Source organism: Salvelinus namaycush, chromosome 11 (assembly GCF_016432855.1).
Source record: "Salvelinus namaycush isolate Seneca chromosome 11, SaNama_1.0, whole genome shotgun sequence".
Classification (NCBI taxonomy): domain Eukaryota; kingdom Metazoa; phylum Chordata; class Actinopteri; order Salmoniformes; family Salmonidae; genus Salvelinus; species Salvelinus namaycush.
This window is the reverse complement of record NC_052317.1, coordinates 35,117,830-35,189,918: the sequence shown is the minus strand read 5'-3', so window position 1 is coordinate 35,189,918 and position 72,089 is coordinate 35,117,830. Positions and strand designations below refer to the sequence as shown.

At 46.0% G+C, this 72,089-nt stretch overlaps 2 protein-coding genes and 1 non-coding gene across 4 annotated transcripts; all 3 read right to left on the bottom strand.

Annotated features, from left to right (window-relative positions):
- Positions 1 to 17,363: 17,363 nt before the first annotated feature.
- LOC120055384 lies at positions 17,364 to 31,991 on the bottom strand. Its single transcript, XM_039003249.1, has 6 exons — positions 31,987 to 31,991; positions 23,737 to 23,917; positions 23,498 to 23,636; positions 23,060 to 23,171; positions 18,363 to 18,438; positions 17,364 to 18,251 (listed from the first exon to the last, which is right to left on the bottom strand). Exons 1-6 carry the CDS (start codon positions 31,989 to 31,991, stop codon positions 18,162 to 18,164), a joined length of 603 nt encoding a protein of 200 aa, XP_038859177.1. The 3' UTR covers positions 17,364 to 18,161.
- Positions 31,992 to 32,902: 911 nt separating this feature from the next.
- LOC120056107 lies at positions 32,903 to 51,129 on the bottom strand. Of its 2 annotated transcripts, XM_039004279.1 has the most exons (11): positions 50,981 to 51,129; positions 48,711 to 48,793; positions 48,460 to 48,626; positions 48,135 to 48,216; positions 47,950 to 48,049; positions 47,520 to 47,729; positions 39,213 to 39,369; positions 38,974 to 39,112; positions 38,552 to 38,663; positions 33,902 to 33,977; positions 32,903 to 33,790 (listed from the first exon to the last, which is right to left on the bottom strand). In XM_039004279.1, exons 2-11 carry the CDS (start codon positions 48,784 to 48,786, stop codon positions 33,701 to 33,703), a joined length of 1,209 nt encoding a protein of 402 aa, XP_038860207.1. In that variant the 5' UTR covers positions 48,787 to 48,793; positions 50,981 to 51,129; the 3' UTR covers positions 32,903 to 33,700. The 2 variants fall into 2 exon arrangements, with proteins under 2 accessions (XP_038860207.1, XP_038860206.1); XM_039004278.1 differs by lacking the exons at positions 32,903 to 33,790; positions 33,902 to 33,977; positions 38,552 to 38,663; positions 38,974 to 39,112; positions 39,213 to 39,369 and adding exons at positions 42,998 to 43,885; positions 43,997 to 44,072; positions 46,694 to 46,805; positions 47,122 to 47,260 and having other exon boundaries at positions 47,363 to 47,729.
- Positions 51,130 to 55,736: 4,607 nt separating this feature from the next.
- trnae-cuc lies at positions 55,737 to 55,808 on the bottom strand. The gene has a single exon. It is a non-coding gene; the product is annotated as a tRNA-Glu (tRNA).
- Between the last annotated feature and the right edge of the window lie 16,281 nt (positions 55,809 to 72,089).

The following is a 72,089-nucleotide window of genomic DNA, read 5'->3' as shown; positions in this document are numbered from 1 at the left end:
CTCCCGCCCTCAGTGATGCACGTCAACAACAACAAGATCAACAACTAATGCTAGCCTGAGCAAGATGAGCTAAAATGTAACGAAGGAACATTAAATAAACCCTCTGAAACTTTTTTCAGCTAGTTGGCCATCAAAATTGCACTAATAAATTATGTGAAATTGTAGCCTCCTCGTCCTTTTGCAACTTGCCTGAAAATGCATGCTTGTCCCAATGAAGCACCTAAGCTAACTGGCTAAAGTTGTCTAGCTTGCTAGCTAGCTACTTCCAGACACAAATGAGAGAACACCTCACTCTGACCATTTTACTCGCCGTAGCAGAACTGATTAGGCTGTTTACATGTTATCTAGAGCGTTCTTGACTAACTATTACTTTTTTTGCATAACTTTACTGACACCGGTCATATTCAGCGGGTGTTGCGCGTTGGTAAATTCATCAGTTGTTCTGCCCTCTGGCACACGCTCTGAAATCGGAGTAGATAGCCAGAGTGAATTTGCGAACGCAAGAGATATGCTAACTGGATAACAGTCGTTCAAGTTCTTTCTAGCTAACCAAATGATACCTGCATCTCTAGCTGTGTATAGCCACTGAAAAACGATATGAGGGGAAAACATCAGTCACTCACCCACTCCTCCAATGGCATGACATGACATCCTCCTAGCAGCTAGCTAGCTATCTAGCTAATGTTAGGCTCCATGTTTTTAGCTTACTACATAAATATATACGCTAGCCTATTAGCCACGTTATGACTGACTTGTGATCATTGACCTTCTAGTTTGATTGTATTGACATTCCCAGCATTAGTTACATTCAGACGTTTTTGTCCAGAATATTGAGTCATTGAAACTGACACAGTGCATCCCGAATGGAGGCAGCAAACAATATACCAGGCCAGCTGGGATTCACTACCTGATAGCAATATTTTTGGGACTACCAAGAAATGTATTGGTGAGTTATATTAATCATGCATTGAACTGCATCCATCTATTCTGCCAACAATGCCTTTGTGTATATCATGGAATGTTGAGTCAAATATAACCTTCTTTTTTTTAAACCTCTTATGAAGCTGGTTTTGTAGCATAAACTGGGAATTTTATATTTTTGGCTGATATTATGATTGTCTGTTTGTTTCATATCTGCAAACGCTGTCAATTCCAACTTTAGGTCACAGGTTACTTTGTGTGCTAAACATGAAATGTGATTTGCAATAGGAAGTAATAGTTGTACATTTCGATTGGGAAAGTCTTAATGGTTGTGTTTTTTTATTCTTATGATTGGGACCTACTGGCTTATTATGTCAGAGTGAATTGACTGCTTATCCTTTAACACAGTGGTTCCCAACCTTCTTTGGGTACTGTACCACTAAAACACATTGACCTGCCTGAAGTACCCCCTCATGCGCGTGCGACCGGCGTGATTCCTAGATTAAATATGCAAAAATGTTGTTTACGCACCCAGTCAAGATTGGCAGACTTGTTTTCAATGTCAGGGAAGTAGGAGTTCAACTCACTGTTGAGTTTGGATAAATGTGGTAAATGTAAATATCATGGCGCCGGAAGAAATGACAGCTGTTTTACGGGCGCCTAACCAATTGTGCAATTATGTGTTTTTTCTTGTGTTATTTGTAACTTAATTTGTACATAATGTTTCTGCCACCGTATCTTACGGCAAAAAAAGAGCTTCTGGATATCAGGACAGTGATCACTCACCTCGGATTAGACAAAGATTTGTTCTTCAACAAGCTGGACGCACAGGATGTACTTCAGACACCCGACAAGGCCGAAATCCCCGTCATTGACAAGAGAAAGAGACGCAGGTATAGAGGACACAGGGCGGGGTGCCTCATAAGGATCCTCCGACGGCGAGTGGGAAATCTGCCCTTAGCATCAATATTACTTGCCAACGTACAATCATTGCACAATAAATTAGACGAGGTACGATCACGACATCAAAAACTAACATCTTATGTTTCACCGAATCGTGGCTGAATGACGACATGGAAAACATTCAGCTGGCGGGATATACGCTGCACCGGCTAGACAAAACAGCACACTCCGGTAAGACAAGGGGGGGGGGGGGGGGGGGGGGGGCGGTCTGTGTATATTTGTGAACAACAGCTGGTGCACAAAATCTAAGGATGTCTCTAGATTTTGCTCGTCTGAAGTAGAGTATCTCATGATAAGCTGTAGACCACACTATTTGCCAAGAGAGTTTTCATCTATTTTTTTCATGACTGTTTATTTACCACCACAGACTAATGCTGGCACTAAGATCGCACTGAGTCAGCTGTATAAGGAAATAAGCAAACAGGAAACCGCTCACCTAGTGGCCGGGGACTTTAATGGAGGGAAACTTAAATCAGTTTTACCTCATTTCTATCAGCATGTTAAATGTGCAACCAGAGGGAAAACAATTCTAGATCACCTTTACTCCACACACAGAGACGCGTACAAAGCTCTCCCTCGCCCTCCATTTGGCAAATCTGACCATAATTCTATCCTCCTGATTCCTGATTACAAGCAAAAATTAAAGCAGGAAGCACTAGTGACTCGGTCTATAAAAAAGTGGTCAGATGAAGCAGATGCTAAACTACAGGACTGTTTTGCTAGCACAGACTGGAATATGTTCCGGGATTCGTCCGATGGTATTGAGGAGTACCCCACATTAGTCACTGGCTTTATCAATAAGTGCATCGAGGACGTCGTCCCCACAGTGACTGTACATACATACCCCAACCAGAAGCCGTGGATTACAGGCAACATTCGCACTGAGCTAAAGGTGCCGCTTTCAAGGTTCAGGACTCTAACCTGGAAGCGTATAAGAAATCCTGCTATGCCCTTCGACAAACATTCAAACAGGCAAAACGCCAATACAGGACGAAGATTGAATCGTACTACACCGGCTCCGACGCTCGTCGGATGTGGCAGGGCTTGCAAACTATTACAGACTACAAAGGACAGCCGCAGGCTGCCGAGTGACACGAGCCTACCAGATGAGCTAAATCATTTCTCTGCTCGCTTCGAGGCAAGCAACACTGAGGCATGCATGAGAGCATCAGCTGTTCCGGATGACAGTGTGATCACGCTCTCCGTAGCCGACGTGAGTAAGACCTTTAAACAGGTCAACATTCACAAGGCCGCTGGGCCAGATGGATTACCAGGAAGTGTGCTCCGGGCATGTGCTGACCAACTGGCAGGTGTCTTCACTGATATTTTCAACATGTCCCTGATTGAGTCTGTAATACCAACATGCTTCAAGCAGACCACCATAGTCCCTGTGCCCAAGAGCACTAAGGTAACCTGCCTAAATGACTACAGACCCATAGCACTCATGTCCGTAGCCAAAAAAAAGGCTGGTCATGGCTCACATTAACACCATTATCCCAGAAACCCTAGACCCACTCCAATTTGCATACCGCTCAAACAGATCCACAGATGATGCAATCTCTATTGCACTCCACACTGCCCTTTCCCACCTGGACAAAAGGAACATCTACAGGAGAATGCTATTCAGTGACTACAGCTCAGCGTTCAACACCATAGTGCCCTCAAAGCTCATCCCTAAGCTAAGGATCCTGGGAATAAACACCTCCCTCTGCAACTTGATCCTGGACTGCCTGACTTGAGCCCCTCAACCCTGGAGCCCCTCAGGGGTGCGTGCTCAGTCCCCTCCTGTACTCCCTGTTCACCCACGACTGCATGGCCAGGCACGACTCCAACACCATCATTAAGTTTGCAGACGACACAACAGTGGTAGGCCTGATCACCGACAACGATGAGACAGCCTTTAGGAAGGTCAGACCTGGCCGGGTGATGCCAGAATAACAACCTATCCCTCAACCTAATCAGGACAAAGGAGATGATTGTGGACTACAGGAAAAGGAGGACCGAGCACGCCCCCATTCTCATCAATGTGGATGTAGTGGAGCAGGTTGCGAGCCTCAAGTTCCTTGGTGTCCACATCACCAACAAACTAGAATGGTCCAAACACACCAAGACAGTCGTGAAGAGGACACGAAAAAACCTATTCCCTCTCAGGAGACTGAAAAGATTTGGCATGGGTCCTCAGATCCTCAAAAGGTTCTACAGCTGCAACATTGAGAGCATCCTGACTGGTTGCATCACTGCCTGGTACGGTAACTGCTTGGCCTCCGACCGCAAGGCACTACAGAGGGTAGTACATCACTGGGGCTAAGCTGCCTGCCATCCAGGACCTCTACACCAGGCGGTGTCAGAGGAAGGCCCTACAAATGGTCTAAGACTCCAGCCACCCCAGTCATAGATAGTTCTCTCTGCTCTGCTACCCCCCCACCCCATCCGCCAACCCCTATGTTACGCTGCTGTTACTTTCTGCTTATCATCTATGCATAGTCACTTTAACTATACTTACATGTACATATTACCTCATATTACCTCAATTAGCCCGACTAACCGGTGCCCCCCCGACTCTGTACCGGTACCACCTGTATGTAGCCTCGCTACTGTTATTTTCATTTTTTTATTTTTTTTATTTTCTCGTCTATTGTTTATCTAATACCTATTTTTTACTTAAGAAATGCTCTGTTGGTTAGGGCTTGTAGGTAAGCATTTCACTATAAGGTACCTGTTGTATTCGGCGCACGTGACAAATAAACTTTGATTTGATTTTGATTTGAATTGATTACTATTTGCACCATCAGAGCACTGTAAAATGTTAGGTGTCAAGCTGCTGGAAACAACTTCCTTCCCCATCTTCACATTTCCTCTCCCAGAGTTTGATCTTCTTCATGATTCCACACACTTTGTCGTACATGTTTAGAATGTGTGTGTCTTTACCTTGCAGAGTTAGATTCAGGTTGTTCAGTTTGCTGCACACATCAGCAAGATAGGCAAGGCGGGCTCCTCAATCTGTCCTCGAACACAACCACAAGGGGGTGTGAGTGCTCAGACAGAAAATCCCTTTCTTCACTTACTTTCCCTCTGGATAACAAACGGATGTCGGTGTGAAGCAGCAGCTGCTGGTGCTCAGTCCCACTGTCTACCCACAGCCTTTCAAACAGTCGGTGATTCAAAGGCCTGGACATGATAAAGTTAATCATTTTCACTGCGTCATTCAAAACATCATGTAACTCAGGACTCATTATCTTGCTGGCCAATGCTTCTCTGTGAATGATAAAGTGGGATTTATCTTCTTTATGTGGGTAAGTAATAATTTCACTCTCCCAGGCATTGATGCAGCACGATCCATGCACACATGAACACAGGATTAGTTCCCCACGTTAGCTTCTTGCAGAACAAAATATGCTCATTCACTTCCGAAATGTCTCTATCGAACAAACACAATCAACTGGGATTCCCCACTGACATCAGTTGACTCGTCCAATTATTATAATTCTTTCACCAATTGACTAACAATATCCATGCCCATGTCATAGATCCTATGGCCCACCATGGTATTTGACAATGGTACAGTCTTCAGTGCATCAGCTACTGTCTTATCATTCATAGTTTCTGTGAGGAAAACAGCAGCAGGCACTGTAGTGCGCGAAGCAATGGAGCACTTGCACTTGGCTCAAGCAGAGGATCAAACATTGAGCTGACAAGCGGGCAGGCAGAGGCCAGTAAAGTCAAAAAGTAGGCCTATAAATATAAAATAACTACAGAATTCACACCAGTGACCTCAGTAAATGTTTTCCTGCCTATTAAAATGTTATTAAATATAATTAAATATATATATATTTTTCCCAATATTTTTGTTATGCATTTTTGTACCCCTAGGGGTACGCTTACCCCCGGTTGGGAAACTGCTTTAACATCATGCTGTGTATGATTTCTGTCTTTCCATCTGCCCTATGCAGTGGTGTAGTGGTGCTTGGAGAAGTGGGTATACTTTTTTAATTTTGCTAAAAAAATTCAAAACGGCCAGCCTAGCGAAGGAAAGGCAACTTGTGTGAAAAATCCTGTTTTCGTATGTTTTTTAATGAGTTTTCCTATAGATTTTTCAGACGTTTGCTCTCAAAATCACTTTTTTTATAAATAGAAAAAATACAAAAATGTGATGGTATAAGTCCACAACAATGCTTAAACCACATCAATCTGATTGGGTGGGCCTGTCAGGACCTGGCTCCCCAATGGGTGGGCCTCTGTACACCCAGGCCTGTCCATGTCAACGCCCTTGATGCTAACTGCCCATTATGACAATTGCGCATCACAAATAGCCTACTAACCAACACTCGGAATAAACTTTTTAAATACCTGGTTTGCATACCTATTGTTGCCTTAGTTAGCATTTACTGGTAGATATCATAAGTTGAAACGTCTTTCCTACCCTACCGGCTACCGATGTCATTCTTTTGTGAGCTGCTCCATGCTAAAACCATTTGAGAGCTGCACACTCTTGCTGCCTGCAGATTATATTCTGCTGAAACTAGGCTGTGTGTGGAGCGCACATTAATATATTTCACGTGCTTTGCGATTGTGTAGGCTACTTTGTGCATGATTTCTCTATTGTACTGCATAATTGATAAGTCGTATAAACTAAAAAATATATATTGTTGCATGTCAGCAAAGCCACTACACAACACTAAACAATACATTAATTGCACTATAACGGTGATAAACGGTGCCCACAAACTGTCAGGGCCTACATAAAGCTGTCCCAACAGAAGAGTCTCAACAGCAGTCCCAACACCTTACCATTATGTTAAAACGGCCAGCTTCAAGTCAGCTGATTCTAGCCACCCCTTCTGGTTAGATCTAGTCTGGCAGTTTAATCTCCCATTCAGAGGACCCCAACTTTTGTTAGTGTCTTATTAGTCAAGGTCACACCAAATACTTATTACCACATCAACTTCAGCCTATCAGTGGCCTTGATTCCTGGGACTTCAGTTTCAGTTAGTCTATGACCCCAGCACGCTGTGTGGTCAAAAACGTGCTTTCCCCATCCTGATGAGCACTTCTACAGTTTACCCTCCTGCTGAACTTTTCCTCCAGTGGACTGAATCCCTGTATGTCTGATGTTTAATTGTGCGGGCATCTAAACCTAAGTGCCTTGAGATCTGTGTCATATTATTTGGATCTAAGTTTTGTTGGGTATTATGTATAATTACCATGTGTTGAGCTTGTTAGCTAGCTTGCCCTCCCGCCAGCGTTAGCACTACTGATTGTATTTGCATTGGAATGCATAAGCCATTTAGCATGACTGTTAGCTATTAGCCATTTATTAGCATTGCTCATTTATGGTGCTAGGCTATTTTCTATTCTATATATATCACGCATGCTCATTATAATTATATTATGTATACATTTCCACATGACTTTAATGTTAATTTGAGCACATTTGCCTGAGTTTGATGTGTACAAGTCCAACAGGCTGTTTAGTCTATTTCCCAGTGGTGGAAAAAGTCCCCAATGGTCATATTTGAGTAAAAGTAAAGACCCCTTAAAGAACATGCCTCAAGTAAAAGTGAAAGTCACCCAGTAAAAACATACTTGAGTAAAAGTCTAAAAGTATTTGGTTTTAAATATACTTAAGTATCAAAGGTACATGTAATTGCTAAAATATACTTATCAAACGTAAAAGTATAAATAATTTCAAATTTCATATATTAAGAAAACCAGACGGCACCATTTTCTTGTTTTTAAGATGTACGGATAGCCAGGGGCACACTCCAGCAAACAAAGCATTTGCTTTAGTGAGTCCGCCAGATCAGAGCCAGTAGGGATGACCAGGGATGTTCTCTTGATAAGTGCAGGAATTGGACCATGTTCCTGTCCTGCTAAGCATAAAAAATTGAACGAGTACTTTTGGGTGTCAGGGAAAATGTATGGAGTAAAAAGTACATTATTTTATTTAGGAAATCAGTGGAGCAAAGTAAAAGTTGTGAAAAATATAAATTGTAAAGTATAGATACCCCCCAAAATGACTTAAACAGTATTTTAAAGTATTTTTACATAAGTGTTGTACACCACTGCTATTGCCATGTCACTAGGCCTTATGCCTGCTGTAGTGTATAGCCCTTGCTGTTATATACTTACCTGTGCTAGCTTATACAGCAATGTCATTCATATTATAGCAGTGCTATAGCCTAAGTTTTCTTTCTCCTCTTTCCTTTCAGAACCATCGTTAATGTCAGCTCTAACTGGTGTCGTGACTTGACTTTAATCTGAAGACGGTTATTTATTTAATTACCTGAATATGTTTAATTGTTACCTGATTAAATTAATCATGTAACAATTACCTAATTATGATCTGGGGCACCACGGGAACGGTCCTTTAAAGAGTTACCATTTCCCGAATTAAACTCTGAAGGTCTTTACCTTCTTTACCTATCTTTACCTATCACATCTATAAACAGTCAACTTATTAATCATAACCTTGTATCATATCATCATTCTAAACAGCTGTAACCTCCTTGCATCTGCAAAAACCTGAGCCTTACTTATGATTCAGTACTACACAAATTGGTTTAATTATTTATTTTCTAGCTAATTAAATGGTAACATCGGATAAACATACTGTCACGTCTACTCCCGCTCCCCCTCTCCGGCGCTCGACGTCGGATTACTGATCACCTGCTCTGACAACCATCATTACGCACACCTGGCTCCATCGTTACGCACACCTGTGCCTCATTATGAGACTCACCTGGACTCCATCACTTTACTGATTACCTCCCCTATATCTGTCACTCCCTTTGGTTCATTCCCCAGGCAGTATTAGTTAGGTGTTTCATGTCCAGACACTACTCTCTTTTTGTATCATTCCATGTTTATTGTATTATTAAACTTACCCCCTGCACTTGCTTCTTGACTCCCAGCATTTCCGTTACGCATACACACTTAATACGTTAAAAACAGGTCCCTAGCGGACTGACAACAATATTGCCGCTTGTTACAAAAAAACATGGAGAGGGACAGAGAGGGACAGAGACATTAACATTGGAACATTTAGAAAATACTCTCAATTACAGTAATCCTATACTTTGCAAACAAACTGCCGCCCGCTTGCCGTGTATCTCTCTTGGAACCGGGCCGCCTTGGAGAGGGGGTTGGGCCTTTTCATGGCATGCTTGTAAGGCTCTGATTGTCCAAAAATGGTTCCAACAAGTCTTCTACTGTTGTTCTCTGCAGTTGTCCGGTATCCAGTGACTTGTCATGTAGTCCTGAACAGAACTACAGAGCTTATTCTCCTTCCATTCGCTCTGGAAGATGCTTCTTTGAAGATAGGCTAGCCAGCCGTGTCGATGGTTCCCAGTGGGGTGTTGAGAGTAGCGTAATACAATGGTTTGAACAGAATAGTAGAATGGTCCCACTTAAATTCACTTTCAAAGATACTTTACTTAGGACAGCTAATCAGCCGCACCAGTGATTTTCCGGGAGGTGAGTTTATCGTCTCTACCTCGTGTTGAGATTTTAAACGTAAAGCTGCAGCTCTACAGCTCTCTGGTCTAATATGTTAGTTCTTAACCCATTCTTTTATACAGTTTGTTCTAAAGGATGGTTCCGTGAGGCTGACACGCACTCTGACCTCACTTAGGGGCGTAGCTTGTCACTGTGCAACGTTTATGTAAAACAATTATCTCGTCTTTTACTAAAATCATGTCCCTCTCAAAAGCACTTTAATAATTTTTCATTTTTCATTTCAACATTTTTAATGACATCACAAAATAACAAAGTAAATGACATTAGTGTTCTATAGATCGCCTCTGAGCATTCCCCAAGTTGAATGTTAGAAATATTGTTCCAGAATTCACTTTAGAGCGTGTTAGAGTTTCAGCTGGAAGAGGTCTGTTGAAACAAAATACATTCCTCTGGTGAACATTGGAGAGGGAGAGCTGAATGTTCTGTCCTTGTTTTACAACAGGGCATGAGTTGTTAACCCCCACCAGTTCCTTTCCTCCTCACCCTCTGTGGGTGAGAGGGGATCTGGTTGAAGTCATTAATTGCAAACCTGATCTATTTGGAGCCTCACAGGACAGTCATGACACTGGACATGATTCTCAGTTATCTGAACCATGAGTGGTCAGATGTGTGTGCGATGTGTGTGTGAATGTGGATATCTTCTTCCATTAAACTCCTCTTAACCTGGACATCCACCTTATTCTTGTTCTGACCTGACATCGCTACAGGCCTTAAGCCAGCACCTAATGTTTCTTATTATATTCATGGTCCTTTGAATCTCTACAACCCTTCCCCTACATTTCACACTGCTACACCTGGCTATCAGCGGAGCTTTGTCTGGAAGCGAAACAGTTCTTTCAGCCTCATTTACTGCCTTTTAAAAAAACATACCTGATATGGCTGACTTGCTTAAACAAATTTGGTTTCTACTGACAATTGAGATGTACAAACTATGGCATAAGGGGACAACGAGCAAATAAGAGGCAATTCGTAATTTCGATTAAGACAATAATGAGCGAGCTAGGACGGACATAGTCAATATAATTATTTGTTCAGCACTTTTGAAATGTACAGCGACAGAATTCAGAGCATGGGCTGTTCTTACAGTATTCTCCCTGTACACCAAGTCAGAACTGTAGGATAAATAAAGGGGGCATATAAGCAGACAATGAAAGCTCTTACAATATTCGATGATGGCATTTCTCTAAAACAGGCTATAGGCTAAATGTGCACCACCAGGTCAGAACAGTATGCTAAGTTATGAGGGAAAAGTGTGAGGCACATGGGCTACAAACAGCTTACTACACAACATACACTTACTATTTCTTTCTTAACTACAATATACATATCTCCCTGGCATAATACATCATTTATGCAGCAGCGTACAATACATTTTTGGACTCACCTTGTTGTGCTATGCTCACATGAACCAAGGCGGTCCTTCGTGGGCAAATTTTGTCATCAGACTTTGTCATCAGTCTGTCATTCTCTGGATTTATGGTGCTTTCAAGACAGCTAGAAACTCGGAGAAAAACAAGGTTGAATCATGATGTCAGTGATCTTCAGGTCGGAGCTCTAGAAAGAGGCCAGATTGCCCGACTTGGAATTACAAGTTGGATGACCATTCAAAATGCACTTTTTCAGTTCCGAGTTCCCAGTTGTCTTGAAGTCACTGAAGCCTGAGATTTCCCAATTCCGAGTTTCTAGTTGATTTGAAAGCGGCAGAAGTAATGCTGGATTGACAGGATGGCCAATGTTGAATGTTTATCCTTTTAACCCTTAAGCCCGCACCTAATTGCAAAGATGGGGAGAGGTCTAGCCATAATAAAGAGATGCTCTGCTTTTTTGACAGCACACTCCAAAAGCAAGTTCTGCAGGCTCTAGTTTTGTCTAATCTTGATTATTGTCCAGTCGTGTGGTCCAGTGCTGCAAGGAAAGACTCAGCTGGCCCAGAACAGAGCGGCAAAATGTATTTATTTATTTATTTAACCTTTATTTAACCAGGTAGGCTAGTTGAGAACAAGTTCTCATTTGCAACTGCGACCTGGCCAAGATAAAGCATAGCAATTCGACACATACAACAACACAGAGTTACACATGGAATAAACAAAACATACAGTCAATAATACAGTAGAAAAATAAGTCTATATACAACGTGAGCAAATGAGGTGAGATAAGGGAGGTAAAGGCAAAAAAAGGCCATGGTGGCGAGGCAAATACAATATAGCAAGTACAACACTGGAATGGTAGATTTGCAGTGGAAGAATGTGTAAAGTAGAAATAGAAATAATGGGGTGCAAAGGAGAAAAATAAATAAATAAATACAGTAGGGGAGGTAGTTGTTTGGGCTAAATTATAGATGGGCTATGTACAGGTGCAGTAATCTGTGACCTGCTCTGACAGCTGGTGCTTAAAGCTAGTGAGGGAGATAAGTGTTTCCAGCTTCTGAGATTTTTGCAGTTCGTTCCAGTCATTGGCAGCATAGAACTGGAAGGAAAGACGAACAAAGGAGGAATTGGCTTTGGGGGTGACCAGTGAGATATACCTGCTGGAGCGCATGCTACGAGTGGGTGCTGCTATGGTGACCAGTGAGCTGAGATAAGGCGGGGCTTTACCTAGCATAGACTTGTAGATAACCTGTAGCCAGTGGGTTTGGCGATGAGTATGAAGCGAGGGCCAACCAACGAGAGCGTACAGGTCGCAATGGTGGGTAGTGTATGGGGCTTTGGTGACAAAACGGATGGCGCTGTGATAGACTGCATCCAGTTTGTTGAGTAGAGTGTTGGAGGCTATTTTATAGATGACATCACCGAAGTCGAGAATCGGTAGGGTGGTCAGTTTTACGAGGGTATGTTTGGCTGCATGAGTGAAGGATGCTTTGTTGCTATATTGGAAGCCGATTCTAGATTTCATTTTGGATTGGAGATGCTTAATGTGAGTCTGGAAGGAGAGTTTACAGTCTAACCAGACAGACACCTAGGTATTTGTAGTTGTCCACGTATTCTAAGTCAGAGCCGTCCAGAGTGGTGATGCTGGACGGGCGAGCAAGTGTGGGCAGTGATCGGTTGAATAGCATGCATTTAGTTTTACTTGCGTTTAAGAGCAGTTGGAGGCCACGGAAGGAGAGTTGTATGGCATTGAAGCTCGTCTGGAGGTTAGTTAACACAGTGTCCAAAGAGGGGCCAGAAGTATACAGAATGGTGTCGTCTGTGTAGAGGTGTATCAGAGAATCACCAACAGCAAGAGCAACATCATTGATGTATACAGAGAAAAGAGTCGGCCCGAGGATTGAACCCTGTGGCACCCCCATAGAGACTGCCAGAGGTCCGGACAGCAGGCCCTCCGATTTGACACACTGAACTCTATCAGAGAAGTAGTTGGTGTTCCAGGCGAGGCAATCATTTGAGAAACCAAGGCTGTCGAGTCTGCCAATAAGAATGTGGTGATTGACAGAGTCGAAAGCCTTGGCCAGGTCGATGAATACGGCTGCGCAGTAATGTCTCTTATCGACGGCGGTTATGATGTCGTTTAGGTCCTTGAGCATGGCTGAGGTGCACCCATGACCAGCTCTGAAACCAGATTGCATAGCGGAGAAGGTACGGTGGAATTCGAAATGGTCAGTAATCTGTTGATCTGTAATCTTTCGAAGACCTTAGAAAGACAGGGTAGGATAGATATAGGTCTGTAGCAGTTTGGGTCTAGAGTGTCACACCCTTTGAAGAGGGGGATGACCGCGGCAGCTTTCCAATCTTTGGGAATCTCAGACGATACGAAAGAGAGGTTGAACAGGCTAGTAATAGGGGTTGCAACAATTTATGCAGATAATTTTAGAAAAAGAGGGTCCAGATTGTCTAGCCCGGCTGATTTGTAGGGGTCCAGATTTTGCAGCTCTTTCAGAACATCAGCTATCTGGATTTGGGTGAAGAAGAAATGGTGGGGGCTTTGGCGGGTTGCTGTGGAGGGTGCCGGGCAGTTGACCGGGGTAGGGGTAGCCAGGTGGAATGCATGGCCAGCCATAGAGAAATGCTTGTTTAAATTCTCAATTATAGTGGATTTATCGGTGGTGACAGTGTTTCCTAGCCTCAGAGCAGTGGGCAGCTGGGAGGAGGCGCTCTTATTCTCCATGGACTGTACAGTGTCCCAGAACTTTTTTGAGGTAGTACTACAGGATGCAAATTTCTGTTTGAAAAAGCTAGCCTTAGCTTTCCTAACTGCCTGTGTATATTTGTTCCTAACTTCCCTGAAAGTTGCATATCACGGGGGCTATTCGATGCTAATGCAGAACGCCACATGATGGTTTTGTGCTGGTCAAGGGCAGACAGGTCTGGAGTGAACCAAGGACTATATCTATTCCTAGTTCTACATTTTTTGAATGGGGCATGCTTATTTAAGATGGTGAGGAAGGCACTTTTAAAGAATAGCCAGGCATCATCTACTGACGGGATGAGGTCAATGTCATTCCAGGATACCCCGGCCAGGTCGATTAGAAAGGCTAGAAAGTGTTTTAGTGAGCGTTTGACAGTGATGAGGGGTGGTCGTTTGGTCGCAGACCCATTACCGATGCAGGCATAAGGCAGTGATCTCTGAGATCTTGATTGAAAACTGCAGAGGTGTATTTGGAGGGCGAGTTAGTTAGGATGACATCTATGAAGGTGCCCGTGTTTACGGATTTGGAGTTGTACCTGGTAGGTTCATTGATAATTTGTTTTGCTCTTAATTGTAATTAGAGGGCTAGTATTAATACTATGCATGCCAGTCTCTCTTGGCTAAGAGTTGAGGAGAGACTGACTGCATCACTTCTTCTTTTTATAAGAAACATTAATGTGTTGAAATCCCAAATTGTTTGCATAGTCAACTTATACCTCTGACACACACACTTATCCCACCAGACATGCCAACAGGGGTCTTTTCATAGTCCCCAAATCCAGAACAAATTCAAGAAAACTTACAGCATTATATAGAGCCCTTATTGCATGGAACTTCCTTCCATCTAATATTGCTCAAACAGCAAACTTGGTTTCCAAAAACAGATAAAGCGACAGCTCGCAGCACAACGCCTCTCCCCTATTTGACCTAGATAGTTTGTGTGTATGCATTGATATGTAGGCTACGTGTGCCTTTTTAAAATGTATGTAGTTCTGTTCTTGAGCTGTTCTTGTCTAATGATGTTCTGTCTTACTGTATGTCATTCTGTTTTATGTTTCATGTTTAGTGTGGACCCCAGGAAGAGTAGCTGCTGCTTTTGCAACAGCTAATGGGGATCCTAATAAAATACCAAATACCAAATAAGCTTGGAAAAGCGACCCTTAAACCCATTCCACTGAATAGCAGGGCAGTGATTGCTTTGCAATGCTTGCAGTTAGCCACTGATACCTTTCAAACCACTCATTGTTGAATTTGCAATTTCCAACTTCTTGTGTAATGTTTATGTCCAATGACTGATGAGCACTTTGACCGATGAGCACTAGATACGTTTTATCTATAATTTCTCTTCATAATTTCTCTTCCCATGACAAGGATTGAAAAGGATTTGCCTGTAGATTGCCGACTAGATTCATGATCATGACTGCTAGTGTAACGAATCTCGTCCTCGTCTGATGAGGAATATGAAAGATCGGACCAAAATGCAGCGTGGTACGTGTCCATGTTAAATTTATTAAACTGAACACTGAAATACAAAATAACAAAGGTGACACAACGAAAAACGAAACAGTCCTATCAGGTGACACAACACAAAACAGGAAACAACTACCCACAAACACAGGTGGGAACAGGCTACCTAAGTATGGTTCTCAATCAGAGACAACGAATTGACAGCTGCCTCTGATTGGGAACCATACCAGGCCAAACACAGAAATACAAAACATAGAACGAAACATAGAATGCCCACCCCAACTCACGCCCTGACCAAACCAAAATAGAGACATAAAAAAGGAATTAAGGTCAGAACGTGACAGTACCCCCCCCCCCCCCCCCCAAGGCGCGGACTCCGGCCGCAAAACCTGAATCTATAGGGGAGGGTCTGAGTGGGCATTTCACCGCGGTGGCGGCTCTGGTGCGGGACGTAGACCCCACTCCACCTTAGTCTTGGCCAACTTATGTGGCGCCTCTGGAGTGGCGACCCTCGCCGCCGACCCCGGACTGGGGACCCTTACAGTGGGCCCCGAATAGGAGGGAGACTCTGGCAGCGCCGGACAGGCGGGAGACTCTGGCAGCGCCGGACAGGCGGGAGACTCTGGCAGCGCCGGACAGGCGGGAGGCTCTGGCAGCGCCGGACAGGTGGGCGGCTCTGGCAGCGCCGGACAAGAGGGCGGCTCTGGCAGCTCCGGACTGACGGGCGGCTCTGGCAGCTCCGGACTGACGGGCGGCTCTGACAGCTCCGGACTGGAGAGAGAACCTGGAGGGAGGAGACGGAGAGACAGCCTGGTGCGTGGGGCTGCCACAGGACCCACCAGGCTGGGGAGACCTACAGGCGGCCTGGTGCGTGGAGGAGGCACCGGATGGACCGGGCTGTGGGGGAGCACTGGAGCTCTGGTGCGCAGCCTTGGCACCACTCCTCCAGGCTGGATGACCACTTTAGCCCGGACCCTCCAGAGTGCAGGCACAGGTTGAACCGGGCTGTGGGGGAGCACTGGAGATCTGGTGCATACCACTCGCACCTCTCCCTTAGGCTCAATGCCCACATTCGCCCGGCACGGACAGAGCGCAGGCATAGGGCGCACTGCACCCTCCCAGCGCCCCGGAGACACAGCACGCAGAGCCGGCGCAGGATACCCTGGGCCGAAACGGCGTACCGGAGACCAAACACGCTGAGCCGGCACAATACGCCATGGCTGGATGCCCACTCTCGCATGGCACTTGCGGGGGGCTGGCCTATAGCGCTCCGGGCTATGAGCGCGTACTGGCGACACCGTGTGCTTGACCGCATAATACGGTGCCTGACCAGTACTACGCTTCTTCCGGTAAGCACGGGGAGTTGGCTCAGGTCTATCGCCTGACTCCGCCAATCCGTGTGCCCCCCCCCAAAAACATTGGGGGGCTGCCTCTCGTGCCTGTTGCGCTGCCTTACCTCATATAGCCGCCACTCAGCTTTAGCTGCCTCCAGTTCTTCTTTGGGGCGGCGATATTCCCCAGCCTGTGCCCAGGGTCCCTTGCCGTCCAATATCTCCTCCCATTTCCATTTCTCCAGATCGCGCTGCTCCTCCTTACCACGCTGCTTGGTCCTTTTTTGGTGGGTAGTTCTGTAACGAATCTCGTCCTCGTCTGATGAGGAATATGAAAGATCGGACCAAAATGCAGCGTGGTACGTGTCCATGTTAAATTTATTAAACTGAACACTGAAATACAAAATAACAAAGGTTACACAACGAAAAACGAAACAGTCCTATCAGGTGACACAACACAAAACAGGAAACAACAACCCACAAACACAGGTGGGAACAGGCTGCCTAAGTATGGTTCTCAATCAGAGACAACGAATTGACAGCTGCCTCTGATTGGGAACCATACCAGGCCAAACACAGAAATACAAAACGTAGAACAAAACATAGAATGCCCACCCCAACTCACGCCCTGACCAAACCAAAATAGAGACATAAAAAAGGAACTAAGGTCAGAACGTGACAGCTAGCTTGCTAGCTAAGATTTAGAAAGTATGATGTTGACATGGTCCATCCAATCAAAGCTCTGGTAGATATAACATGATTTGACATCATTTTATCTGTGGCCAATGACCTTGAGCCTTATTGGATGGGCACTTCTAATGTAACTCTATGGCAGCACCCAAGGGGCTTGAATTTTGCCGTGACGTGGTGTCCCCATGAGTGACAGAACACTGAGTCATACTTTCAAGGCGCAACAAGAGAACATTACCAACCCCTACGCTCAGTATTTTCCGCTGGCTGCCCCACCACCACAGAAAGCACTGAGCTAAGTTGAAACATCTGCATTTTGGAGCTGCCTTATTCAAGAAAGCAAAAAAAGACCATGTTTGTATGAAGCTTTATTAACTCAATCATTTTTTTCAAACTGATATGTGACACATATTAATGACAAAATAACATGCAAAACAGGCACACCCCTGCTAAACAGGTGGGACTCAAAAACTGCCCTTAATGACGGGTCGCCACTGCCTCCACTACACTACTTTTATACGCATCAATAGGGATTAAGTGAGTATAGGCAATGCCCACTGAAAAAAATGAGTATACGGTTTATACCTGCGTATACTCCACTACACCACTGTCCCTTTGTGTTTTACTAAAAGTGCACCCTCCTACATGAGTCTCTGGTATTACGGTTGCTGTCCTTTCAGAATCACGAACCTGTCACACACTGAAGTCCTATAGGTTCACCACTACGTAAACATGTCTATAAAAGATAAAGGTTGTAAGATAATGTTTCAAGAAAGGAGTGTATATGTTTGAGTTTTTTTACTCCGCTGGTCTAGGGAAGAAATTACGAGTCCTCACTGTCCGAGACCGAGTCAAGACCGAGTACGAATGTAGCTGACACCAAGACAAGACCAATATGTGGTCTCGAGACTGGACTGGTCTTGGTCTCGAGTACTACAACACTGGTGGAAGCTGAGCACATTAGAACAATTCATTGAGTAGACACTATTAAGCATGTAAGAACAATGCATGTCAATAAGTAGCATCCACTCTTGAAAGGATTGGATAGGTATTAACAAATGGTAATGACTGCATCTGCTAAGGGGATCCTCCTTACAGATCGGCTCTTACACAGTTTATGATGATTGGGCTTTAAACAGGCCATCTTGTTTAACTGGCCAAATTCACAGGTGTTTCCTTAGCTTCCTCCACCACTGTGATCTCCTCAACAAATTTGGACTGCAGGGCCTGAGGGACAAACTGTACAAACCGAAGGGAGAAAAGTTTTGTTTTAGTTCCACGAGAGGGGTTATGATATGATAGTAAACATAACAAATGTTTTGTCGCTGTGTGTGGGTTTGTTTTTTTCACCTGAAACTGGTCGTCTCTCTCCAAGAGGTGTTTAATCTTCAGTGGGGGACCAGGGATGTGGGGAAACAGACGTTCCCTGAAAACACAGACACACAGTCGCACACACACACCACAGTCAGTCAGCAGCCAGGGAATAACACCACTAATACCATAGCCACAGCCGGCCCGCTCATTAGGCAGGATTAGGTTGCCACCTATGGCGGCAGGTTGACGAGTGCAGCATTTTCGGAGCTAAACTGACCAAGACACACCTCCAACAACAACACTTAAAACCTCACATAATTCTGCCCGAAAACGACAATTTCTCTCAACCAGTGGCATATGGGCTTTTTAAGTGAGCGCTGATGCCGCCCTGTGATAAGCGGTGCCCACTTTGTCAAAGGCAGGGGCACAAAATGTTTAGCTTGTCCATTCCCAGCGTGCCTCTCCAGGGTGCTGTTGGAGAGACAAATCGGTGCGTTGCTCTACAAACATTGCATCAAAAAAATGATCTAACATAAATAATTTAGCAGATATGGGATATGGTAGAAAGAGTATGTGGCCTTTTCTGTAGCCTACAGGCTGGAGATAAAATGTATGACAATGTAATGAGACGGACACTTTTTACATCATGCAGGTTTCTCCGATAAAATAACCTAACCTAAATGGCACTCAATCAAAGAAAAAAATGTGCTGTCATGTTAACAAACAACATATCCTTAAAATAGGACAGGTCAAAGTACAATGGACTGCATGGAATGGACAATCACAACTGTTGTCCAGGAGTTTCACCCCATTGTCATGATCGGTGGTTTCAAGTGTGTATCCGTCAATTTTTGACAAGCTGATCATAGCGAAAAATAAAATACTTCTGCATTTCCCGCTATGTAAATTCATTGCAAATAGGCTCACGATAACTCTGATTGTAACGATTCTCTAGCTCTTCCTCCTCCTCGGACGAGGAGAGGCGAGACGGATCAGACGACCAATATGCAGCGTGGTAGTTTGACATTATATTTATTAAACAAGACAAAAAACGAACTATACTTGATACTAAACAAAATAACAAAACGAATGTAGACTGACCTGAACGTAAGAACTTACATGTAACGAAGAACGTACGAACAGGGAAAACAGACTACACAAAGCGAACGACCGAACAAACAAACAAACCGAAACAGTCCCGTGTGGCGCGACAAACACAGACACAGGAGACAACCACCCACAACAATCAATGTGAAAACACCTACCTTAATATGGCTCTCAATCAGAGGAAATGAAAACCACCTGCCTCTAATTGAGAACCATATCAGGTCACCCTTTAACAAACATAGAAACACATAACATAGACTACCCACCCAAACTCACGCCCTGACCGTCAAACACATACAAAATAACAGAAAACCGGTCAGTAACGTGACATAACCCCCCCCCTCAAGGTGCGTACTCCGAACGCACCACCAAAAGTCTAGGGGAGGGTCTGGGTGGGCGTCTGACCACGGTGGTGGCTCAGGCTCTGGGCGAGGTCCCCACCCCACCATAGTCAATCCCAGCTTACGTCTCCCCCTTAGAATGACCACCCTCATATTACACCCACTTAATTTAAATGGTACCCTTAAGATAAGGGGCAGCACCGGGACAAGGGGCAGCACCGGGATAAGGTAGCTCAGGACAGATAGATAGCTCAGGACAGAGAGGTAGGTCAGGATAGAGAGGTAGCTCAGGATAGAGGGGCAACTCCGGACTGAAGGGCAGCTCCGGACAGAGAGACAGCTCTGGACTGAGGGGCAGTTCTGGATAAATGGCAGCTCTGGGCTGAGGGGCAGCTCATGACTGGCTGACGGCTCTGGACGCTCATGGCTAGCTGACGGCTCTGGACGCTCATGGCTGGCTGACGGCTCTGGACGCTCATGGCTGGCTGACGGCTCTGGACGCTCATGGCTGGCTGACGGCTCTGGACGCTCATGGCTGGCTGACGGCTCTGGACGCTCATGGCTGGCTGACGGCTCTGGACGCTCATGGCTCGCTGACGGCTCTGGACGCTCATGGCTCGCTGACGGCTCTGGACGCTCATGGCTAGCTGACGGCTCTGGACGTTTATGGCTGGCTGACGGCTCTGGACGCTCATGTCTGGTTGGCGGCTCTGGCAGATCCTGTCTGGTTGGCGGCTCTGGCAGATCCTGTCTGGTTGGCGGCTCTGGCAGATCCTATCTGGTTGGCGGCTCTGGCAGATCCTGTCTGGTTGGCGGCTCTGGCAGATCCTGTCTGGTTGGCGGCTCTGGCAGATCCTGTCTGGTTGGCGGCTCTGGCAGATCCTGTCTGGTTGGCGGCTCTGGCAGATCCTGTCTGGTTGGCGGCTCTGGCAGATCCTGACTGACGAATGGCTCTAGCGGCTCCTGACTGACTAACGGCTCTGACGGCTCGGGACAGACGGGCGGCTCTAATGGCTCGGGACAGACGGATGGCTCAGACGGCGCTGGGCAGACGGATGGCTCAGATGGCGCTGGGGAGACGGATGGCTCAGATGGCGCTGGGGAGACGGATGGCTCAGATGGCGCTGGGGAGACGGATGGCTCAGATGGCGCTGGGGAGACGGATGGCTCAGATGGCGCTGGGGAGACAGATGGGTCAGATGGCGCTGGGGAGACGGATGGCTCAGATGGCACTGGGCAGACGGATGGCTCTGGCCGGATGAGGCGCACTGTAGGCCTGGTGCGTGGTGCCGGAACTAGAGGCACCGGGCTAAGGACACGCACCTTCAGGCTAGTGCGGGGAGCAGGGACAGGGCACACTGGACTCTCAAAACGCACTATGGACCTGGTGCGTGGTACCGGCACTGGTGGCACCGGGCTGAGGGCACGCACATCAGGACGAGTACGGGGAGAAGGAACAGTGTGTACAGGGCTCTGGAGACGCACAGGTGGCTCTCTCTCCAGGTGGCTCGCCTCTCCTCGGACGAGGAGAGGCGAGACGGATCAGACGACCAATATGCAGCGTGGTAGTTTGACATTATATTTATTAAACAAGACAAAAAACGAACTATACTTGAGACTAAACAAAATAACAAAACGAATGTAGACTGACCTGAACGTAAGAACTTACATGTAACGAAGAACATACGAACAGGGAAAACAGACTACACAAAGCGAACGACCGAACAAACAAACAAACCGAAACAGTCCCGTGTGGCGCGACAAACACAGACACAGGAGACAACCACCCACAACAATCAATGTGAAAACACCTACCTTAATATGGCTCTCAATCAGAGGAAATGAAAACCACCTGCCTCTAATTGAGAACCATATCAGGTCACCCTTTAACAAACATAGAAACACATAACATAGACTACCCACCCAAACTCACGCCCTGACCGTCAAACACATACAAAATAACAGAAAACCGGTCAGTAACGTGACACTGATAAAGTTGGGTAGCTGATATTCAGAGTTTAAATAGCCAAATTGATTAGTCACAGGAATCAGGACTAATAAAGCCAATACAACGGCCTGTTTTACAAACAGTGTGCCTACCACATGGATGGGCATTCATAAAATTCCATTGGGGCTGACATGGTAGGCTACACCTCAGTAAGAACGAGTCAAATTCTTTTGGACATCTTATTTTGGTCCTGTCCAGACGTCTTTCTTTGGTGTTTTACAAACGGTAGGCTTACCACATAGATGGGCATTCATAAAATAATATTTCAGGCAACACTGTAGGCTACACCTCAATAAGCACGGACCGACGCCGACGGTTCAGATTGGTTCAGATTTGGTGCGCTCCAGACAGGCCTTGGTTTCAACGTCCAAGGACATTGAAATCAATCAGATTTTGTCTGTTCTGGACCAGCCTTCATTTTGCCTAAACATAGACGTCTAGAAATTACATATTTTCAACTTTCATTCAGAACCAAAAATGCACCTGATTTCAACATCCGGAAGATACATATTTTCAGTCTATATATAGAATATATATATTTTCAATATCTGGAAAGTAAATATTTTCAATGTTCATTCAGAACCGAAAATTAACCTGATTTCAATGTCTGGAAAATATGTATTTTTCAACGTCCGGAAAATATGTATTTTAAACATACGGAAAATACATTTTCACCTTTCATTTTTTGGGGTGAGGGTATTGTGCCAGTTACTGTGCAATCACTGAATCATTTATGTTTTCCCCTTTCTCTCGTTTTCTAAGAATAAAAGGTGTTTTCCGCCTTTCGTTTGAAGGAAGTTCAGTTTCAGAGTGAAAATGTGTGTGGTCTGTGGTCAGAGACTAAAACCAAACACATCAGCACTTATTCCATGAATACTTATTCTATTAATCTATTAATCTTTCCTCTTTGTTTATCTTTCTCTGTTTGTCTGTTTCTCTGTCTGTATGTCTGTTTCTCTCTCTATCTGTTTCTCTGTCTGTCTGTTTCTCTCTCTGTCTGTCTGTCTGTTTCTCTCTATTTTCTCTCTCTCTCTCTCTCTCTTTTGTAAATGTATCTGTGCTTCTCTCTGTTCTATCCCCTCTCAATTTCCTTCTCTCTCCATCTCTCACTTTCTCTTTCAATTTCTGTATCCTTCTCACTCCTTCTGTCAATTTCTCAGTGTTTCACCTTCGGTCTCTCCCTTTCTCTCTCTCTCTCCATTTCCTGCTCTCTTCATCTCTCCATTTCTCTCTCTCTCCCGCCGTCTGAATAAAATTTAATGAACCCAACAGAATACCTCTGGAGTCGAATCAGCAGCAGCAGAGACAGGAGGACCATGGGTATTCCCAGAGCGATGCCAATGACCACCAGAGAGTTCAGCTGATTGGGAGATTCAAACGGGGCCACCTCTGACACACACACACACACACACACACACACACACACACACACACACACACACACACACACACACACACACACACACACACACACACACACACACACACACACACACACACACACACACACACACACACACACGCAATGGTGTAAACATAACAAGCAGATGGAAAAAGACAGTGAAATGTGTTTTTTAGCACTGTTAAGCATTCAGTGGTTCTCACATATTTTATTATTTTGATATTTTCTATGTTACTGTCATTGTTTTTGCTTCAGTTAGCACTTTGAGTTTGACAAGCAGATATGATTACAATATTGATGACTGCAGACTCACTGGTGGTGTTGCTCCAGCTGCTCCAGTGTTGAGATCCTCTGCAGCTATTACTCTTCTTCACCCTCATCTTCACATCGTGTGAATGTGTGGGGTCTGCGTTGGTCTCATTGTATGTCAGTCCACCCTTAAATTCCCTCACCTTACAATACACATATACACACAGCCTCTTAACAAATAGGGCCACTGCTAAACACACACACACACAACTGTCTCTCTCTCTCTTTCTCTGGTAGAATTACCTGGTCATTGATCTGTAGCTGGTAGTGGAAACAGCTGGTTTTGCTGCGTAACCGGCTGGACGGGAGACCCCACTTCACCAGCAGAACCCCCTCTCTGACCCAGGATGGGTTGATGTTGGGGGGCGGGCATAGCACATCAATATCATTGGTCTGGTATTTATGGGTGTAGATGCCCCACACGCTTATTTAAGATGGTGAGGAAGGCACTTTTAAAGAATAGCCAGGCATCATCTACTGACGGGATGAGGTCAATGTCATTCCAGGATACCCCGGCCAGGTCGATTAGAAAGGCTAGAAAGTGTTTTAGTGAGCGTTTGACAGTGATGAGGGGTGGTCGTTTGGTCGCAGACCCATTACCGATGCAGGCATAAGGCAGTGATCTCTGAGATCTTGATTGAAAACTGCAGAGGTGTATTTGGAGGGCGAGTTAGTTAGGATGACATCTATGAAGGTGCCCGTGTTTACGGATTTGGAGTTGTACCTGGTAGGTTCATTGATAATTTGTTTTGCTCTTAATTGTAATTAGAGGGCTAGTATTAATACTATGCATGCCAGTCTCTCTTGGCTAAGAGTTGAGGAGAGACTGACTGCATCACTTCTTCTTTTTATAAGAAACATGAATGTGTTGAAATCCCAAATTGTTTGCATAGTCAACTTATACCTCTGACACACACACTTATCCCACCAGACATGCCAACAGGGGTCTTTTCATAGTCCCCAAATCCAGAACAAATTCAAGAAAACTTACAGCATTATATAGAGCCCTTATTGCATGGAACTTCCTTCCATCTAATATTGCTCAAACAGCAAACTTGGTTTCCAAAAACAGATAAAGCGACAGCTCGCAGCACAACGCCTCTCCCCTATTTGACCTAGATAGTTTGTGTGTATGCATTGATATGTAGGCTACGTGTGCCTTTTTAAAATGTATGTAGTTCTGTTCTTGAGCTGTTCTTGTCTAATGATGTTCTGTCTTACTGTATGTCATGTTTTGTCTTTGATCATGTCTTGTCCCTGTGCTTCCCTCTGCTGGTCTTATTAGGTTCTTTCCCTCTTTCTCTCTCTCTCTCTCCTCCTCCCTCTCTCCCTCTCCCGCTCTCTCTCTCTATCGTTCCGTTCCTGCTCCCAGCTGTTTCTCATTCTCCTAACGACCTCATTTACTCTTTCACACCTGTCCCCTATTTTGCCCTCTGATTAGAGTCCCTATTTCTCCCTCTGTTTTCCGCTTCTGTCCTTGTCGGATTCTTGTTTGATGTTTGCTGTTCCTGTGTCCTTGTTCCGCCCTGTCGTGTTCTTTGCCTTCTTCAGATGCTGCGTGTGAGCAGGTGTCTATGTCAGCTACGGCCAGTGCCTTCCTGAAGCGACCTGCAGTCTGTGGTCGCGTCTCCAGTCGTTCCTCTCTATTGACGAGAGGATTTCAGTTTCCTGTTTTGGATTGACCATTGATAATATCCAGGAGAATCATTATTTGTTTAATACTGGAATAAAGACTCTGTTACTATTACGTCGCTTTTGGGTCCTCATTCACCAGCATAACAGAAGAATCCGACCAAGATGGACCCAGCGACTATGGATTCTCTCAACACTGCCGTCGAGTTCCAGGGAGCAATGCTCGGCAGACACGAGCAGGAATTGTTTGCTGCTCGTCATGCCGTTGAGACCCTGGCCGCTCAGGTCTCCGATCTCTCTGGACAGTTTCAGAGTCTTCGTCTCGTGCCACCAGCTACTTCCTGGTCTTCCGAGTCTCCGGAACCTAGGGTTAATAACCCACCATGTTACTCTGGGCAGCCCACTGAGTGTCGCTCTTTTCTCACCCAGTGTGATATTGTGTTCTCTCTCCAGCCCAACACGTACTCTAGTGAGAGAGCTCGGATCGCTTACGTCATATCACTCCTTACTGGTCGGGCTCGGGAGTGGGGCACAGCTATCTGGGAGGCAAGGGCTGAGTGTTCTAACGATTATCAGAACTTTAAAGAGGAGATGATACGGGTTTTTGATCGTTCAGTTTTTGGGAAGGAGGCTTCCAGGGCCCTGGCTTCCCTATGTCAAGGTGATCGATCCATAACGGATTACTCTATAGAGTTTCGCACTCTTGCTGCATCCAGTGACTGGAACGAGCCGGCGTTGCTCGCTCGTTTTCTGGAGGGACTCCACGCTGAGGTTAAGGATGAGATTCTCTCCCGGGAGGTTCCTTCCAGCGTGGACTCTTTGATTGCACTCGCCATCCGCATAGAACGACGGGTAGATCTTCGTCACCGAGCTCGTGGAAGAGAGCTCACGTTAACGGTGTTTCCCCTCTCCGCATCTCAACCATCTCCTCCCACCGGCTCAGAGACTGAGCCCATGCAGCTGGGAGGTATTCGCATCTCGACAAAGGAGAGGGAACGGAGAATCACCAACCGCCTTTGCCTCTATTGCGGTTCTGCTGGACATTTTGTCATGTCATGTCCAGTAAAAGCCAGAGCTCATCAGTAAGCGGAGGGCTACTGGTGAGCGCTACTACTCAGGTCTCTCCATCAAGATCCTGTACTACCTTGTCGGTCCATCTACGCTGGACCGGTTCGGCTGCTTCCTGCAGTGCCTTGATAGACTCTGGGGCTGAGGGTTGTTTTATGGACGAAGCATGGGCTCGGAAACATGACATTCCTCTCAGACAGTTAGGGAAGCCCACGCCCATGTTCGCCTTAGATGGTAGTCTTCTCCCCAGTATCAGATGTGAGACACTACCTTTAACCCTCACAGTATCTGGTAACCACAGTGAGACCATTTCCTTTTTGATTTTTCGTTCACCTTTTACACCTGTTGTTTTGGGTCATCCCTGGCTAGTATGTCATAATCCTTCTATTAATTGGTCTAGTAATTCTATCCTATCCTGGAACGTTTCTTGTCATGTGAAGTGTTTAATGTCTGCTATCCCTCCTGTGTCTTCTGTCCCCTCTACTCAGGAGGAACCTGGTGATTTGACAGGAGTGCCGGAGGAATATCATGATCTGCGCACGGTCTTCAGTCGGTCCAGAGCCAGCTCCCTTCCTCCTCACCGGTCGTATGATTGTTGTATTGATCTTCTTCCGGGGACCACTCCCCCTCGGGGTAGACTATACTCTCTGTCGGCTCCCGAACGTAAGGCTCTCGAGGATTATCTGTCTGTTTCTCTCGACGCCGGTACCGTGGTGCCTTCTTCCTCTCCCGCCGGAGCGGGATTTTTCTTTGTTAAGAAGAAGGACGGTACTCTGCGCCCCTGCGTGGATTATCGAGGGCTGAATGACATAACGGTTAAGAATCGTTATCCGCTTCCCCTTATGTCGTCAGTCTTCGAGATTTTGCAGGGAGCCAGGTGCTTTACTAAGTTGGACCTTCGTAACGCTTACCATCTCGTACGCATCAGAGAGGGGGACGAGTGGAAAACGGCGTTTAACACTCCGTTAGGGCATTTTGAATACCGGGTTCTGCCGTTCGGTCTCGCTAATGCTCCAGCTGTCTTTCAGGCATTAGTTAATGATGTACTGAGAGACATGCTGAACATTTTTGTTTTCGTTTACCTTGACGATATCCTGATTTTTTCACCGTCACTCGAGATTCATGTTCAGCACGTTCGACGTGTACTCCAGCGCCTTTTAGAGAATTGTCTCTACGTGAAGGCTGAGAAGTGCGCCTTTCATGTCTCCTCTGTCACATTTCTCGGTTCTGTTATTTCCGCTGAAGGCATTCAGATGGATCCCGCTAAGGTCCAGGCTGTCAGCGATTGGCCCGTCCCTAAGTCACGTGTCGAGTTGCAGCGCTTTCTCGGTTTCGCTAATTTCTATCGGCGTTTCATTCGTAATTTCGGTCAAGTGGCTGCCCCTCTCACAGCTCTGACTTCTGTCAAGACTTGCTTTAAGTGGTCCGGTTCCGCCCAGGGAGCTTTTGATCTCCTCAAGAAGCGTTTTACATCCGCCCCTATCCTTGTTACTCCTGACGTCACTAAACAATTCATTGTCGAGGTTGACGCTTCAGAGGTGGGCGTGGGAGCCATTCTGTCTCAGCGCTTCCACTCTGACGATAAGGTCCATCCTTGCGCTTACTTTTCTCATCGCCTGTCGCCATCGGAGCGCAACTATGATGTGGGTAACCGCGAACTGCTCGCCATCCGCTTAGCCATAGGCGAATGGCGACAGTGGTTGGAGGGGGCGACCGTCCCTTTTGTCGTTTGGACTGACCATAAGAACCTTGAGTACATCCGTTCGGCCAAACGACTTAATGCACGTCAAGCTCGTTGGGCGTTGTTTTTCGCTCGTTTCGAGTTCGTGATTTCCTATCGCCCGGGAAATAAGAACACCAAGCCTGATGCCTTATCCCGTCTCTTTAGTTCTTCTGTGGCTTCTACCGACCCCGAGGGGATTCTCCCTGAAGGGCGTGTTGTCGGGTTGACTGTCTGGGGAATTGAGAGACAGGTAAAGCAAGCACTCACTCACACTGCGTCGCCGCGCGCTTGTCCTAGTAACCTTCTGTTCGTTCCTGTCTCTACTCGTCTGGCTGTTCTTCAGTGGGCTCACTCTGCCAAGTTAGCTGGCCACCCCGGCGTTCGGGGTACGCTTGCTTCTATTCGCCAGCGGTTTTGGTGGCCTACTCAGGAGCGGGACACGCGTCGTTTCGTGGCTGCTTGTTCGGACTGCGCGCAGACTAAGTCAGGTAACTCTCCTCCTGCCGGTCGTCTCAGACCGCTTCCCATTCCTTCTCGACCATGGTCTCACATCGCCTTAGACTTTATTACCGGTCTGCCTTCGTCTGCGGGGAAGACTGTGATTCTTACGGTTATCGATAGGTTCTCTAAGGCGGCACATTTCATTCCCCTCGCTAAGCTTCCTTCCGCTAAGGAGACGGCACAAATCATCATTGAGAATGTGTTCAGAATTCATGGCCTCCCGTTAGACGCCGTTTCAGACAGAGGTCCGCAATTCACGTCACAGTTTTGGAGGGAGTTCTGTCGTTTGATTGGTGCTTCCGTCAGTCTCTCTTCCGGGTTTCATCCCCAGTCTAACGGTCAAGCAGAAAGGGCCAATCAGTCGATTGGTCGCATATTACGCAGCCTTTCGTTTCGAAACCCTGCGTCTTGGGCAGAACAGCTCCCCTGGGCTGAGTACGCTCACAACTCGCTTCCTTCGTCTGCTACCGGTCTATCTCCGTTTCAGAGTAGTCTTGGGTACCAGCCTCCTCTGTTCTCGTCCCAGCTCGCCGAGTCCAGCGTTCCCTCCGCTCAGGCTTTTGTCCAACGTTGTGAGCGCACCTGGAGGAGGGTCAGGTCTGCACTTTGCCGTTACAGGGCGCAGACTGTGAGAGCCGCCAATAAACGTAGGATTAAGAGTCCTAGGTATTGTCGCGGTCAGAGAGTGTGGCTTTCCACTCGTAACCTTCCCCTTACGACAGCTTCTCGCAAGTTGACTCCGCGGTTCATTGGTCCGTTCCGTGTCTCTCAGGTCGTCAATCCTGTCGCTGTGCGACTGCTTCTTCCGCAACATCTTCGTCGCGTCCACCCTGTCTTCCATGTCTCTTGTGTCAAGCCTTTTCTTCGCGCCCCCGTTCGTCTTCCCCCCCCCCCCCCCGTCCTTGTCGAGGGCGCTCCTATTTACAAGGTACGGAAGATCATGGACATGCGTTCTCGGGGACGTGGTCACCAGTACTTAGTGGATTGGGAGGGTTACGGTCCTGAGGAGAGGAGTTGGGTTCCATCTCGGGACGTGCTGGACCGTTCGTTGATTGATGATTTCCTTCGTTGCCGCCAGGGTTCCTCCTCGAGTGCGCCAGGAGGCGCTCGGTGAGTGGGGGGGTACTGTCATGTTTTGTCTTTGATCATGTCTTGTCCCTGTGCTTCCCTCTGCTGGTCTTATTAGGTTCTTTCCCTCTTTCTCTCTCTCTCTCTCCTCCTCCCTCTCTCCCTCTCCCGCTCTCTCTCTCTATCGTTCCGTTCCTGCTCCCAGCTGTTTCTCATTCTCCTAACGACCTCATTTACTCTTTCACACCTGTCCCCTATTTTGCCCTCTGATTAGAGTCCCTATTTCTCCCTCTGTTTTCCGCTTCTGTCCTTGTCGGATTCTTGTTTGATGTTTGCTGTTCCTGTGTCCTTGTTCCGCCCTGTCGTGTTCTTTGCCTTCTTCAGATGCTGCGTGTGAGCAGGTGTCTATGTCAGCTACGGCCAGTGCCTTCCTGAAGCGACCTGCAGTCTGTGGTCGCGTCTCCAGTCGTTCCTCTCTATTGACGAGAGGATTTCAGTTTCCTGTTTTGGATTGACCATTGATAATATCCAGGAGAATCATTATTTGTTTAATACTGGAATAAAGACTCTGTTACTATTACGTCGCTTTTGGGTCCTCATTCACCAGCATAACACTGTATGTCATTCTGTTTTATGTTTCATGTTTAGTGTGGACCCCAGGAAGAGTAGCTGCTGCTTTTGCAACAGCTAATGGGGATCCTAATAAAATACCAAATACCAAATAAGCTTGGAAAAGCGACCCTTAAACCCATTCCACTGAATAGCAGGGCAGTGATTGCTTTGCAATGCTTGCAGTTAGCCACTGATACCTTTCAAACCACTCATTGTTGAATTTGCAATTTCCAACTTCTTGTGTAATGTTTATGTCCAATGACTGATGAGCACTTTGACCGATGAGCACTAGATACGTTTTATCTATAATTTCTCTTCATAATTTCTCTTCCCATGACAAGGATTGAAAAGGATTTGCCTGTAGATTGCCGACTAGATTCATGATCATGACTGCTAGTGTAACGAATCTCGTCCTCGTCTGATGAGGAATATGAAAGATCGGACCAAAATGCAGCGTGGTACGTGTCCATGTTAAATTTATTAAACTGAACACTGAAATACAAAATAACAAAGGTGACACAACGAAAAACGAAACAGTCCTATCAGGTGACACAACACAAAACAGGAAACAACTACCCACAAACACAGGTGGGAACAGGCTACCTAAGTATGGTTCTCAATCAGAGACAACGAATTGACAGCTGCCTCTGATTGGGAACCATACCAGGCCAAACACAGAAATACAAAACATAGAACGAAACATAGAATGCCCACCCCAACTCACGCCCTGACCAAACCAAAATAGAGACATAAAAAAGGAATTAAGGTCAGAACGTGACAGTACCCCCCCCCCCCCCAAGGCGCGGACTCCGGCCGCAAAACCTGAATCTATAGGGGAGGGTCTGAGTGGGCATTTCACCGCGGTGGCGGCTCTGGTGCGGGACGTAGACCCCACTCCACCTTAGTCTTGGCCCACTTATGTGGCGCCTCTGGAGTGGCGACCCTCGCCGCCGACCCCGGACTGGGGACCCTTACAGTGGGCCCCGAATAGGAGGGAGACTCTGGCAGCGCCGGACAGGCGGGAGACTCTGGCAGCGCCGGACAGGCGGGAGACTCTGGCAGCGCCGGACAGGCGGGAGGCTCTGGCAGCGCCGGACAGGTGGGCGGCTCTGGCAGCGCCGGACAAGAGGGCGGCTCTGGCAGCTCCGGACTGACGGGCGGCTCTGGCAGCTCCGGACTGACGGGCGGCTCTGACAGCTCCGGACTGGAGAGAGAACCTGGAGGGAGGAGACGGAGAGACAGCCTGGTGCGTGGGGCTGCCACAGGACCCACCAGGCTGGGGAGACCTACAGGCGGCCTGGTGCGTGGAGGAGGCACCGGATGGACCGGGCTGTGGGGGAGCACTGGAGCTCTGGTGCGCAGCCTTGGCACCACTCCTCCAGGCTGGATGACCACTTTAGCCCGGACCCTCCAGAGTGCAGGCACAGGTTGAACCGGGCTGTGGGGGAGCACTGGAGATCTGGTGCATACCACTCGCACCTCTCCCTTAGGCTCAATGCCCACATTCGCCCGGCACGGACAGAGCGCAGGCATAGGGCGCACTGCACCCTCCCAGCGCCCCGGAGACACAGCACGCAGAGCCGGCGCAGGATACCCTGGGCCGAAACGGCGTACCGGAGACCAAACACGCTGAGCCGGCACAATACGCCATGGCTGGATGCCCACTCTCGCATGGCACTTGCGGGGGGCTGGCCTATAGCGCTCCGGGCTATGAGCGCGTACTGGCGACACCGTGTGCTTGACCGCATAATACGGTGCCTGACCAGTACTACGCTTCTTCCGGTAAGCACGGGGAGTTGGCTCAGGTCTATCGCCTGACTCCGCCAATCCGTGTGCCCCCCCCCAAAAACATTGGGGGGCTGCCTCTCGTGCCTGTTGCGCTGCCTTACCTCATATAGCCGCCACTCAGCTTTAGCTGCCTCCAGTTCTTCTTTGGGGCGGCGATATTCCCCAGCCTGTGCCCAGGGTCCCTTGCCGTCCAATATCTCCTCCCATTTCCATTTCTCCAGATCGCGCTGCTCCTCCTTACCACGCTGCTTGGTCCTTTTTTGGTGGGTAGTTCTGTAACGAATCTCGTCCTCGTCTGATGAGGAATATGAAAGATCGGACCAAAATGCAGCGTGGTACGTGTCCATGTTAAATTTATTAAACTGAACACTGAAATACAAAATAACAAAGGTTACACAACGAAAAACGAAACAGTCCTATCAGGTGACACAACACAAAACAGGAAACAACAACCCACAAACACAGGTGGGAACAGGCTACCTAAGTATGGTTCTCAATCAGAGACAACGAATTGACAGCTGCCTCTGATTGGGAACCATACCAGGCCAAACACAGAAATACAAAACGTAGAACAAAACATAGAATGCCCACCCCAACTCACGCCCTGACCAAACCAAAATAGAGACATAAAAAAGGAACTAAGGTCAGAACGTGACAGCTAGCTTGCTAGCTAAGATTTAGAAAGTATGATGTTGACATGGTCCATCCAATCAAAGCTCTGGTAGATATAACATGATTTGACATCATTTTATCTGTGGCCAATGACCTTGAGCCTTATTGGATGGGCACTTCTAATGTAACTCTATGGCAGCACCCAAGGGGCTTGAATTTTGCCGTGACGTGGTGTCCCCATGAGTGACAGAACACTGAGTCATACTTTCAAGGCGCAACAAGAGAACATTACCAACCCCTACGCTCAGTATTTTCCGCTGGCTGCCCCACCACCACAGAAAGCACTGAGCTAAGTTGAAACATCTGCATTTTGGAGCTGCCTTATTCAAGAAAGCAAAAAAAGACCATGTTTGTATGAAGCTTTATTAACTCAATCATTTTTTTCAAACTGATATGTGACACATATTAATGACAAAATAACATGCAAAACAGGCACACCCCTGCTAAACAGGTGGGACTCAAAAACTGCCCTTAATGACGGGTCGCCACTGCCTCCACTACACTACTTTTATACGCATCAATAGGGATTAAGTGAGTATAGGCAATGCCCACTGAAAAAAATGAGTATACGGTTTATACCTGCGTATACTCCACTACACCACTGTCCCTTTGTGTTTTACTAAAAGTGCACCCTCCTACATGAGTCTCTGGTATTACGGTTGCTGTCCTTTCAGAATCACGAACCTGTCACACACTGAAGTCCTATAGGTTCACCACTACGTAAACATGTCTATAAAAGATAAAGGTTGTAAGATAATGTTTCAAGAAAGGAGTGTATATGTTTGAGTTTTTTTACTCCGCTGGTCTAGGGAAGAAATTACGAGTCCTCACTGTCCGAGACCGAGTCAAGACCGAGTACGAATGTAGCTGACACCAAGACAAGACCAATATGTGGTCTCGAGACTGGACTGGTCTTGGTCTCGAGTACTACAACACTGGTGGAAGCTGAGCACATTAGAACAATTCATTGAGTAGACACTATTAAGCATGTAAGAACAATGCATGTCAATAAGTAGCATCCACTCTTGAAAGGATTGGATAGGTATTAACAAATGGTAATGACTGCATCTGCTAAGGGGATCCTCCTTACAGATCGGCTCTTACACAGTTTATGATGATTGGGCTTTAAACAGGCCATCTTGTTTAACTGGCCAAATTCACAGGTGTTTCCTTAGCTTCCTCCACCACTGTGATCTCCTCAACAAATTTGGACTGCAGGGCCTGAGGGACAAACTGTACAAACCGAAGGGAGAAAAGTTTTGTTTTAGTTCCACGAGAGGGGTTATGATATGATAGTAAACATAACAAATGTTTTGTCGCTGTGTGTGGGTTTGTTTTTTTCACCTGAAACTGGTCGTCTCTCTCCAAGAGGTGTTTAATCTTCAGTGGGGGACCAGGGATGTGGGGAAACAGACGTTCCCTGAAAACACAGACACACAGTCGCACACACACACCACAGTCAGTCAGCAGCCAGGGAATAACACCACTAATACCATAGCCACAGCCGGCCCGCTCATTAGGCAGGATTAGGTTGCCACCTATGGCGGCAGGTTGACGAGTGCAGCATTTTCGGAGCTAAACTGACCAAGACACACCTCCAACAACAACACTTAAAACCTCACATAATTCTGCCCGAAAACGACAATTTCTCTCAACCAGTGGCATATGGGCTTTTTAAGTGAGCGCTGATGCCGCCCTGTGATAAGCGGTGCCCACTTTGTCAAAGGCAGGGGCACAAAATGTTTAGCTTGTCCATTCCCAGCGTGCCTCTCCAGGGTGCTGTTGGAGAGACAAATCGGTGCGTTGCTCTACAAACATTGCATCAAAAAAATGATCTAACATAAATAATTTAGCAGATATGGGATATGGTAGAAAGAGTATGTGGCCTTTTCTGTAGCCTACAGGCTGGAGATAAAATGTATGACAATGTAATGAGACGGACACTTTTTACATCATGCAGGTTTCTCCGATAAAATAACCTAACCTAAATGGCACTCAATCAAAGAAAAAAATGTGCTGTCATGTTAACAAACAACATATCCTTAAAATAGGACAGGTCAAAGTACAATGGACTGCATGGAATGGACAATCACAACTGTTGTCCAGGAGTTTCACCCCATTGTCATGATCGGTGGTTTCAAGTGTGTATCCGTCAATTTTTGACAAGCTGATCATAGCGAAAAATAAAATACTTCTGCATTTCCCGCTATGTAAATTCATTGCAAATAGGCTCACGATAACTCTGATTGTAACGATTCTCTAGCTCTTCCTCCTCCTCGGACGAGGAGAGGCGAGACGGATCAGACGACCAATATGCAGCGTGGTAGTTTGACATTATATTTATTAAACAAGACAAAAAACGAACTATACTTGATACTAAACAAAATAACAAAACGAATGTAGACTGACCTGAACGTAAGAACTTACATGTAACGAAGAACGTACGAACAGGGAAAACAGACTACACAAAGCGAACGACCGAACAAACAAACAAACCGAAACAGTCCCGTGTGGCGCGACAAACACAGACACAGGAGACAACCACCCACAACAATCAATGTGAAAACACCTACCTTAATATGGCTCTCAATCAGAGGAAATGAAAACCACCTGCCTCTAATTGAGAACCATATCAGGTCACCCTTTAACAAACATAGAAACACATAACATAGACTACCCACCCAAACTCACGCCCTGACCGTCAAACACATACAAAATAACAGAAAACCGGTCAGTAACGTGACATAACCCCCCCCCTCAAGGTGCGTACTCCGAACGCACCACCAAAAGTCTAGGGGAGGGTCTGGGTGGGCGTCTGACCACGGTGGTGGCTCAGGCTCTGGGCGAGGTCCCCACCCCACCATAGTCAATCCCAGCTTACGTCTCCCCCTTAGAATGACCACCCTCATATTACACCCACTTAATTTAAATGGTACCCTTAAGATAAGGGGCAGCACCGGGACAAGGGGCAGCACCGGGATAAGGTAGCTCAGGACAGAGAGGTAGGTCAGGATAGAGAGGTAGCTCAGGATAGAGGGGCAACTCCGGGCTGAAGGGCAGCTCCGGACAGAGAGACAGCTCTGGACTGAGGGGCAGTTCTGGATAAATGGCAGCTCTGGGCTGAGGGGCAGCTCATGACTGGCTGACGGCTCTGGACGCTCATGGCTAGCTGACGGCTCTGGACGCTCATGGCTGGCTGACGGCTCTGGACGCTCATGGCTGGCTGACGGCTCTGGACGCTCATGGCTGGCTGACGGCTCTGGACGCTCATGGCTGGCTGACGGCTCTGGACGCTCATGGCTGGCTGACGGCTCTGGACGCTCATGGCTGGCTGACGGCTCTGGACGCTCATGGCTCGCTGACGGCTCTGGACGCTCATGGCTCGCTGACGGCTCTGGACGCTCATGGCTAGCTGACGGCTCTGGACGTTTATGGCTGGCTGACGGCTCTGGACGCTCATGTCTGGTTGGCGGCTCTGGCAGATCCTGTCTGGTTGGCGGCTCTGGCAGATCCTGTCTGGTTGGCGGCTCTGGCAGATCCTGTCTGGTTGGCGGCTCTGGCAGATCCTGTCTGGTTGGCGGCTCTGGCAGATCCTGTCTGGTTGGCGGCTCTGGCAGATCCTGTCTGGTTGGCGGCTCTGGCAGATCCTGACTGACGAATGGCTCTAGCGGCTCCTGACTGACTAACGGCTCTGACGGCTCGGGACAGACGGGCGGCTCTAATGGCTCGGGACAGACGGATGGCTCAGACGGCGCTGGGCAGACGGATGGCTCAGATGGCGCTGGGGAGACGGATGGCTCAGATGGCGCTGGGGAGACGGATGGCTCAGATGGCGCTGGGGAGACGGATGGCTCAGATGGCGCTGGGGAGACGGATGGCTCAGATGGCGCTGGGGAGACAGATGGGTCAGATGGCGCTGGGGAGACGGATGGCTCAGATGGCACTGGGCAGACGGATGGCTCTGGCCGGATGAGGCGCACTGTAGGCCTGGTGCGTGGTGCCGGAACTGGAGGCACCGGGCTAAGGACACGCACCTTCAGGCTAGTGCGGGGAGCAGGGACAGGGCACACTGGACTCTCAAAACGCACTATGGACCTGGTGCGTGGTACCGGCACTGGTGGCACCGGGCTGAGGGCACGCACATCAGGACGAGTACGGGGAGAAGGAACAGTGTGTACAGGGCTCTGGAGACGCACAGGTGGCTCTCTCTCCAGGTGGCTCGCCTCTCCTCGGACGAGGAGAGGCGAGACGGATCAGACGACCAATATGCAGCGTGGTAGTTTGACATTATATTTATTAAACAAGACAAAAAACGAACTATACTTGAGACTAAACAAAATAACAAAACGAATGTAGACTGACCTGAACGTAAGAACTTACATGTAACGAAGAACATACGAACAGGGAAAACAGACTACACAAAGCGAACGACCGAACAAACAAACAAACCGAAACAGTCCCGTGTGGCGCGACAAACACAGACACAGGAGACAACCACCCACAACAATCAATGTGAAAACACCTACCTTAATATGGCTCTCAATCAGAGGAAATGAAAACCACCTGCCTCTAATTGAGAACCATATCAGGTCACCCTTTAACAAACATAGAAACACATAACATAGACTACCCACCCAAACTCACGCCCTGACCGTCAAACACATACAAAATAACAGAAAACCGGTCAGTAACGTGACACTGATAAAGTTGGGTAGCTGATATTCAGAGTTTAAATAGCCAAATTGATTAGTCACAGGAATCAGGACTAATAAAGCCAATACAACGGCCTGTTTTACAAACAGTGTGCCTACCACATGGATGGGCATTCATAAAATTCCATTGGGGCTGACATGGTAGGCTACACCTCAGTAAGAACGAGTCAAATTCTTTTGGACATCTTATTTTGGTCCTGTCCAGACGTCTTTCTTTGGTGTTTTACAAACGGTAGGCTTACCACATAGATGGGCATTCATAAAATAATATTTCAGGCAACACTGTAGGCTACACCTCAATAAGCACGGACCGACGCCGACGGTTCAGATTGGTTCAGATTTGGTGCGCTCCAGACAGGCCTTGGTTTCAACGTCCAAGGACATTGAAATCAATCAGATTTTGTCTGTTCTGGACCAGCCTTCATTTTGCCTAAACATAGACGTCTAGAAATTACATATTTTCAACTTTCATTCAGAACCAAAAATGCACCTGATTTCAACATCCGGAAGATACATATTTTCAGTCTATATATAGAATATATATATTTTCAATATCTGGAAAGTAAATATTTTCAATGTTCATTCAGAACCGAAAATTAACCTGATTTCAATGTCTGGAAAATATGTATTTTTCAACGTCCGGAAAATATGTATTTTAAACATACGGAAAATACATTTTCACCTTTCATTTTTTGGGGTGAGGGTATTGTGCCAGTTACTGTGCAATCACTGAATCATTTATGTTTTCCCCTTTCTCTCGTTTTCTAAGAATAAAAGGTGTTTTCCGCCTTTCGTTTGAAGGAAGTTCAGTTTCAGAGTGAAAATGTGTGTGGTCTGTGGTCAGAGACTAAAACCAAACACATCAGCACTTATTCCATGAATACTTATTCTATTAATCTATTAATCTTTCCTCTTTGTTTATCTTTCTCTGTTTGTCTGTTTCTCTGTCTGTATGTCTGTTTCTCTCTCTATCTGTTTCTCTGTCTGTCTGTTTCTCTCTCTGTCTGTCTGTCTGTTTCTCTCTATTTTCTCTCTCTCTCTCTCTCTTTTGTAAATGTATCTGTGCTTCTCTCTGTTCTATCCCCTCTCAATTTCCTTCTCTCTCCATCTCTCACTTTCTCTTTCAATTTCTGTATCCTTCTCACTCCTTCTGTCAATTTCTCAGTGTTTCACCTTCGGTCTCTCCCTTTCTCTCTCTCTCTCCATTTCCTGCTCTCTTCATCTCTCCATTTCTCTCTCTCTCCCGCCGTCTGAATAAAATTTAATGAACCCAACAGAATACCTCTGGAGTCGAATCAGCAGCAGCAGAGACAGGAGGACCATGGGTATTCCCAGAGCGATGCCAATGACCACCAGAGAGTTCAGCTGATTGGGAGATTCAAACGGGGCCACCTCTGACACACACACACACACACACACACACACACACACACACACACACACACACACACACACACACACACACACACACACACACACACACACACACACACACACACACACACACACACGCAATGGTGTAAACATAACAAGCAGATGGAAAAAGACAGTGAAATGTGTTTTTTAGCACTGTTAAGCATTCAGTGGTTCTCACATATTTTATTATTTTGATATTTTCTATGTTACTGTCATTGTTTTTGCTTCAGTTAGCACTTTGAGTTTGACAAGCAGATATGATTACAATATTGATGACTGCAGACTCACTGGTGGTGTTGCTCCAGCTGCTCCAGTGTTGAGATCCTCTGCAGCTATTACTCTTCTTCACCCTCATCTTCACATCGTGTGAATGTGTGGGGTCTGCGTTGGTCTCATTGTATGTCAGTCCACCCTTAAATTCCCTCACCTTACAATACACATATACACACAGCCTCTTAACAAATAGGGCCACTGCTAAACACACACACACACAACTGTCTCTCTCTCTCTTTCTCTGGTAGAATTACCTGGTCATTGATCTGTAGCTGGTAGTGGAAACAGCTGGTTTTGCTGCGTAACCGGCTGGACGGGAGACCCCACTTCACCAGCAGAACCCCCTCTCTGACCCAGGATGGGTTGATGTTGGGGGGCGGGCATAGCACATCAATATCATTGGTCTGGTATTTATGGGTGTAGATGCCCCACACGCTTATTTAAGATGGTGAGGAAGGCACTTTTAAAGAATAGCCAGGCATCATCTACTGACGGGATGAGGTCAATGTCATTCCAGGATACCCCGGCCAGGTCGATTAGAAAGGCTAGAAAGTGTTTTAGTGAGCGTTTGACAGTGATGAGGGGTGGTCGTTTGGTCGCAGACCCATTACCGATGCAGGCATAAGGCAGTGATCTCTGAGATCTTGATTGAAAACTGCAGAGGTGTATTTGGAGGGCGAGTTAGTTAGGATGACATCTATGAAGGTGCCCGTGTTTACGGATTTGGAGTTGTACCTGGTAGGTTCATTGATCATTTGTTTTGCTCTTAATTGTAATTAGAGGGCTAGTATTAATACTATGCATGCCAGTCTCTCTTGGCTAAGAGTTGAGGAGAGACTGACTGCATCACTTCTTCTTTTTATAAGAAACATTAATGTGTTGAAATCCCAAATTGTTTGCATAGTCAACTTATACCTCTGACACACACACTTATCCCACCAGACATGCCAACAGGGGTCTTTTCATAGTCCCCAAATCCAGAACAAATTCAAGAAAACTTACAGCATTATATAGAGCCCTTATTGCATGGAACTTCCTTCCATCTAATATTGCTCAAACAGCAAACTTGGTTTCCAAAAACAGATAAAGCGACAGCTCGCAGCACAACGCCTCTCCCCTATTTGACCTAGATAGTTTGTGTGTATGCATTGATATGTAGGCTACGTGTGCCTTTTTAAAATGTATGTAGTTCTGTTCTTGAGCTGTTCTTGTCTAATGATGTTCTGTCTTACTGTATGTCATTCTGTTTTATGTTTCATGTTTAGTGTGGACCCCAGGAAGAGTAGCTGCTGCTTTTGCAACAGCTAATGGGGATCCTAATAAAATACCAAATACCAAATAAGCTTGGAAAAGCGACCCTTAAACCCATTCCACTGAATAGCAGGGCAGTGATTGCTTTGCAATGCTTGCAGTTAGCCACTGATACCTTTCAAACCACTCATTGTTGAATTTGCAATTTCCAACTTCTTGTGTAATGTTTATGTCCAATGACTGATGAGCACTTTGACCGATGAGCACTAGATACGTTTTATCTATAATTTCTCTTCATAATTTCTCTTCCCATGACAAGGATTGAAAAGGATTTGCCTGTAGATTGCCGACTAGATTCATGATCATGACTGCTAGTGTAACGAATCTCGTCCTCGTCTGATGAGGAATATGAAAGATCGGACCAAAATGCAGCGTGGTACGTGTCCATGTTAAATTTATTAAACTGAACACTGAAATACAAAATAACAAAGGTGACACAACGAAAAACGAAACAGTCCTATCAGGTGACACAACACAAAACAGGAAACAACTACCCACAAACACAGGTGGGAACAGGCTACCTAAGTATGGTTCTCAATCAGAGACAACGAATTGACAGCTGCCTCTGATTGGGAACCATACCAGGCCAAACACAGAAATACAAAACATAGAACGAAACATAGAATGCCCACCCCAACTCACGCCCTGACCAAACCAAAATAGAGACATAAAAAAGGAATTAAGGTCAGAACGTGACAGTACCCCCCCCCCCCCCCCCCCAAGGCGCGGACTCCGGCCGCAAAACCTGAATCTATAGGGGAGGGTCTGAGTGGGCATTTCACCGCGGTGGCGGCTCTGGTGCGGGACGTAGACCCCACTCCACCTTAGTCTTGGCCCACTTATGTGGCGCCTCTGGAGTGGCGACCCTCGCCGCCGACCCCGGACTGGGGACCCTTACAGTGGGCCCCGAATAGGAGGGAGACTCTGGCAGCGCCGGACAGGCGGGAGACTCTGGCAGCGCCGGACAGGCGGGAGACTCTGGCAGCGCCGGACAGGCGGGAGGCTCTGGCAGCGCCGGACAGGTGGGCGGCTCTGGCAGCGCCGGACAAGAGGGCGGCTCTGGCAGCTCCGGACTGACGGGCGGCTCTGGCAGCTCCGGACTGACGGGCGGCTCTGACAGCTCCGGACTGGAGAGAGAACCTGGAGGGAGGAGACGGAGAGACAGCCTGGTGCGTGGGGCTGCCACAGGACCCACCAGGCTGGGGAGACCTACAGGCGGCCTGGTGCGTGGAGGAGGCACCGGATGGACCGGGCTGTGGGGGAGCACTGGAGCTCTGGTGCGCAGCCTTGGCACCACTCCTCCAGGCTGGATGACCACTTTAGCCCGGACCCTCCAGAGTGCAGGCACAGGTTGAACCGGGCTGTGGGGGAGCACTGGAGATCTGGTGCATACCACTCGCACCTCTCCCTTAGGCTCAATGCCCACATTCGCCCGGCACGGACAGAGCGCAGGCATAGGGCGCACTGCACCCTCCCAGCGCCCCGGAGACACAGCACGCAGAGCCGGCGCAGGATACCCTGGGCCGAAACGGCGTACCGGAGACCAAACACGCTGAGCCGGCACAATACGCCATGGCTGGATGCCCACTCTCGCATGGCACTTGCGGGGGGCTGGCCTATAGCGCTCCGGGCTATGAGCGCGTACTGGCGACACCGTGTGCTTGACCGCATAATACGGTGCCTGACCAGTACTACGCTTCTTCCGGTAAGCACGGGGAGTTGGCTCAGGTCTATCGCCTGACTCCGCCAATCCGTGTGCCCCCCCCCAAAAACATTGGGGGGCTGCCTCTCGTGCCTGTTGCGCTGCCTTACCTCATATAGCCGCCACTCAGCTTTAGCTGCCTCCAGTTCTTCTTTGGGGCGGCGATATTCCCCAGCCTGTGCCCAGGGTCCCTTGCCGTCCAATATCTCCTCCCATTTCCATTTCTCCAGATCGCGCTGCTCCTCCTTACCACGCTGCTTGGTCCTTTTTTGGTGGGTAGTTCTGTAACGAATCTCGTCCTCGTCTGATGAGGAATATGAAAGATCGGACCAAAATGCAGCGTGGTACGTGTCCATGTTAAATTTATTAAACTGAACACTGAAATACAAAATAACAAAGGTTACACAACGAAAAACGAAACAGTCCTATCAGGTGACACAACACAAAACAGGAAACAACAACCCACAAACACAGGTGGGAACAGGCTACCTAAGTATGGTTCTCAATCAGAGACAACGAATTGACAGCTGCCTCTGATTGGGAACCATACCAGGCCAAACACAGAAATACAAAACGTAGAACAAAACATAGAATGCCCACCCCAACTCACGCCCTGACCAAACCAAAATAGAGACATAAAAAAGGAACTAAGGTCAGAACGTGACAGCTAGCTTGCTAGCTAAGATTTAGAAAGTATGATGTTGACATGGTCCATCCAATCAAAGCTCTGGTAGATATAACATGATTTGACATCATTTTATCTGTGGCCAATGACCTTGAGCCTTATTGGATGGGCACTTCTAATGTAACTCTATGGCAGCACCCAAGGGGCTTGAATTTTGCCGTGACGTGGTGTCCCCATGAGTGACAGAACACTGAGTCATACTTTCAAGGCGCAACAAGAGAACATTACCAACCCCTACGCTCAGTATTTTCCGCTGGCTGCCCCACCACCACAGAAAGCACTGAGCTAAGTTGAAACATCTGCATTTTGGAGCTGCCTTATTCAAGAAAGCAAAAAAAGACCATGTTTGTATGAAGCTTTATTAACTCAATCATTTTTTTCAAACTGATATGTGACACATATTAATGACAAAATAACATGCAAAACAGGCACACCCCTGCTAAACAGGTGGGACTCAAAAACTGCCCTTAATGACGGGTCGCCACTGCCTCCACTACACTACTTTTATACGCATCAATAGGGATTAAGTGAGTATAGGCAATGCCCACTGAAAAAAATGAGTATACGGTTTATACCTGCGTATACTCCACTACACCACTGTCCCTTTGTGTTTTACTAAAAGTGCACCCTCCTACATGAGTCTCTGGTATTACGGTTGCTGTCCTTTCAGAATCACGAACCTGTCACACACTGAAGTCCTATAGGTTCACCACTACGTAAACATGTCTATAAAAGATAAAGGTTGTAAGATAATGTTTCAAGAAAGGAGTGTATATGTTTGAGTTTTTTTACTCCGCTGGTCTAGGGAAGAAATTACGAGTCCTCACTGTCCGAGACCGAGTCAAGACCGAGTACGAATGTAGCTGACACCAAGACAAGACCAATATGTGGTCTCGAGACTGGACTGGTCTTGGTCTCGAGTACTACAACACTGGTGGAAGCTGAGCACATTAGAACAATTCATTGAGTAGACACTATTAAGCATGTAAGAACAATGCATGTCAATAAGTAGCATCCACTCTTGAAAGGATTGGATAGGTATTAACAAATGGTAATGACTGCATCTGCTAAGGGGATCCTCCTTACAGATCGGCTCTTACACAGTTTATGATGATTGGGCTTTAAACAGGCCATCTTGTTTAACTGGCCAAATTCACAGGTGTTTCCTTAGCTTCCTCCACCACTGTGATCTCCTCAACAAATTTGGACTGCAGGGCCTGAGGGACAAACTGTACAAACCGAAGGGAGAAAAGTTTTGTTTTAGTTCCACGAGAGGGGTTATGATATGATAGTAAACATAACAAATGTTTTGTCGCTGTGTGTGGGTTTGTTTTTTTCACCTGAAACTGGTCGTCTCTCTCCAAGAGGTGTTTAATCTTCAGTGGGGGACCAGGGATGTGGGGAAACAGACGTTCCCTGAAAACACAGACACACAGTCGCACACACACACCACAGTCAGTCAGCAGCCAGGGAATAACACCACTAATACCATAGCCACAGCCGGCCCGCTCATTAGGCAGGATTAGGTTGCCACCTATGGCGGCAGGTTGACGAGTGCAGCATTTTCGGAGCTAAACTGACCAAGACACACCTCCAACAACAACACTTAAAACCTCACATAATTCTGCCCGAAAACGACAATTTCTCTCAACCAGTGGCATATGGGCTTTTTAAGTGAGCGCTGATGCCGCCCTGTGATAAGCGGTGCCCACTTTGTCAAAGGCAGGGGCACAAAATGTTTAGCTTGTCCATTCCCAGCGTGCCTCTCCAGGGTGCTGTTGGAGAGACAAATCGGTGCGTTGCTCTACAAACATTGCATCAAAAAAATGATCTAACATAAATAATTTAGCAGATATGGGATATGGTAGAAAGAGTATGTGGCCTTTTCTGTAGCCTACAGGCTGGAGATAAAATGTATGACAATGTAATGAGACGGACACTTTTTACATCATGCAGGTTTCTCCGATAAAATAACCTAACCTAAATGGCACTCAATCAAAGAAAAAAATGTGCTGTCATGTTAACAAACAACATATCCTTAAAATAGGACAGGTCAAAGTACAATGGACTGCATGGAATGGACAATCACAACTGTTGTCCAGGAGTTTCACCCCATTGTCATGATCGGTGGTTTCAAGTGTGTATCCGTCAATTTTTGACAAGCTGATCATAGCGAAAAATAAAATACTTCTGCATTTCCCGCTATGTAAATTCATTGCAAATAGGCTCACGATAACTCTGATTGTAACGATTCTCTAGCTCTTCCTCCTCCTCGGACGAGGAGAGGCGAGACGGATCAGACGACCAATATGCAGCGTGGTAGTTTGACATTATATTTATTAAACAAGACAAAAAACGAACTATACTTGATACTAAACAAAATAACAAAACGAATGTAGACTGACCTGAACGTAAGAACTTACATGTAACGAAGAACGTACGAACAGGGAAAACAGACTACACAAAGCGAACGACCGAACAAACAAACAAACCGAAACAGTCCCGTGTGGCGCGACAAACACAGACACAGGAGACAACCACCCACAACAATCAATGTGAAAACACCTACCTTAATATGGCTCTCAATCAGAGGAAATGAAAACCACCTGCCTCTAATTGAGAACCATATCAGGTCACCCTTTAACAAACATAGAAACACATAACATAGACTACCCACCCAAACTCACGCCCTGACCGTCAAACACATACAAAATAACAGAAAACCGGTCAGTAACGTGACACTGATAAAGTTGGGTAGCTGATATTCAGAGTTTAAATAGCCAAATTGATTAGTCACAGGAATCAGGACTAATAAAGCCAATACAACGGCCTGTTTTACAAACAGTGTGCCTACCACATGGATGGGCATTCATAAAATTCCATTGGGGCTGACATGGTAGGCTACACCTCAGTAAGAACGAGTCAAATTCTTTTGGACATCTTATTTTGGTCCTGTCCAGACGTCTTTCTTTGGTGTTTTACAAACGGTAGGCTTACCACATAGATGGGCATTCATAAAATAATATTTCAGGCAACACTGTAGGCTACACCTCAATAAGCACGGACCGACGCCGACGGTTCAGATTGGTTCAGATTTGGTGCGCTCCAGACAGGCCTTGGTTTCAACGTCCAAGGACATTGAAATCAATCAGATTTTGTCTGTTCTGGACCAGCCTTCATTTTGCCTAAACATAGACGTCTAGAAATTACATATTTTCAACTTTCATTCAGAACCAAAAATGCACCTGATTTCAACATCCGGAAGATACATATTTTCAGTCTATATATAGAATATATATATTTTCAATATCTGGAAAGTAAATATTTTCAATGTTCATTCAGAACCGAAAATTAACCTGATTTCAATGTCTGGAAAATATGTATTTTTCAACGTCCGGAAAATATGTATTTTAAACATACGGAAAATACATTTTCACCTTTCATTTTTTGGGGTGAGGGTATTGTGCCAGTTACTGTGCAATCACTGAATCATTTATGTTTTCCCCTTTCTCTCGTTTTCTAAGAATAAAAGGTGTTTTCCGCCTTTCGTTTGAAGGAAGTTCAGTTTCAGAGTGAAAATGTGTGTGGTCTGTGGTCAGAGACTAAAACCAAACACATCAGCACTTATTCCATGAATACTTATTCTATTAATCTATTAATCTTTCCTCTTTGTTTATCTTTCTCTGTTTGTCTGTTTCTCTGTCTGTATGTCTGTTTCTCTCTCTATCTGTTTCTCTGTCTGTCTGTTTCTCTCTCTGTCTGTCTGTCTGTTTCTCTCTATTTTCTCTCTCTCTCTCTCTCTTTTGTAAATGTATCTGTGCTTCTCTCTGTTCTATCCCCTCTCAATTTCCTTCTCTCTCCATCTCTCACTTTCTCTTTCAATTTCTGTATCCTTCTCACTCCTTCTGTCAATTTCTCAGTGTTTCACCTTCGGTCTCTCCCTTTCTCTCTCTCTCTCCATTTCCTGCTCTCTTCATCTCTCCATTTCTCTCTCTCTCCCGCCGTCTGAATAAAATTTAATGAACCCAACAGAATACCTCTGGAGTCGAATCAGCAGCAGCAGAGACAGGAGGACCATGGGTATTCCCAGAGCGATGCCAATGACCACCAGAGAGTTCAGCTGATTGGGAGATTCAAACGGGGCCACCTCTGACACACACACACACACACACACACACACACACACACACACACACACACACACACACACACACACACACACACACACACACACACACACACACACACACACACACACACACACACACACACGCAATGGTGTAAACATAACAAGCAGATGGAAAAAGACAGTGAAATGTGTTTTTTAGCACTGTTAAGCATTCAGTGGTTCTCACATATTTTATTATTTTGATATTTTCTATGTTACTGTCATTGTTTTTGCTTCAGTTAGCACTTTGAGTTTGACAAGCAGATATGATTACAATATTGATGACTGCAGACTCACTGGTGGTGTTGCTCCAGCTGCTCCAGTGTTGAGATCCTCTGCAGCTATTACTCTTCTTCACCCTCATCTTCACATCGTGTGAATGTGTGGGGTCTGCGTTGGTCTCATTGTATGTCAGTCCACCCTTAAATTCCCTCACCTTACAATACACATATACACACAGCCTCTTAACAAATAGGGCCACTGCTAAACACACACACACACAACTGTCTCTCTCTCTCTTTTTCTCTGGTAGAATTACCTGGTCATTGATCTGTAGCTGGTAGTGGAAACAGCTGGTTTTGCTGCGTAACCGGCTGGACGGGAGACCCCACTTCACAAGCAGAACCCCCTCTCTGACCCAGGATGGGTTGATGTTGGGGGGCGGGCATAGCACATCAATATCATTGGTCTGGTATGTATGGGTGTAGATGCCCCACACGTCAGAGCATGACACGTTGAAAGTCAGGATCACAGAGGTGGCGCTGTTGTCCACACTGCCTTGGCACCCAGCAGACACATGTCCAACCACACGGTCAGCCTTACCAGTCCCTCCCTGGGCTCCTTGGCCTCCTATGGCCTCAGTGACACAGTCCACACTGGAGATTCTCTCAGTTTTCTTACACACACTGATATTCAAACATACACACACCCACACACATACAAACACACACAGCAGCGCTTAAAGCAAACACCTTGATTGAATGTTGGTGTCATGTACTAAAATGAGATTAGCATTGTATATACAGTAAAATGGTAATTACACAGTAATAACCTATGAATTGACAAGATTGTACTATTACTATTGTTAATACTTTTATTTTCTTGGATATTGTTGGAAGGGCTTACAAGACGGAGGCATAGGATTGGCTGTCGTTAGGGAGACCATGGAAATTCCAGGAGCAGTTGAGTTGATTGGTAGGGTAGATAAGACAGTGGGCCTGTTCACCTGGAGCAACAGACAGGATTCAGTGTGTGTGTATCCATGTGCACCTGTGTGAGTGTGTCTCTGTGTCTTTGTGCATGTGTCTTACTGTCTGCTAGGTTGCAAGTGTTTTTGTAGTCCTCTCCCTGAACCAGCTGCATAACACCATCAGAATCCCTCTGGTACACCCTCTGAGAGAAAGAAAGAAAGAAAGAAAGAAAGAAAGAAAGAAAGAAAGAAAGAAAGAAAGAAAGAAAGAAAGAAAGAAAGAAAGAAAGAAAGAAAGAAAGAAAGAAAGAAAGAAAGAAAGAAAGAAAGAAAGAAAGAAAGAAAGAAAGAAAGAAAGAAAGAAAGAAAGAATAAAAGAAAGAAAGAGAGAATCTGTAAATCTGAGCTGTTTTAAGACAGGCCTCAGATTATCATAAGGCTCTCACCTTATCCAACTCGTCATCCTGACAGGGGTCTGAGGGAAGTGGTTCTTGTTCTTCTTCTAGGCTCTGGTGTGTGTGTGTATCAGGGCTTTGGGTCTCAATTGGTCCTAAAGTAACTGTCTCAGCCGTCGGTGCTGTCATAGAGACACTTGGCTCAGTCGTTTGAGATACTGTCATACACAGACACAGAACTCAGTTAGGCAGGGTAAACACATTGAAGATAGATATTGATCAAACACACATTCATCAATCACCTCTCTCTGTACTCCCAAGGGCATGCAGTGCCACAGCACAGACCCAGAGCAGTGTGAACACCAGACATTGCACCATTGCAAACCTGGGAGAAAAACACAGACACACAGATATAACACCATGGTAAAAACATGACCACTTCAGCAGTTTCACTTAGACCCGATGAGCTTATATGGTCATAGAGTTCGTTTTTTTATTGGTTTGGTGCTATTTTCACAAGTGTGAGGTGAATTTTCACAACTCATAGTGCAAAACCCCAAACGGGTAACACTTGTAACGCAGCAAGTCTCATATTCATTTTTTTTTAAGACCTCTTTCATCACACAACCATTGATCCAAAATATAAGTTTACTGTGAAATACCATGAAAACATTGATTTAATCACCAAAACACAACATAATGATATCTTCTCAATGTACATGTTTCAAAATATCCCTTTGAATGCAATATGCTACAATACATTAAATGACAATACATTACACTGTTTTCACATTAGGCAATATACTTGCACTTCCCATTACAATTGACTGAACATAACATTTCCATCCTTGCAAAGGTGTGATCATTGAAGACATTTTTCACAATCATTGATGCAAAAAATAAATGTATTGTTCAGATATAATTACATCATAGGTGTACTGTAATCAAATTAAATAAACATAATGTTTAGCAGGCAGTAGTTTGCATTAAGCCTATCTTGAGCTTTTGGCCATAGGTTCTCATCCACATTGCATTAAATGTCCTCATTATTCACACACCTGGTGGAAAAACAGCTGGAGGAGGGCAGTATGCTAATTTTATTTAACCTTTATTTAACTAGGCAAGTCAGTTAAGAACAAATTCTTAGTTTCAATGACAGCCTAGGAACAGTGGGTTAACTGCCTGTTAACTGCCTTTCGGTTACTAGTCCAACGCTCTAACCACTAGGCTACACTGCCGCCTCGATGAGGATGGCAATCATACATCTTCACCTGTATTGTAACCATGTATTGTATTTGACAGTATTTTATTGTAATCTTGTATTGTATCTTACAGTATTGTATTGTACTTATGTATTGTAGTGGTCTTGTATGTGGCTCAGTTCATAAGAGCATGGCACTAGCAACACCAGAGTTGTAAACTTGATTCCCACTTGGGTCACATATGAAAATGTATGTGACTTTGTATAAAAGCGTCTGCTATGTGAATGGGACATACTACGGTATTACAGTACTGTATCAAAAAGACCGCAGCAACTTCCTTTTGGATGCAGGTTTACTGTATAGGGGATGCATTTGTTACATACAGTATATTATTTTCAATATCAGATTATTTTTATATATTTTTTACTGTGAAGTAAAATCATAATAGTTATAATCATAATAGTACATTACAGTATATATCATACTTTATATGTTTCTACTTTAGACATACATTTTCATTATGTAGTTATCAAAATCTTTAGTAGGAAAACCAGTTTAAAATCTATAGGTTTAACAAATCGTTAAGTGTTTATCAATTAAGAGCAGTGAGATTAACTAACAGTAAAACGTATTTAGCAAATGAGAAGAGAATCATATTAAAATGAATTTGAGCATTGCATTGTGAAAGGCAACTACTTTATATGAACATGTATTGCAATGTGAAACATATTTCTAGATAAAACACTGATTCATTTTGGTGAAAAGGTGAATGTATGATTTTGTGTGTTGTACTTAGTCAATTAAAAATGTGATTAAAGTTTAGAATTTTGTACCAAGAGTTGTGAAAATGTATCACATTATTGTGAAAATTGCACCAAAGAAATTGAAAAAAAAAATGTAACTGTCCTTCTACATCACGGATAGGCAACAACTCAAGACACATTAGGACTTCAAAATTCAACAGAGGGCCACATATTTAGTATTTTTTGTTCTACATACTTTCCATCAGGTTTTAGACATTCTAATGTAGCCTGGAGTAGTTTTTTAATCATGTCATTCCCTGGGCTTTATAGCTGCTGTAGAGGTTTTCTGAGGTATACATCTAGGACCAGCTTAACAACATCAAATCATCACCATATCCATTAGGGGGGTACCTACCAGACTGATCTTGGATCAGTGTTTAGGAGTAACTGGATTATATACTCATGGGTTTAAGATAGTTGAGAAACACAAATATTAAATTGGCCCCTTAACATTGAACACGTCAAAAGTTCAAAGCACAAAAAATGTGTTTGTCTTAAGTTTTAATAAAGAGGTAGGAAAGAGGTTAAACATTTTGGTCTCATTATATCAGGATAAAAGTAACATACCGCTTGTGTTTCGCTGAATATACTCCTTGGTTTGGTCTTGATGCCGTTAAGTGTCAGAAGAAAGCGTGTTGACACACACTGTGATGGCATGGGGGGTTAAAAGTGATCATTACTGGAAGTCTGACACACAGGAAACTACAGCAGCCACTCAGGGCCTTTCTTCCTTTCCTTGAAGTAGGCCACGCCTACTAACTGCTCTGACGTGATAGGAAAGGGGAAGGGGATGCCTAGTCAGTTGAATGCAAACAACTGAATGCATTCAACCAAAGTGTGTCTTCTGCATTTAACCCAACCCTCGACCTATGGAATTCATACTTTTTTCACCAAGATCCATAATGTAGCCTACGTAGCCCTTTGCTTTCACCTATCCAGCTATATCAGGTCAGTGGCTAATGGCTTCTTCAAGGAAGGGAGGAAGAAGGATGCAAAATGACCTTAGGGGATTCAGCCAGGTGGATATGATCTCAGATATGATCAATAGCAATGCTTGTTAAAAATTCAATACAAGTAGGGTGATGTGCCTTTTATTGGTCTGACAAGAGAAAATCTAAACTATTGGTCCTAAACTATTGTTACTAAGTCCTTGTTCTTGTAGTACTATATCCTGTTCCTTTTTTCTTGTAGTACTGTTATTAGTACTGTTATTAGTACTGTTATTTGAGTGAATTCAGAAAAAGTGGGATACTTTTTGCATTTCTTTCTTCTGTAACCTCTTCAGACATCTATCCAACATACAGTGCCTTCGGAAAGTATTCAGACCCCTTTTTCCACATTTTGTTACGTTACAGCCTTATTCTACAATTGATTAAATATAACTTTTTTCTCAGCAATCTACACACAATACCCCACACTTGACAAAGCGAAAACAGGTTTTTAGACATTTTTGCAAATGTAAAAAAAAATGTAAAACAGAAATACCTTATTTCCATAAATCACAGACAGTGTCACCAGCAAAACACCCCCACACCATAAGAATCTGATTTGTTTAAAAAAAAAAATTACTACATGATTCCATATGTATTATTTTATAGTATTGATATATTCACTATTATTCTACAATGTAGAAAGAAAAACCTTTGAATGAGTAGGTGTTCAAAAACTTTTGACCAGTAGTGTATATCAGGTACCACAGTTGACAGTGCATGTCAGAATGAAAAAACCAAGCCATATGAGGTCGAAGGAATTGTCCGAAGAGCTCCGAGACCGGATTGTGTCGAGTCACAGATCTGGGGAAGGGTACCAAAAAATATCTGCAGCATTGAAGGTCCCCAAGAATGCATTGGCCTCCATCATTCTTAAATGGGAGAAGTTTGGAACCACCATGACTCTTCCTAGAGCTGGCCACCTGGCCAAACTGAGCAAATCGGGGGAGAAGGGCCTTTGTCAGGGAGGTGACCAAGAGTTTGCCAAAAGGCACCTAAAGACTCAGACCATGAGAAACAAGATTCTCTGGTCTGTAGAAACCAAGATTGAACTCTTTGGCTTGAATGCCAAGCGTCACGTCTGGAGGAAACCTGGCACCATCCCTATGGTGAAGCATGGTGGTGGCAGCATCATGCTGTGGGGATGTTTTTCAACGGTAGGGACTGGGAGACAAGTCAGGATCGAGGCAAAGATGAACGGAGCAAAGTACAGAGGGATCCTTGATGAAAACCTGCTGCAGAGCGCTCAGGACCTCAGACTGGGGCAAAGGTTCACCTTCCAACAGGGCAACGACCCTAAGCACACAGCCAAGACAACGCAGGAGTGGCTTCAGGACAAGTGTCTGAATGTCCTTGAGTGGCCCAGCCAGAGTCCGGACTTGAACCCGATCAAACGTCTCTGGAGAGACCTGAAAATAGCTGTGCAGCAACGCTCCCCATCATCCAACCTGACTGAGTAACGGGTCTGAATACTTAAGTAAATGTAATTTCAGATTTTTATTTTTAATACATTTGCAAACATTTCTATAAACCTGTTTTTGCTTTGTCATTATGGGGTATTGTGTGTAGATTGATGAAGGGCAAAAAAAACGATTTAAGCAATTTTAGAATAAGGCTGTAACGTAACAAAATGTGGAAAAAGTCAAAGGGTCTGAATACTTTCCGAATGCACTTTATTAGCCCAACACATGATATTTTTTTCTGAAATCCTCAGATGTTTCCTAATCACACAAAATGTAATTTAATTGTCATCGGGGTACAATTAAGCCGGTAATAATGGTGTCCCAGTCTACCAAATGCGAACTGAAAATATGTTGTTGCCTCATTGTATACAAATGGGTGTGTCATGCAGATTGTAATATATCAACATTAAATGTTTTTGTTGTGTGATTAGGAAACATCTTGAGGATTTCAGAAATGTATCATGTGTTGGCCTAATATGTTGGATAGATGTTGAAAGAGTTTACAGAAGACATAAATGCAGAAAGTGTCCCACTTTTTTGGTTTGTCCCCATAGGCGAACCCTTTTTGATGCTAGAGTTAATATTATCTCCTGTATATGGTTTACATAAGGACCCTCTATGAATGGCTGTGCCTAGAATCAGCTACGAAGAGTTCTACCAATAACCATTTTATCAGGGTTATTTTAGTCTGACTACAAAGACTACCTCAATGATCTAAACTAGAATAACCATCTCAGTAACGGGTCCAATAAGCAATTACTGCATTTACCAACAGATTGGTTTAGTTTAAAAAATATATGTTATTTATCTTTGTGTAGCATAACATGTATCAACCAATCAATGTACATGCAAAACCAGATATTAAAACAATTCTAAAAATCACCCTGCAGTAGAGCATGCTGGTAAATACTGTATGATACACAGTTGAAGTCGGAAGTTTATATACACTTAGGTTGGAGTCATTAAAACTCGTTCTTCAACCACTCCACAAATTTCTTGTTAACAAACTATAGTTTTGGCAAGTCGGTTAGGACATCTACTTTTTGCATGACACAAGTAATTTTTCCAACAATTGTTTACAGACAGATTATTTCACTTATAATTCACTGCATCACAATTCCAGTGGGTCAGAAGTTTACATACACTAAATTGACTTTGCCTTTAAACAGCTTGGAAAATTCCAGAAAATTATGTCATGGCTTTAGAAGCTTCTGATAGACTAATTGACATAATTTGAGTCAATTGGGGGTGTACCTGTGGATGTATTTCAAGGCCTACCTTCAAACTCAGTGCCTCTTTGCTTGAGAAAATCAAAAGAAATCAACCAAGACCTCAGAAAAATAATTGGAGACCTCCACAAGTCTGGTTCATCCTTGGGAGCAATTTCCAAACGCCTGAAGGTACCGCGTTCATCTGTATAAACAATAGTATGCAAGAATAAACACCATGGGACCATGCAGCCGTCATACTGCTCAGGAAGGAGACACGTTCTGTCTCCTAGAGATGAACGTACTTTGGTGCGAAAGTGCAAATCAATCCCAGAACAAATGCAAAGGGCCTTGTGAAGATGCTGGAGGAAACAGGTACAAAAGTATCTATATCCACAGTAAAACGAGTCATATATCGACATAACCTGAAAGGCCGCTCAGCAAGGAAGAAGCCACTGCTCCAAAACCACTGCTCCAAAAAAAACGGACTACGGTTTGCAACTGCACATGGGGACAAAGATCGTACTTTTTGAAGAAATGTTCCCTGGTCTGATGAAACAAAAATAGAACTGTTTGGCCATAATGACCATCGTTATGTTTGGAGGAAAAAGGGGGAGGCTTGCAAGCCGAAGAACACCATCCCAACCGTGAAGCACAGGGTTGGGGGTGCTTTGCTGCAGGAGGGACTGGTGCACTTCACAAAATAGATGGCATCATGAGGAACGTGGATATATTGACGCAACATCTCAAGACATCAGTCAGGAAGTTAAAGCTTGGTCGCAAATGGGTCTTCCAAATGGACCCCAAGCATACTTCCAAAGTTGTGGCAAAATGGCTTAAGGACAACAAAGTCAAGGTATTGGAGTGACCATCACAAAGCCCTGGCCTCAATCCCATAGAAAATGTGTGGGCAGAACTGAAAAGGCGTGTGCGACCAAGGAGGCCTACAAACCTGACTCAGTTACACCAGCTCTGTCAGGAGGAATGGGCCACAATTCACCCAATTTATTATGGGAAGCTTGTGGAAGGCTACCCTAAACATTTGACCCAAGTTAAACAATTTAAAGGCAATGCTACCAAGTACTAATTGAGTGTATGTAAACTTCTGACCCACTGGGAATGTGATGAAAGAAATAAAAGCTGAAATAAATCATTCTCTCTACTATTGTTCTGACATTTCACATTCTTAAAATCAATTGGTGATCCTAACTGACCTAAGGCAGGGAATTTGTCTAGGATTAAATGTCAGGAATTGTGAAAAACTGAGTTTAAATGTATTTGGCTAAGGTGTATGTAAACTTCCGTATGGTTCTATGTAGCAGCCCTCTTGCCTTCTAAAGAACCCTTCTTGCCTTCCAAAGAATCATCAAAGAACCCTTTCTTCCAAAAAACAGTTCTTAGGATGTTGAAGGTTCTAGGTAGAACCCTGTTCTTCCGCAATTAACCATTTTTTTCTAAGCGTAAACCCTAGGCTATAACATGCTGTAAACACTGAAAAAAATATTTGTAACAAAGGGGTGTAACCAAACCTTCTAAAGGTATCCATCAGTTTTCCCCAACGTTGAGGAATGCAAGCCTACGTGTTGTTTAATTATTACATGCAGGCAAATACTGTACTTTTGATTGAGTGCGCAGGCTAGTGGATAAAATAGAAAAATACATGTTCCCTGACCGGGAATCGAACCCGGGCCGCGGCGGTGAGAGCGCCGAATCCTAACCACTAGACCACCAGGGAATCCATTCAGACAATCTACAGTACATATTTTGTCGGTCACCAATTCTATGTCAAGTTTGGTAAGTAGCTGACAAAAGTCGATATTTGGCTTTGGCGAGGGGAACAGACTAGAGTTGACACTTGCTTGTGTCAACTTACGAAAGCTAACGTTTAGCTATCTGTCTAGGCTGCTCCCCATGCTTTCACGCGCTAACGTTACTTAATACTGTACGTTTTACACTAACGTTAGCTACCTAAACGTATTATTATTGTTCATGTTGTAGCTAACTAGATAGTCTTCATTGTTGAACTGTGTATTTGAAGAAAGCTTGTTACATTGTTACCAAAGAGACCTAGCTATGTGTTGCCTTCTCTTTGTAACATTGTATTCGAGAGGTAATAATGAAGTGTGGGGCAAGACCCCTGAAGGGAGTCTGAATAATTGCAAATGGCGTCCCATAGACTAGAATGCATGATGTACAGTATGTTAGAATCTCCATCATCCTCAAATAGGCTATCTATAACTTGTATTAGTCATTACCTTTGGAACTTGTCCCATTCTTGGATTTTTTTAAAACGTCGATGGAACAGGACAGGTTTTATTAATGCAGTTATGAAGTGCGCATACGACTAAGGTTAACCCAACTGGCCGGCTGATGGCGCTATTATTCCACCTACTACGGAGTCCATGGGACTGCAATGGCATAGCTTAAACTTCATCTGACAGTTCTACTACGGAAAAGCCAGAGACAGCAAGACACCTTGACAAGAACCCTACCTCAGATGACCAGTCAAGCCATTAACTTTCAAATGACTGTCTATCTCATGATGTTGTTTTTCTAAATTACTAGTATTTTTTGTGTGCCTTTGAAGCGCTTTGAGATTCTTTGAAAAGCGCTATATAAATTGAAGAAATTATTATTATTATTAATTTTACATTGTTTGTCATCTGGGTCCAACTGGAGTCTATGCACTCTAGCAGGCGGTGGAAAATTGTGTTTTATTAAGACATATTTTTCAATTTTGGGGGGGGGGGGGGGGGCGACTCAACATTAAAGCTAGCTAAGGAGGAAATCTACGTCCTTGCAGCCTGAATGGATGATGTTTTATACTGAACAAAATATGAACACAATATGCGACAATTTCAAAGATTTTGCTGAGTTACAGTTCATATAAGGAAATCAGTCAATTGAAATATAGTAATTAGGCCATAGGCCCACCCACTGGGGAGCCAGGCCCACCCAATGGGAATTCATTTTTCCCCACAAGAGGCTTTATTACAGACAGAAATACTCCTCAGCACCCTGTCCCCCCCTTCCCTCAGACGAGGTGAAGAAGCCGGATGTGGAGGTCCAGGGGTTGCGTGGTTACATGTGATCTGCAGTTGTGAGTCCCGGTTGGACGTACTGCCAAATTCTCTAAAACGATGTTTGAGGTGGCTTATGGTAGAGAAATTAACATTGAATTCTCTGGCAACAGCTCTGGTGGACATTCCTGCAGTCATCATGACAATTGCACACTCCCTCAAAACTTGAGACATCTGTGGCATTGTATTGTATGACAAAGCTGCACATTCTAGAGAGGCCTTTTATTGTCCCCAGCACAAGGGGCACCTGTGTAATGATCATGCTGTTTAATCAGCTTCTTGATATGCAAAACTGTCAAGTGGATGGATTATCTTGACAAAGGCTAAAATGCTCACTAACAGGGAAATTTGTGCACAACATTTGAGAGAAATAAGCTTTTGTGGGTATGGAACATTTCTGGGATTGTTTATTTCAGCTCATGAAACGTGGGACCAAAACTTTACATGTTGCGTTTATATTTTTGTTCAGTGTATGTACGACTCGGTATGACAGGAGTGTATAGCCGGCTGCATAGACTCCAGTTGAAAGCAGACAGAGAGGAAGAGACAAAGCGAGAAGGATAACTGGGCCCAGAATATTGTCTTCTCTAGCAGGTGGCTTTTTTAATTTTTTCACTCACCATGCGAGGACTTTTGAATGGAGGTTGATGAGTGTCTAATTTGGTTAACACAAAAAATGTATGCCTTATTTGCTATGTGTTGCTTATTTGACTGAATAGATGTTTCGTAATGATTAGGATGTTAAGAGTGTACTGATATAAGTAGGACGCGTGACATCACTGCAACAGAAGAAAAAAACTTTATTTCGGGGGTTGTGCCTGGTCGTCATTATTTACCACAGCCACAAAGTCATAAACCCCGTCTATTTCTAAAATGTATATTCTTAAAATGTGATTTTTAACCTAACCACACTGCTAACATTATGCCTAACCTTAACTTTAAATTAAGACCAAAAAGCATATTTTTGTTTTCATGATTTTTTACGATGTAGCCAATTTTGACTGTACGTGGTTGTGTTAACTAGTGGAAACCGTTGTGCCTGTTGTTCACATGCATATCTGCCCTCTCATTGACTAGAATGGTCCCACCTGATCTTGCCTCCTCCCGACTGCATTCCATTTTTTAATACATTTATTTAGATTTTTAGAGCGGCCACTAGAGTATCTGGTCAATATAATGGATTATCTGTGACGCAGAAACAAACTATGTAAGGAAATTATTGCGCCATCTGGAGGCCGGTTGGACTAGACCCAGGTCACATCAGCATAAATTGGCTTGGCCATTGAGATGCATCTGACACATTATGTTTCATATCATCAACATTCTCCTTGTCTTTCTCTCTCTAAGGTCCATCATGCAGATGCTGAGAGAGAAGAAGACTTTGTTAACGGAGATCCTGTCTGCGGAATCCAGCTACATCCTTCAGCATGTGCAGCAGGAGGAAATAGTGACTAATCGTGACTACAACAACCTAAACATCCCCAATCAGTCCGATGAGAAGACTGTCATCAACCTGCTGGATAAAGTGATGAATAAAGGAGACACAAAATACACATGGTTAGCAGATGTTAATGTGTAGCAAAATGCTTGTGCTTCTAGTTCCAACCATGCAGTAATATCTAACAAGTAATCTAACAATTTCACGACAACTACCTTATACACACACAAGTGTAAAGGAATAAATTAGAATATGTACATAAAGATATATGAATGAGCGATGGCCGCACGGCATAGGCAAGATGCTGTAGATGGTGTAGAGTACAGTATATACACATGAGATGAGTAATGTAGGGTATGTAAACATTATATAAAGTGGCATTGTTTAAAGTGGCTACAGATCAATCAACTGACATCAGTGCTACTGTTCTACTGTATTAGATAGCTGGTGTCAGGTATTTCTGTGTTTTCTAGATACTTCTGACCTGGAAAAAGGGGTCACTAGTGGCGATGAGGTGAAAACCCCTCTATCTACATTTAAAGTGTTTATTAACTACATATATTACACCTCATATAGTTCAGAGCAAATACACAAGTCAACAATATACAATAATACACAGAAACAAAACTTAACCTGTCTTCTCATCGCAACACAACTTTCCTTCAGCACACACAGCTGACACTGTTGTTGACACACACAAAGCGCTTATTCACCAGTCAATGAAGCCTCCATTCAAGCCAAACCTAATACTATGAAAAGTTTGTATTTTTACGATTAGGGCTCTATTTTAACCTCTACAGGATCTGTGGGTTCCCCGCGAGACAGTTGAGCTAACGTAGGCTAATGTGATTAGCATGAGGTTGTAAGTAACAATAACATTTCCCAGGACATAGACATATCTGATATTGGCAGAAAGCTTAAATTCTTGTTAATCTAACTGCACTGTCCAATTTACAGTAGCTATTGCAGTGAAAGAATACCATGCTATTGTTTGAGGAGAGTGCACAGTTATGAACTTGAAAATGTATTAATAAACCAATTAGGCACATTTGGGTAGTCTTGATACAACATTTTGAACAGATATGCAATAGTTCATTGGATCAGTCTAAAACTTTGTACATACACTGCTGCCATCTAGTGGCCAAAATCTAAATTACGCCTGTGCTGAAATAATACATTATGGCCCTTCTCTTGCATTTCAAAGAGGATGGTTAAAAAAAAAATAAACACATGTTTTTTTCATTGTATTATCTTTTACCAGATCTAATGTGTTAGATTTTCCTACATTAATTTAACATTTCCACAAACTTCAACGTGTTTCCTTTCAAATGGTATCAAGAATATGCATATCCTTGCTTCAGGTCCCAAGCTACAGGCAGTTAGATTTGGGTATGTTGTTTTAGGCGAAAATTGAGAATAAAAGGGGGCGGATCCTTTTAACAAACCTAACGCAATGGCCAATCTATACGCTGGCGGTAGCGCTATAGGTTCGGGGGGTGTCAGGAATATTTATGACATTTTCACAACCACAGTTATGGTGCCGTTGCGGTGGGTGGCGCGAAAGGGCTGGGTTTTAATGAATAAATACATTGTGGGTGTGTCGAGGCTTGGCCCGTCACTGGCTGGCCAATCATAAAATGCTCCATGGCTGAATTTGTGGTTTCATCCTTTTGTGTATTTATGGTCCTTTTGTGTATTTAACTCCAATTTGAATGTTAGTCCGTTATAGCCTAGTTCTTAAATTGTCTGCCCCATATTTGAAAAATATGTTGAACATGTTTGGGGTCCACATTGTTCTAATTGTATTGCTTCAATATGGAAATAAATAGTCAAACATAGGCTATAGCATTTCCACTGATACTAAATAAGATTGGGTCAGAAGCCTTATATCATAAATCGCTTCTATGGTTCCATGGCACTATGTGCACACCTAGGCCCAAATGTCTGCGCATAACATTCGCACGTCAATACAAACTACTAGGCTCCTATCAATTGTATCGTTGACTATGTGCGTAACAGATTCTCAAAGAAATCTGCCGTTGATGTGGCATTATAGAAGGATTTAACAGTTTGTAGGAGCGTTCGTGTCTTTGGTAATATGACAAGTGGCACTCTTTGAAAATGGGGGTGGATAGTTCCACTTTGAAAATGGGGGTGGATAGTTCCACACAGGCCGTGAATAGGTCTAATCATATGAGTCTAGCTACATTCCAGTGGTGACATTCTCAATTTATCACTTTTCAATTATGAGACAGGAACCACCATTACTGTTGGTATCTTTATTTACCAGTTTGCTATATTTACATGTATGTGATATTTTATATGATTTATGTAAGGTAGGCTGTATAAGGCAGCTGGGACGATGTGCCATTTTATGTTATTGATACAGAATATCCCCAGGGATATACCAAAAGTGCAGTGGCATTGCTGCAGCTTAATAAACACAACTAGGCAAGATTTACTTTAACCAAAATAGCAATGTATTTGAAATCATCAAGTTTGCAGACGACACTACAGTGGTAGGCTTGATTACCAACAACGACGAGACGGCCTACAGCGAGGAGGTGAGGGCCCTCAGGAAAGTAACCTCACACTCAACGTCAACAAAACAAAGGAGATGATCGTAGACTTCAGGAAACAGCAGAGGGAGCACCCCCCTATCCACATCGACGGGACAGTAGTGGAGAGGGTAGTAAGTTTTAAGTTCCTCGGCGTACACATCACGGACAAACTGAATTGGTCCACCCACACAGACAGCTGGTGAAGAAGGCGCAACAGCGCCTCTTCAACCTCAGGAGACTGAAGAAATTCGGCTTGTCACCAAAAGCGCTCACAAACTTTTACAGATGCACAATCGAGAGCATCCTGTCGGGCTGTATCACCGCCTGGTACGGCAACTGCTCCGCCCACAACCGTAAGGCTCTCCAGAGGGTAGTGAGGTCTGCAAAACGCATCACCGGGGGCAAACTACCTGCCCTCCAGGACACCTACACCACCCGATGTCACAGGAATGCCATAAAGATCATCAAGGACAACAACCACCCAAGCCACTGCCTGTTCACCCCGCTATCACCCAGAAGGCGAGGTCAGTACAGGTGCATCAAAGCAGGGACCGAGAGACTGAAAAACAGCTTCTATCTCAAGGCCATCAGACTGTTAAACAGCCACCACTAACATTGAGTGGCTGCTGCCAACATACTGACTCAACTACAGCCACTTTAATAATGGAAAATTTATGTAAAAAATGTATCACTAGCCACTTTAAACAATGCCACTTAATATAATGTTTACATACCCTACATTACTCATCTCATATGTATATACTGTACTCGACACCATCTACTGCATCTTGCCTATGCCATTCTGTACCATCACTCATTCATATATCTTTATGTACATATTCTTCATCCCTTTACACTTGTGTGTATAAGGTAGTTGTTGTGAAATTGTTAGGTTAGATTACTCGTTGGTTATTACTGCATTGTCGGAACTAGAAGCACAAGCATTTCGCTACACTCGCATTAACATCTGCTAACCATGTGTATGTGACAAATACAATTTGATTTGATTTGAAATGTGAAGATAGAACACTGAATCATCATGTTTTGTAATCAAGTGGAGTTTCATAGCAAGAATAACATTTTATTGGTATCTCAACCCATAGTTTCAAGCTCACTTTGTTCCATGTTTTTATGTTATCCCATCTACTTATAACAGAATGTTTTACCATTGTAACGTTCGTCTGGTGGTGTATGAATGGACCAAGGCGCAGCGGGTGATGAATACATAACTATTTATTTCAAACAGACGAAACACTGACAAAACACTAGAACAAACTACAAAACAATAAACGAAGGCAACAGACCTGAAACAAACGAACTTACATATAGACGAAGGACGCAAGAACAGGAACAGACTACCTAAAACGAACGAACAAACGAAACAGTCCCATGTGGATTACACAGACACAGGAACAATCACCCACAAACAAACAGTGAGAACAACCTACCTTAATATGACTCTCAATCAGAGGAAACGTCAAACACCTGCCTCTAATTGAGAGCCATACCAGGCAACCCAAAACCAACATAGAAACAGAAAACATAGACTGCCCACCCAAAACTCACGCCCTGACCAATAAACACATACCAAACAACAGAAAACAGGTCAGGAACGTGACAGAACCCCCCCCTCAAGGTGCGAACTCCAGGCGCACCCCTACAACTCAAGGGGAGGGTCTGGGTGGGCATCTGTCCGCGGTGGCGGCTCCGGCGGTGGACGAGGACACCACTCCACCACTGTCTTTGTCCCCCTCCTTAGCGTCCTTTGAGTGGCGACCCTCGCCCCCGACCATGGTCCAGGAACCTTCACTAAGGCCCCTCCTACATAGAGGAGACAGCTCAGGACAGAGAGGTAGCTCTGGACAGAGAGGTAGCTCAGGACAGAGAGGTAGCTCAGGACAGAGAGGTAGCTCCGGACAGAGAGGTAGCTTAGGACAGAGGGACAACTGTACTAATGGCAGCTCCGGACTGGGTGGCAGCTCCGGACTGAGTGGCAGCTCATGACTGGAGGGCAGCTCATGACTGGAGGGCAGCTCATGACTGGAGGGCAGCTCATGACTGGAGGGCAGCTCTGGCAGCTCCTGACTGGCTGGCGGCTCTGGCAGCTCCTGGCTGGCGGCTCTGGCAGCTCCTGACTGGCTGGCGGCTCTGGCAGCTCCTGACTGGATGGCGGCTCTGGCGGCTCCTGACTGGCTGGCGGCTCTGGCGGCTCCTGACTGGCTGGCGGCTCTGGCGGCTCCTGACTGGCTGGCGGCTCTGGCGGCTCCTGACTGGCTGGCGGCTCTGGCGGCTCCTGACTGACGGACGGCTCTAATGGCTCGGGGCAGACGGACGGCTCAGAAGGCTCGGGGCAGACGGATGGCTCAGAAGGCGCTGGGCAGACGGATGGCTCAGAAGGCGCTGGGCAGACGGATGGCTCAGAAGGCGCTGGGCAGACGGATGGCTCAGAAGGCGCTGGGCAGACGGATGGCTCAGAAGGCGCTGGGCAGACGGATGGCTCAGAAGGCGCTGGGCAGACGGATGGCTCAGAAGGCGCTGGGCAGACGGATGGCTCAGAAGGCGCTGGGCAGACGGATGGCTCAGAAGGCGCTGGGCAGACGGATGGCTCAGAAGGCGCTGGGCAGACGGATGGCTCAGAAGGCGCTGGGCAGACGGATGGCTCAGAAGGCGCTGGGCAGACGGATGGCTCAGACGGCGCTGGGCAGACGGATGGCTCAGACGGCGCTGGGCAGACAGATGGCTCAGACGGCGCTGGGCAGACAGATGGCTCAGACGGCGCTGGGCAGACAGATGGCTCAGACGGCGCTGGGCAGACAGATGGCTCAGACGGCGCTGGGCAGACAGATGGCTCAGACGGCGCTGGGCAGACGAGCAGTGCAGGCGGCGTTGGGCAGACAGCCGACCTGCTGAGGCGCACAGTAGGCCTGGTGCGTGGTGCCGGAACTGGTGGTACCGGACTGGAGACACGCACCTCAAGGCTAGTGCGGGGAGCAGGAACAGGGCACACTGGACTCTCGATGCGCACTATAGGACTGGTGCGTGTTACCGGAACTGGAGGTACCGGGCTGAGGGCACGCACCTCAGGGCGAGAAGGAACAGTGCGTACAGGGCTCTGGAGACGCACAGGAGGCTTGATGCGTGGTGCCGAAACTGGAGGCACTGAGCTTGAGACACGCACCACAGGGAGAGTGCGTGGAGGAGGAACAGGGCTCTGGAGACACACTGGAAGCCTGGTGCGTGGTGTAGGCACTGGTGGTACTGAGCTGGGGCGGGAAGGTGGCGCCGGATATACCGGACCGTGTAGGCGTACTGGCTCCCTTGAGCACTGAACCTGCCCAACCTTACCTGGTTGTATGCTCCCCGTCGCCTGACCAGTGCGGGGAGGTGGAATAACCCGCACCGGGCTATGTAGGCGAACCGGGGACACCATGCGTAAGGCTGGTGCCATGTAAGCCGGCCCAAGGAGACGTACTGGTGGCCAGATATGTAGAGCCGGCTTCATGGCACTTGGCTCAATGCTCAATCTAGCCCTACCAGTGCGGGGAGGTGGAATAACCCGCACCGGGCTATGCACACGTACAGGAGACACCGTGCGCTCTACTGCGTAACACGGTGTCTGCCCGTACTCTCGCTCTCCACGGTAAGCCCGGGAAGTTGGCGCAGGTCTCCTACCTGACTTCGCCACACTACCCTTTAGCCCCCCCCCCCCCAAGAAATTTTTGGGTTGTACTTGCGGGCTTCCAGCCTTGCTTCCGTGCTGCCTCCTCATATCGTCGCCTCTCCGCTTTAGATGCCTCCAGCTCCGCCTTGGGACGGCGACACTCCTCTGGCTCTGCCCAGGGTCCTTCTCCGTCCAGAATCTCTTCCCATGTTCAATCCTCCTTGACCCACTGCTGCTGTCGTTGCTGTCCGTTAACCCGCTGCTTGATCTGGGTTTGGTGGGTGATTCTGTAACGTTCGTCTGGTGGTGTATGAATGGACCAAGGCGCAGCGGGTGATGAATACATAACTATTTATTTCAAACAGACGAAACACTGACAAAACACTAGAACAAACTACAAAACAATAAACGAAGGCAACAGACCTGAAACAAACGAACTTACATATAGACGAAGGACACAAGAACAGGAACAGACTACCTAAAACGAACGAACAAACGAAACAGTCCCATGTGGATTACACAGACACAGGAACAATCACCCACAAACAAACAGTGAGAACAACCTACCTTAATATGACTCTCAATCAGAGGAAACGTCAAACACCTGCCTCTAATTGAGAGCCATACCAGGCAACCCAAAACCAACATAGAAACAGAAAACATAGACTGCCCACCCAAAACTCACGCCCTGACCAATAAACACATACCAAACAACAGAAAACAGGTCAGGAACGTGACAACCATTGTAACGGCATTCCTCCTCCTCTTCATACGAAGAGGAGGAGTAGTGATTCGAACCAAAATGCAGCGGGTTGTGAATACATAATGATTTATTAAATCAAACGACGAGACACGAAAACAAACACTTGAAAAAATTACAAAATAACAAAAACGAATGTAGACTGACCTAAACCATGAGAACTTACATATAACATGAAGCACGTAGGAACAGGTACAGACTATGACAAACGAACGAACAAACGCTACAGTCCCATGTGGTGCGCAGACACAGACACGGACGACAATCACCCACAAACAAACAGTGAGAACAACCTACCTTAATATGACTCTCAATCAGAGGAAACGTCAAACACCTGCCTCTAATTGAGAGCCATACCAGGCAACCCAAAACCAACATAGAAACAGAAAACATAGACTGCCCACCCAAAACTCACGCCCTGACCAATAAACACATACCAAACAACAGAAAACAGGTCAGGAACGTGACAGAACCCCCCCCTCAAGGTGCGAACTCCAGGCGCACCCCTACAACTCAAGGGGAGGGTCTGGGTGGGCATCTGTCCGCGGTGGCGGCTCCGGCGGTGGACGAGGACACCACTCCACCACTGTCTTTGTCCCCCTCCTTAGCGTCCTTTGAGTGGCGACCCTCGCCCCCGACCATGGTCCAGGAACCTTCACTAAGGCCCCTCCTACATAGAGGAGACAGCTCAGGACAGAGAGGTAGCTCTGGACAGAGAGGTAGCTCAGGACAGAGAGGTAGCTCAGGACAGAGAGGTAGCTCCGGACAGAGAGGTAGCTTAGGACAGAGGGACAACTGTACTAATGGCAGCTCCGGACTGGGTGGCAGCTCTGGACTGAGTGGCAGCTCATGACTGGAGGGCAGCTCATGACTGGAGGGCAGCTCATGACTGGAGGGCAGCTCATGACTGGAGGGCAGCTCTGGCAGCTCCTGACTGGCTGGCGGCTCTGGCAGCTCCTGGCTGGCGGCTCTGGCAGCTCCTGACTGGCTGGCGGCTCTGGCAGCTCCTGACTGGATGGCGGCTCTGGCGGCTCCTGACTGGCTGGCGGCTCTGGCGGCTCCTGACTGGCTGGCGGCTCTGGCGGCTCCTGACTGGCTGGCGGCTCTGGCGGCTCCTGACTGGCTGGCGGCTCTGGCGGCTCCTGACTGACGGACGGCTCTAATGGCTCGGGGCAGACGGACGGCTCAGAAGGCGCTGGGCAGACGGATGGCTCAGAAGGCGCTGGGCAGACGGATGGCTCAGACGGCGCTGGGCAGACGGATGGCTCAGACGGCGCTGGGCAGACAGATGGCTCAGACGGCGCTGGGCAGACAGATGGCTCAGACGGCGCTGGGCAGACAGATGGCTCAGACGGCGCTGGGCAGACAGATGGCTCAGACGGCGCTGGGCAGACAGATGGCTCAGACGGCGCTGGGCAGACAGATGGCTCAGACGGCGCTGGGCAGACGAGCAGTGCAGGCGGCGTTGGGCAGACAGCCGACCTGCTGAGGCGCACAGTAGGCCTGGTGCGTGGTGCCGGAACTGGTGGTACCGGACTGGAGACACGCACCTCAAGGCTAGTGCGGGGAGCAGGAACAGGGCACACTGACCTCTCGAAGCGCACTATAGGACTGGTGCGTGTTACCGGAACTGGAGGTACCGGGCTGAGGGCACGCACCTCAGGGCGAGAAGGAACAGTGCGTACAGGGCTCTGGAGACGCACAGGAGGCTTGATGCGTGGTGCCGAAACTGGAGGCACTGAGCTGGAGACACGCACCATAGGAAGAGTGCGTGGAGGAGGAACAGGGCTCTGGAGACGCACTGGAAGCCTGGTGCGTGGTGTAGGCACTGGTGGTACTTGGCTGGGGCGGGAAGGTGGCGCCGGAAATACCGGACCGTGCAGGCGTACTGGCTCCCTTGAACATTGAGCCTGCCCAACCTTACCTGGTTGAATGCTCTCCGTCGCCCGACCAGTGCGGGGAGGTGGAATAACCCGCACCGGGCTATGTAGGCGAACCGGGGACACCATGCGTAAGGCTGGTGCCATGTAAGCCGGCCCAAGGAGACGTACTGGTGGCCAGATATGTAGAGCCGGCTTCATGGCACTTGGCTCAATGCTCAATCTAGCCCTACCAGTGCGGGGAGGTGGAATAACCCGCACCGGGCTATGCACACGTACAGGAGACACCGTGCGCTCTACTGCGTAACACGGTGTCTGCCCGTACTCCCGCTCTCCACGGTTAGCCTGGGAAGTGGGCGCAGGTCTCCTACCTGCCCTTGGCCCACTACCTCTTAGCCCCCCCCCCCCCAAGAAATTTTTGGGGTTTCTTCTCGGGCTTCCTTGCTAGCCGCGTACCTTCATATCTGCGGTTTTGGGCTTGATTCTCCGGCTTCCAGCCTTGCTTCCTTGCTGCCTCCTCATATCGCCGCCTCTCTGCTTTCGCTGCCTCCAGCTCAGCTTTGGGGCGGCGATATTCTCCTGGTTGAGCCCAAGGTCCTTTTCCATCTAGCTCGTCCTCCCAAGTCCAGTAGTCCTGTGTATTCCACTGCTCGAACATACGCTGCTTGGTTCTGATTTGGTGGGTGGTTCTGTAACGGCTTTCCTCTTCCTCTTCATCCGAAGAGGAGGAGCATGGATTGAACCAAGACGCAGCGTTGTGATAAGACATGATATTTAATAAACAAAACAGAAAACACGACGAACACTTGAATAATTACAAAACAATAAACGACGTAGACAGACCTGGACGACGAACTTACATGAAACACGAAGAACGCACGAACAGGAAAAATGACTACATAAAACGAACAAACAAACAAAACCGAAACAGTCCCGTGTGGCGTAACATACACTGACACAGGAGACAACCACCCACAAACAAACAATGTGACACCACCTACCTTAATATGATTCTCAATCAGAGGAGATGAAAACCACCTGCCTCTAATTGAGAACCATATCAGGTACCCATTACACCAACATAGAAACACAAAACATAGACTGCCCACCCAAACTCACGTCCTGACCAACTAACACATACAAAAACTAACAGAAAACAGGTCAGGAACGTGACACACACACTGTAAGACAGACAGACACACTGTAAGTCCCCTCACACACACACACACACACAACACACACACACAACCTCACTGTAAGACACCTCAAATGTGTGTGTTTGTGTGTGTGTGTACCTCAAGGTGGACGAGTTGCAATGTGTGAGAGTGTTTCTGGAGGGGAACAAGCCTGGGACCACAGTGGGAGAGACTGAGAGAGGTGCAATAAAAAAGTGGACTTACTCAACGACAGAGTGGACACACTGGAGAGGAATACACACACACACACGGTGAGAGAGGGAGAGGAACATAGAGGGAGAGATGGATCCAACACCACTCAGGGAATTGGTTTTCCAGAGAGAGAGACAGAGAGAGAGAGAGTCAGAGAGAGTCTGACTGACTGACTGACTGAAGAGAGAGTTACTGAGGGATCCAGCCCTTCCCATGCAGCTGTGTGTTGTGTGTTTTCCAGATCCTGAGTTCGCTACTGAAGGCCTCAAATATAAGAACCATCTGTATGAAGAGGCCAAGAGGCAGGGCTGGCCTCCGCCCGTCTTCTCAGAGATAAAGGAAGCCCTCGGTAGGTCAGAACCTTAACCCTAGCCATAGTCAGGAGAAACTATTGGCTCTTATCCAAATCTGTGCTGTTATAAGCAGATATCTTATGCTGGGTTATGCTGGGTTCTTTTATTATATCATGTGTGTTATGTTTATAATATAATTAAACGGCTCTATCAAAACTCGTTAATTGGAAATAAATACTCCATTGTTATTATTATTATTATTATGTGAAAACGTTGGAGATGCATGCAGCTGTGTCTCTCCAAAGACTGACCATCTGACTTTTCTCAAATTGGGCATGTCCAGGTTACAGGGGTCGTGTGAAGGTGAGAGGTCTGATGTTTGAAGGTACTCAGGTGTGCGGAAATTCGAAGACCGCGCACCAGGAAGTAGCTAAACTGGCCCTGCAGCACCTGAGCCAGCTAGCCAATGACAGCGCTAATCTAAGTGAGCTAGCCAATGACACAGAGGAGGGAGAGGCATCCAGTAGCCAGACGGACGAACCACATAGCCTCTCATGCACAGGTACTGTATTCATCAGCCAATCCAATTTATAGTATTGTATCTGTTATAAGATAATGTCATCATATTAGCATGTTTCTCAAACAACTAATAGTCAGTAAGCTGCTATTGGTGTCTGATTGGTTCCTCTCTACTATGTGACTCTGTCTTCAGGTTCCATGTTCTTTGGTAGTGTCACTGTGGTCCTCAAAACTGACGTCACCTCTGGAGAGAGGCATTCTGGGTAGACAGAGGCTGTTGAGTCTGCCTCCAAGAAACTAGTTCTCCTGTTGGATCTACCAGAATCAGGTTAAAGAGCCCTACAGTACAGTAATCTCTACCTTTACTGTTTCCTCCCATGTCCATCAAAATGCTTGTTGTCATGGAAACTCTTTTCTTCTTTTGTACCTCAGCTTCACCCTATAAGGATGTGGTCCTGGAGCACTGTCATATGCGGGATGTCCCACCAGCAGAGGAGGCCCTCCAATCTGATGCAGAGCGGAGGAGCTACCACTGCGCCCTCCGATTCACTGGACCAATCACCTTCTATGCCCCAGGTAATGCCACATTTAGTAGGCCAAATGGATACTTTACAATGTTATGTTTTATGGTGTATTGCATGTAAATATACTGTGTGTATGTCATGTATATAGATATATACTATAGGTATTGTATAATGTTTAAAATATGACTGTTTGACTGGTTGACTCCAGAGGGTTCCAGAAAAAAGAAACCGGTGCAGCAGGAGGCAGCTAAAGTGGCCCTCCAGCGGCTGTCCGGGGTCCTCGGCAGTAAGGAAGTGGTGGGAGAAAACTACGTAAGCGCCCTTAAAGAGCTGTTGGAGGCCCAGACCCCACCTCTGGACAACCCCTGATTATGACGTCACAGACAGAGGTGGGGGGGGGGGGGGGGGGGGGGGGGCTGGGCCTCCCAAGAGTGTGCAAAGCTGTCATCAAGGCAAAGGGTGGCTACTTTGTTTAACACTTGTTTGATTAAAAATTCCATACGTGTTATTTCATAGTTTTGATATCTTCACTATTATTCTAAAATGTAAAAAATAGTCAAAGTAAAGAAAAACCCTTGAATAAGTAGGTGTGTCCAAACTTTTGACTGGTACTGTATGTATAAAGCTTCTCATAAATACAGATGAGCTGAGCCACAAATCATTATTTCACATTTTAAAAACTACTCAGTGACTAGTTACACTACACTTGGACTTTCAGTCAAAACAGACAACATAATATCGATTTCAGCGTCCTCTTTCACTTCGCTCCCCCTTTTCTCCCCTCCTGTCTCCTTTCTCCCCATCCCTCCCTCTATCCGCCTTTTCTCCCCTCCTCTCTCCTTCCTCCCTATCCCTCCCTCTCTCTCCCCCTCTTTCTCCCTTTCTATTCTCTCCTTTCTCTCCATCCCTACCTCTCTCTACCCCTGTTTCTCCCCTTCTCCTCTCTCTTTTCTCCCCAGGCAGATTTGATTGACAGGTTCCAGTGAGGCTGCAGCCCGTCAGTCGGCATGCCAGAGGGCGCTGTCTCAACTGGCTCCTTTAATTGGCAACTGTGGTCCTGTGGCCCCAACCGGCAGCACTGAGGAGGCGGTGCATTGGCTCCAGATTCTGTTGGATGGGGCTTGCCTTACATCTGCTAACTCCGCCCTTACAGGAACTCGGTACAGAAGCTCCATCCAGCTGAGGTTTTCTGGGTAAAGACTGATTTATAGAACTCTCATTTCTATATGTCAGTTAAAGTTAAAGGTATAATCCATCCTCTTAAGTGGTTTACATTTTTTTCTAAACCACTTAACTTGTGCTGTATTTTAAATGAACTATTATTTTAAGGTGCTCATGACACACAAAAAGCCTTGAATTCACTGTTAGTTGGCAGAGATGTTCCTTAAAGCTGATGTGATTGACAGGTATAGTATGCAGACTCGAGGTCAGGGGAATAAGAAAACCATTAGAGCCAAAATCAGCCAGCGCTTACTGGGCCTACTGGGGGAGGACGAGATGGGTCAGTACTACACACACACACAAACTGTTATTAGGGCCGGAGATAGCTCAGTCGCACAAGGTTCACCTTGTTTAATACTGACACACACACATAATGTCCACTTCACAAACACAAACACACACTTACAATACAGTATTGTGAACCCTCCACAGACTCCAGCAGTGGTACCTCAGTGAGGAAAGTTCTAGATGAGTGATTTGTGAAGAGAGGTCTGGAGAAACCTGGGTTTGAGGACAACACTTCTGGGACCAAAGTCACCTTCTCCAACCCTCTACTCTGCTCCTACACAGGTAGGCCTCTGAAACTCACATACACACACAAATGCACACACACACACAGTCAGGTTATTTTCTGATTGGCTGTTCTCTCTGTCTCTCCGAAGATTGGCAGGCCAGCCAGGAGAAAGCTCAG

What these genes read in the sequence shown, in the direction of transcription:
- LOC120055384 (XM_039003249.1), bottom strand. An exon ending in AGCTACAGATCAATGACCAG is followed by an intron (nt 23,637 to 23,736) that starts GTAATTCTACCA and finishes GTGTATTGTAAG; the next exon opens with GTGAGGGAATTTAAGGGTGG. An exon ending in AGAGAGACGACCAGTTTCAG is followed by an intron (nt 18,252 to 18,362) that starts GTGAAAAAAACA and finishes CGGTTTGTACAG; the next exon opens with TTTGTCCCTCAGGCCCTGCA.
- LOC120056107 (XM_039004279.1), bottom strand. Translation starts at nt 48,786, where the DNA reads ATGGTGCAATGTCTGGTGTTCACACTGCTCTGGGTCTGTGCTGTGGCA. An exon ending in AGGATGACGAGTTGGATAAG is followed by an intron (nt 48,217 to 48,459) that starts GTGAGAGCCTTA and finishes TCTTTCTCTCAG; the next exon opens with AGGGTGTACCAGAGGGATTC. An exon ending in CTGCTGATTCGACTCCAGAG is followed by an intron (nt 33,978 to 38,551) that starts GTATTCTGTTGG and finishes CTGTGTTTTCAG; the next exon opens with GGAACGTCTGTTTCCCCACA.